This window comes from Podarcis melisellensis (genome assembly GCF_964234715.1).
Source record: "Podarcis melisellensis genome assembly, chromosome: 4".
Classification (NCBI taxonomy): domain Eukaryota; kingdom Metazoa; phylum Chordata; class Lepidosauria; order Squamata; family Lacertidae; genus Podarcis; species Podarcis melisellensis.
Window position 1 is genome coordinate 46,295,833 of NC_138531.1, and position 72,089 is coordinate 46,367,921.

At 41.7% G+C, this 72,089-nt stretch overlaps 3 protein-coding genes across 7 annotated transcripts in view; 2 read left to right on the top strand and 1 right to left on the bottom strand.

Moving 5' to 3' along the window:
* The window catches only part of CFAP47 (cilia and flagella associated protein 47), a 200,419-nt gene extending 194,531 nt beyond the window's left edge, over nucleotides 1-5,888 (bottom strand). The window contains exons 1-5 of the mRNA XM_081908931.1: nucleotides 5,390-5,888; nucleotides 4,731-4,882; nucleotides 2,369-2,484; nucleotides 893-1,031; nucleotides 333-561 (exon numbers count right to left, since the gene is read on the bottom strand). Coding sequence (XP_081765057.1) covers nucleotides 333-561; nucleotides 893-1,031; nucleotides 2,369-2,484; nucleotides 4,731-4,882; nucleotides 5,390-5,614 — 861 coding nt within the window. The 5' untranslated portion in view covers nucleotides 5,615-5,888. The remainder of the gene's footprint in view (nucleotides 1-332; nucleotides 562-892; nucleotides 1,032-2,368; nucleotides 2,485-4,730; nucleotides 4,883-5,389) is intronic.
* An 18,798-nt stretch (nucleotides 5,889-24,686) lies between these two features.
* On the top strand, nucleotides 24,687-39,165 carry PRRG1 (proline rich and Gla domain 1). Of its 4 annotated transcripts, XM_081908061.1 has the most exons (5): nucleotides 24,707-24,848; nucleotides 25,678-25,752; nucleotides 32,433-32,470; nucleotides 33,108-33,268; nucleotides 34,724-39,165. In XM_081908061.1, the coding sequence occupies exons 3-5, from the start codon at nucleotides 32,452-32,454 to the stop codon at nucleotides 35,222-35,224; spliced, it is 681 nt and encodes a 226-aa protein (XP_081764187.1). In that variant the 5' UTR covers nucleotides 24,707-24,848; nucleotides 25,678-25,752; nucleotides 32,433-32,451; the 3' UTR covers nucleotides 35,225-39,165. The 4 variants fall into 4 exon arrangements, with proteins under 4 accessions (XP_081764186.1, XP_081764187.1, XP_081764189.1 ...); XM_081908060.1 differs by lacking the exon at nucleotides 25,678-25,752 and having other exon boundaries at nucleotides 24,687-24,848; XM_081908063.1 differs by lacking the exons at nucleotides 24,707-24,848; nucleotides 25,678-25,752 and adding an exon at nucleotides 25,038-25,061.
* A 26,684-nt stretch (nucleotides 39,166-65,849) lies between these two features.
* The window catches only part of LANCL3 (LanC like family member 3), a 27,954-nt gene continuing 21,714 nt past the window's right edge, over nucleotides 65,850-72,089 (top strand). The window contains exon 1 of one of the 2 annotated variants that reach the window (XM_081908998.1): nucleotides 65,850-66,878. In XM_081908998.1, coding sequence (XP_081765124.1) covers nucleotides 66,315-66,878 — 564 coding nt within the window. In that variant the 5' untranslated portion in view covers nucleotides 65,850-66,314. The remainder of the gene's footprint in view (nucleotides 66,879-72,089) is intronic. The other variant, XM_081908999.1, reaches the window with a different exon arrangement.

Consider the following 72,089-nt stretch of genomic DNA (forward strand, 5'->3'; position numbering starts at 1 on the left):
CCAGAGCGCCCTGGTTTTTCTGCTTCTATGTTTTTCTTCTGTTACTTCCATCCCCTTCCATCTTCTTCCCTGTGAGACCTGGCTTAAACACTCCCACATGCTGACCTCAATGCTCTTTGTATCCTTGTATCCTTCCACCCACACAGTTGGAAGAGATACATATAGACAAGAAAAACACACAATATTGACCAAAAGAAAAACTCTCTTCTACCAGACTACTACTATGGAAGGGAAACCCTGCTGAAAAACAGACAGAAAAGCAGGAGTAAAGTCATCAGGTTTCCTTACATTTGAAAAGCTTTTTAAAAATAATTCAAAAAAGCTTTCCTTACCATCTCTCCACCAACAGCATTGTCTTGCAGGATTGCCACCCAATCCATGGGCTCTGGACTTTTATTATGAAGAAGAACTTCTTCAGTCTTGGTGGTTCCAAAATAGACACATCCAAAATTGACACATTTTATTTTGTTTGATGGAGGCACACCCAAAAGCTCAAGAATTTGCTCCACTATATTGGCTTTGATGATTATCTGAGCTTTGGGCCGTCCCTGCAATTTCACACTTTTGAGTAAACAACAGGTAAGAAGGAACAAAAGGGGAAAATATGAACAGTTAAGAACTGTGTTACAATAGTGCATTAATCTTATGAACTCAGTATTTTACTAGAGCATTTGTATAACACACATATCTACAGCTGTAACTTATAGAAGCTGCCTATTTCTACCATTCCAAGCTGGGTTGAAAGACAGATTATTTTACTGGGAGACTAATGGTGGAACCTGCCTATGTCACTAATATATTAAACATATTTACAGCTTCGTGCTTCCTGTCAGAGTAGACAGTGGTATCAGTGTCACACAACATTTTGAGCAGAAGGAAGACTGCAACTTACATGGCTGTCTCATTAATTGTTCTGGGTACATCTGTACAAATCTCCATATTAATCAACTGTTCTGATCGAGGTTCCACCACTCCACTGGTTGGTGATATCAAAATGGAGACATTTCCTTTGTATTTTATAGCAAATGTACCTACAAAATATATAAGCAATATTGTGCATTGCATGTAAAATTAACTATTTCCACTCTGATACATGGTAGCACAAAATGTGGGCAGAGATGCACTTTACTTCCACACCTATCTTCACATAGCAGCGCGCTTCTCCCCGCCGCCAGCCCCACAAGCTCCAGGGACAGCGGGGAGACGCAGCGCGCCTTCCCGCTGTCCCCCCACCTGGTTTAGGCTTCAGGCAAATATCTGCAAGCCGTGGGAGCCTGGCGGGAAGTCGTGCCAGTCTCCCAAGGCTTGCGGAGAGCTGTCTGTTCTGGGGGCTGGGGTCAGGGGAAGCTCGGGCTTTCCCCACCCCAGCCCCGCACCTGGGGGGGGGGAAATATTTTTTTTCCTTTTATTCCCCCCCCCCCAAAAAAACTAGGTGCGTCCTATGGGCCGGTGCGTCCTATGGGGCGAAAAATACGGTACATTACATCTGCCTAACATGCTGAAAGTAAGTCCATTGGTGGGATCCCCACCAGCTGACACCAGCAGAAACCCCCAAAACAGGGCATTCAGAGGAATCCTAAGTCAGTTTTACAGCTGTTGTCAGAAGACATAGATCTCAAACCAGACCTGATCACTGTGCTTGCCTAGAGCTAGTGCAAAGACCAGGCCCAGTCATATTGCCCTTCACTTTCTGCACTGTGAATGGCAGGGCTGTGAAGGTGGCAAGAGCTCCACAGAACCACCACAGTAGGCTTGGATTGCACCCTTAGCCACAGACTGCAAGTCAAATCACAAGCATGGCATGTGGAAGCAGCAACTTGAATTCTGCCCAGTGATGTATGCACACATACCTATTTCTCTGTCTTCGCTATCCCAAAATACAATGACATGCTCCCAAAATTTTAAAAATTAATGGAAAATGAGGAAGGAGAGAAAAACCATTTTGCTACCTTTGTCTACCAAAATGTGACACCACCTAGGGCGGTAGCTTTCCCAGAAGTTGATAACCCTAGTTTGATGTGTCTAAGAACCGTGAGACAAAAATGAATATTTCATTATACAGTGGTACCTCTGGTTACGTACTTAATTCGTTCCGGAGATCCGTTCTTAACCTGAAACTGTTCTTAACCTAAAGCACCACTTTAGCTAATGGGGCCTCCCGCTGCTGCTGCACCGCTGCTATGAAATTTCTGTTCTCATCCTGAAACAAAGTTCTTATCCCGAGGTACTATTTCTGGGTTAGCGGAGTCTGTAACTTGAAGCGTATATAACCCAAGGTACCACTGTATACTGTAGTTAGGAAACCCATCAATATACCATGTTAACAGAAAAGGAATCTGGTATTATTTGCTACACAGAAAATATTTACCTGGAGATGATCCATAGTTAGTAATTTTTAGATTTCTATTAATTACGTTACTGTTTGCAATCGCTGTGCCAAAATCTATCTCAGGTTCAATTTCTAGACAGCAGCATGGGATTAATCTGGAAAACAATTGCACTTTTAATTGGCTTTCTGACATTACTTTGTTGGCTGCATTTTTTAAAGATGCTTTAGGAAAGAAAGCTTTCCTCCCATTTTCAACACAGAGAGAATTTAATTATGTAATCTAATTTAGCAGCAACATCAGCAAACATAAGAGGTTTATTAAAATGTCATTTTGCTTTCTTAATTATTGGAACTTAAGGACAATTTAATCACATTGAGTTGCAACTATATTTTTAATTAGCTTGAACATCTTTGTTTCATCAAATTATAAATTCTTAAAATGGATCTGGTCTACTTACGCTTAAGGAAAAAACACTGATCACAATTTAATATACAATGAGTACACCGGAATACCCCAACAATTTTATAACATTATAAAAGTTTCAATATTGTATGAGCTCATGATGACTGCTGTAACAGACATTCAGTACAAGTAAGTAAGAGAAAAGGATAAAATCACAGTAAGAACAATATAATTTGGGCTGAAAATCCTATATGCACTTGCCTGAAAACAAGCACTGCTGAGACTCAGTAGAACTTACTTCTAAGTAAACATGGATTAGTTCACATTACAAATCATGACTAATTTTGCATAGAATGTGCCCATTATATAGCCTAGCAGCAAAACATCACTGAGTCCTAAATCTCACTGTTTTAATACATTTTGGTAAAGAGCTAACAAAACAAAATGGAAAGATTAAAAATCTAGTGGCAGCTATGAATAAGGATAGCAAACTGTCCAGAGTTAAACCTTGAGGGTGCTCCATGAACCATTTCTTCTGGAGGTGAAGGTTTCCTTTATAGCCCAAAGCACTTTATACTATAGGATGGTTTAACTACCTGGTCAACTTTAGTGACTTCATTTACACTACTGTGATGCATTATACATGGAGCTGCCTCTGAAGACAGTTAGTTAAGAATACAGCTGCTAGTCTGCTAATTAGAACTAAAAATTAGAAACATATTATGGTGGTGCTTTGCTAACAGCACTGGTTCCCTACTTTATTTCTAGGCCCTTTGACCTTTAGAGCTTGATAGATCTTCACAGCTTGGTACATCCAGCATGGAAGAAAAGCAGGACACAAATAAAATAGTACAAATACAAAATACAAAAAATTATACAGATATAAATAAAAAAGCAGCACAATAAAGGGTTAATAGTACTGCAGCCTGGGTCAAAACTCATCACTGAACTGGTAGAGCCACTCCTGCAACAGTAGCATAATTCCTAAGGATGTCAGTATCATACCTGATAGACTCCCTGCACCCAGACCAGAACAGCATCACTAGCTTCTGCTCATGGAGTGATACTAGCATCACTCCACCAGTGCAGAGCTCCTTGTTCCACTGAGAGGGCAGGTGAATTATAGCCCCAAAATACAGTACTATGGGGCAGGGAGGGGCTGAGGCAAAACAGGGCCTACTGGATCCTAAGACAGCTCCACTAACACCCCTTGACAGCAGCAGACCCAATCACTAAGTCAGCTCCAAGGTGGCATAGAGCATACTTTTGCTTGCCCCCTCCCACTTTCTGGTTCTAACCAAGTGAGCAATGCAAATGTGTTGGTGGCTCTTACAATGCAAACCCGTGTTGGTGGACACTGGTTTGGATTGTGCTATTAAATAATGCATTTAATAATAATAATTTATTATTTATACCCCACCCATCTGACTGGGCTTCCCCAGCCACTCTGGGCACCTTCCAACCAAATATTAAAATATAGTAATACATCAAACATTAAAAGCGTCCCTAAACAGGGCTGCTTTCAGATGTCTTCTAAAAGTTTGGTAGTTGTTGTTCTCTTTGACATCTGTAACATCATTTAAAAAGTTAAAAAGCACTAATCTAGTAATAAATATCAGTCAAGTGGCAACACTATGTCACAAAGAGTAAAATTGGAGCATTATCATTTTAATAAAATAAATAGCCCATGCAAGCTGTTATTAGGGCTAAGAGAGAAATGTCTATTGGCATCAGTTTAAGTTTTCCTCTCAGAGTACAGGGGGCAGTGTTGGATTTTTTGCCAGAATCATGGTCTTCATCCTGTTTACACACCTACAGCTATTTGTTGTTGTTTTTTTCAAACTATGGACATTAATTGGTTACAAGCAATTAGTATGTAGATCGGCCCTTAGGGCCACTTCACACATAACAATTTTAAGTCACAATGATCATATGGAGGAAATTTCACCTTGTTTTAACAAAAGTTAACTAGTGGAGCAATAAGCTGAAATGCCATACCCTATTAGAGGAATCTCAATTATCTTTTTTCCTATGTGAAGGAGTAACCTGTCCTGAAGGTCTATCTCTTTATCAGGATGATATTCCACAATGGCTGTTATGTGAAGCCCAGAAGCAACAGAGTTCTTTTGATTTTCCACAATTAGTTTGAACTGCAAGAGAAGAAGAAGAAATAAACTATTCGATTTCCAATTCAACTGTCATTTGATTTCAGAAGGATCATATATTCATTGCCCATCCATGAAATATATTTTGCTGGAAGCCACCAGAGAGGCTGGAGCAACCCAGACAGATTGGGTTGGGGCATATAAATAATAAAATTATGATTATTATGATTGACAAGTGATGGGCTTTGATTGAAAACACTATTCAGTAACTCTCCAGTGGCAAACGCTCTGCCTCTGAGTTTGTTTGGTTTTATTTAACGCCTATTTGATCTGCCAAGATTTACATTGTTACGAACCTTGGGATGGGTGTTTTGTATTTTTTTTGCAACAAGTGAAGCAGCAAAGGGGAATGGAGGGAGGGGAAAGTGCAGGATGGGGACGTGGACACTACTAACAGTAGCCTCAGAAGGCGGGGGAGCGTTGCGAAGGGTGCAAAGGAGCATTTTTAAAGGGGAAGGCGGGGGTTTCAAGGGCCAGTTCTGGGCTCCCCACCTGAGGTTGTTCCGGAGGCATTAAGCGAAGAAGGCAGCTGTGAGACTGCAGGTTCTGGATGCTCAGCAGCGCCCGGTAGCGCCCTCCGGGCACCGCGTCCACGAAGCGCACCTCGGACGGCGTAATGCGCACCCCCGCTACGTGCCACGAGGCTGCGGGAGCCTCCATTATCCTTCCGCACCCGCCGCCACAGCCACCCTCCTGCTCGCTGCCCCGGGAACTCATGGCAGCCTGCTGGGTATACCAGCGCCCAGCCTGGAGCGTCCCTGTCTCCAAGGCGACTCGAGCTTCCTTCCGCACGCCGCAGCTTGGCAACGGTCACCTAGCAACGGGACTGGCGCTGTTGATTGGAGGCGAGGCTTCGAGCGAACGTTCCGAAGCCTGCTGCAGAAGCTTCCTGGCTTACCATAGAGAGACGGAGGTGTAGAGTGGAGTCGTGCTGAGGTTTACCCAGCAAAGGATTGTGTCAAGTCAGAAATGCAAAGGTGACTTTATTAGGGCAGTGGCCACTGAGGCTAAATGCATAACAAAAAGGCTTTGCTGCGTTGTTGTTGTTCATCATCATCATCATCATTTTTAATTTGTATACCGCCTTTTTATCTTACAATACTCAAGGCGGTTTACAAGCTGAAGAAACAAAACATTTCATGTTATAACAATCTAATGCAATACAAAAATGTGATAATAAAACATAACTTTAAAATAGGCAACATCCATCAAAAAAGTAACATTCAACAATCATTAGAATAGTATAAATTAATAATATCAACATATATAAGTTATACAGAAATCCACTCAACAGTTACAATAATATCTAAACTATAATCAATAAAACAATGGCAAGCCACAGTACATAAAACAATACAATACACATTGAGAAGCAGAGAGTGGGGCAAGGCAGGTGGAAGGAGGCCTTGCCTGATGGAGTCTCTCCCCTCAGTTCTTCCTCCAGGCACAGTTCTTCTATTGAAATCCTGTTGTTGTTTTCCCTGCTTCCTAGCAAGTGATATGATAGTCCAAGGGCCAAAAAAAGGGGCATTGCTGGGTCTTGTAACAGCGAGCAAGGGAAAGCAGTCTGATTTGTAGCCAGTGTTCGGTGAGAAAAATGTTGAGGCAGGGAGACTTGAGCTGCAATCCTCACTGGGCTCGCCACTGCTGTCGGGATCCTGGCTGAAGCCAAGGACAGGGGTGTTAAGCCGACGTAGCCTCGCTGTGCTGAGAACCTCTTGCTCAGCGAGAGAACTGCTGGATCCCAACCCCACGCATGCAGGTGGATTTCTCACTCAGCCTACTCCGCAATTAATGAGGTGGTTGCAACGATACAACCAGGAGAAGAACTGTTTTTCTATACCTCCTTGAGGGAATGGAAAATAAAACAAAAAGAATAATCATTCATTACATGTGGTGACTGACTGAAGCTTGGTATCGGAATGCATATTTGGTATGCGAAGGCTTCCATTATGTTATGGTCAGATACGCCTGGGAAAGAATCCTGTCTGAAAAACTGCTGACAATCAGTGTCCACAAACCGCAATAGTAAGCTAAATCGAGCAATGCTGTGACTTGATATAAGGTAGCTTCTTTTGTTTCTATAAACAGTATGTTGATTTGAAATTAAGCACCGCTGAATTAAATTATTCTTCCTGATAGATAAATGTACATCCCAAACTTGCTCATCTAGGAGTAGGCACCACTGTAAAAAAATAGGAATTGCATTGGACTAAACATGCATAGGTTTGGATTATAGTTTTACTATGAGCTATCTAGTTTTCCCAGTTCAAACTGTTTCATCAGGTGCTGAGTCCCAAGTTCACACACACTCAGTATAGGAATGCTTTATTTCTTACCTTAAGAACTGGGAAGGAATGAAAGTGTACAGCATGTGGTAGATGCACAATGATTTTTAGTATCAGTAAATATGCATAAAAACTATACTGAAAAAAGAATGTGTTTGATAAAGAAAAATACACAGAATATGTGTATAATAGTGCCACCTGCTGACTTCCTCTTAGTATGCAATAGTGTTTGGCGGATGGGAGAGTTGTAAATCAGCAGTTATCATACAGCGTTCTTTTGGGGAACCTTAGGAAACTGTTAAGATTAAGAAATAGATCTTTGAAGTCTGTTACCTGAGATTTTTTATTTATTTTAAAATGACCAGGATTGAGACCTTTAATATGAAAAGCACAAGCTCTATCTCTCAGCTATTATCCATTTTTATTCTTTTTAGAACAATATTTTGCTAGATAGGTTAGTGAACACACCTTTGATTTTGCTCTTATTTTGAAAAGCTCTTTTATGTTCACTAATGTATAAATCCATAGTGTGTACTAAAGTTGAAATCTTGCACACGGTTTTTTGGCCCTAAGCTTCTTTTAGCTCTGTGGGACTTGTGCATGTTTACAAATTAAGAAAAAGCTGTAACTCTGGAAGGGTGTGGGATTTGTTTTATTCCCATTGAGAACCTCGTCAGTGATACTTTACAAAGAAAGGGCATAATGCTTTCTACTCATTTATAAAATGCTTTAGGTAGAAACAGAAAGAAGAATACTAGACTAAGTATCTAGATATGCTAGCCCTTGGTTGGCTTGATGGTGTGGCAACATAAGCAAACCATCTGTCTTTTAACCTGCCTCCTTTGTTTGTTCATTTTCATAAGAAATTCTGAAAGTGTTTGCTGTCATCTATGAACAAAGTATTTATTTATTGTTACCCCATAACATTCTCTGGATATTGTATGTGATTAGTTACATTATTATGAATGCCTATATGGTCTTTACCTATATGGCTACTGTCAGGGGCTCAGGAGCAGAGGCGCAGGGAAGAGAGGAGATGGAGAGCGAAGGGGAAGAATCCGAGGGGAGCGTAGGAGAAGATGACAGTGGCCCGAGAGATTCCATGAGCCTCTCCAGCGAATCGGAAGATTCACAGAAGGAGGCGCCTATGGCCAGGGCAAGGGGGGCCCCAAGAGGGACGCTCCAGGAGCAAGGGGCCAGCGGGGACTCCCAGAGCAGCAGTTGGAGATCAGGACCAGCTTCCCCACCAGAGCGTAGTGAGGGGGAAGAGTCCCAGGTAGCGGGGCCAGCGTATTCCCCGCCAGGGAGAGAAGATGAGTCAGGGCTGGCCACGCCTCCATCGGAGAGTCAGGCAAAGGAGGGGAGGTCAAGTCCAGCGAGCCTCCCGGAAGAGGGAAGCAGTGACAGGAGCAGTATAACGGTCAGGAGGAAGGTCACTGGGTTGGCACGAGAGACAAGTTCAAATGTACAGGAGCGCAGGACAACAGAGAATGAGGATTGGGAACCAGGTCCTAAAGCCCGCCGGAGGCAGGGGGAGGAGTCAGGCGACTCAGCGTCAGAAGAGTCCAGAAAGGGGAATGCCACAGCGGGCAGGAGGACCCAGAGGAGGAGAGAGCAACGGAAGAGGTGGAGCAGGGCTAGGATCTTAAACTGGTGTCAGGGGGGAGGAGATTCAGACGGGACTTCAGCGGTCTAGGGTTGAGACGTAGAGCTGCGCGCCGCGGCTTTGGAATCGAAACTGAACCTTAATAAAGACTTTTGTATATAACAAGAACTGGCGTTGGTCCTCTGTGAGCTGGGACCTTGGGCAGCTCTGACAGCTGCCTATATGGTCTTTGTTTGGTTTTCTAGCATTTTAGCAATATTTGATTACACCACTTGGGTAGATGGTTTAAACACTAAAATACACTAAAACAAGAAAACCAAACAAAGATTATATTGCCATAATAGCATATCTAATCACACACAGCATGTAAAAACAGCCTTTCAGACCTGGAACATATCTCATTCTGTCTATGTAGACAACTGAATTGACCAGATACAGAAGAAAACAATTACCATATTTTTTGCTCTATAAGGCTCACTTTTTCCCTCCTAAAAAGTAAGGGGAAATGTGTGTGCATCTTATGGAGTGAATGCAGGCTGCGTAGCTATCCCAGAAGCCAGAACACCAAGAGGGATCTCTGCTTTCACTGCGCAGCGATCCCTCTTGTCCTTCTGGCTTCTGAGATTCAGAATATATTTTTTCTTGTTTTCCTCCTCCAAAAACTAGGTGCGTCTTATGGTCTGGTGCGTCTTATAGAGAAAAAAATACGGTAACTGCTTTTCACCTGTGCTGGACTTCAATGTGGCTCTCTGAAAAGTATTTCAGGTACAGTTCACCTGTATGTGACAGAGAAATTCCAACTTTAGATGTGCCCTTAAATGAACCACTTTAGCTTCACACATTCTTTTTTCTTATTAAGTTGTTCTATACAGTATCCTTTTCATTGATACACTTTGTCTCTCAGCTTTATCATTTGCCCAACTTTAATCATTGGCACAACCTGACCTGTTCCTCAGGGCACAAGTGGGGTTTCTGATAAATCCATGCAATGTCTGACTTTAGAATTCATCTTTTTTTTATCTGGGTTAGGACCAAATGACACATTATGTTTAAAGTGTAATATGCAGCTACCTCTCCTTTTTATTTTATGAATTACGGTTAGGTGGGATCTTTACCAGAAATGTAAATCTTTCCTTCCACTCCCAGCTGCTAAAATACCTTCCTGTACAGTTAGAACACTTAGAACAACCTTTTTAATCATGTGAGGAGGTGGTTTTAGTTCTGATTGCACCAAGGAGGAAATTAACAGTGCTCTCCCTGAGCACTGCATTTCCAGTAAGAATTGCACGCGCACACACACACACACACACACACACACACACTGCACTCACAATTAATAAATGTTAAAAGGACAAAGTAGATGCCCACTACCCACTAAGCTTAATGCATAGTTGGCTCTCAGATGTGCAGCAAAGAAAGTTTTTCAGACGTCACACAGGTTACCTGTGGATTCTTACTTTCATTGTTTACATAATAGATATACTGATTTTCAATCCGCTTATATAGCAGTTTGTAACTTAAAACCATATATGAATAATTTAACAATAGCAAAAATCCAGTGAAACCAAAGCCCATAAAAGTGGTCAACATAACCACTGAAGAAATAGGAGGTCTAAATAAGCTCAGCTTCCAAACTCCTACCTCAGTTTTGTGGGTATGATTCTCTTTTTTTAAAAAAAAAATTTGAATAAGAATATATCTGTTTTCTGGAAGAAATGGGATGTAATGAGTTTCCTGGGGCAACTACTGAAAGCACACTGATAGTGAGTGCTAAACAGACATCCACAAAAGGTAGTACACTTAGCAGCAGGGCCCTGCAGAGCTTGTCTGAGGCCTGGAGTGGAAGCCTTGTTGGAATTCAGTTATAAACTCAAAAAACAGCCAGTCCCTAACTGGCCAGCAGGCGCTCCAAGGCCTGGGTCAAGTGTACCCAGCTGCCCCCCACCCTACATGGACCTGCTTAGCAGGATCTCATTGTTAGATCTTAAAATGGGAGATGTTCCTTTAAATACCCCAAACCATTTACAGGAAGGTTGGAGAGCCAGGCTGTGGCCCTCCAGATACTGCATACCTCCCAAGTGTCCTGCTTTAAATGGGACATCCCAGATCACAGAAGCCAATCCTAGCTTCTGTTGGATCCTGGAGTGTCCTGTTTTTTGGTCCGGCACTCTGGCGTGAGCATCAGACTAAAAGAGCGCTGGACCAGAAGGTATGCCCCTCTTGACGTCCCAATTTTGGTGCAAAATTGTTGGAGGGTATGATATTGCTAGATGCCAACTTCTATTGGCTGGAGGTAATGTGAGTTGTAGTCTAACAATATGTGGAGTGCCACAGGTTCCCCATCATGATATAGGGATTTATAGGTCAAAAGCAGCTGCTTGAATTGGTTGTGAACACACAGGTAGCCGCTGAAGTGTGGTATGTTCTCACTGATTAAAAACTGATAGCAGCTTAAATGAATTAAGCAGTAGCATTTTGAAGTATGCTTCCAGGCAGTCTTTAAGGCACATTACAACTGTCTTAGCTAGAAAGTCAAAAAGGTAAGCATTGCAGCGGCCAGGCTACACTCCAGTAGCAGATGTAGTGGCAAGGCAGCTTAAGCTAAAATAACACTACAGCTGCTTTTTTTAGTTCCAGCATTGCATCTCCCACAAGTGGTACAATTGGCTCCCTTCTGTTTTCTTTTTGATAGGCTTCTGAATATGATTCACTTCCAATCTGGTTTTAATTAGAATTGTTCTTTTACTATGTGTTTCTGTTGGCTGTGAGCCAGAGTGTGCCAGCTTGAGATCAGATGATTCTAGTGCTCTTTCCGTTTTCATATCTAAATTGTGAACTTAACAAAAAAGGTTTTGTTACATTTTATGGTGCTTTGGGAATATATTTTATTTTGAAAAGCAGCTAAGAAGCATCTAAAAGACAACTCTTTTTAAAAAGCAATTTCATCTAGAATGAACATTTCCCCAGCCTGCCACTCTTGAGTCCTCTACGATCATTAACTCTAGACTGAGTTTAAGTTCCTTCACTCTGATCCAATCCATTATTGATTCTAGACCTATTCAGAGACCCTATATGATAAAAAGGAGAAACAGACATGTCAAAACTATATATAGTGATTCACGTGGCCTGTGCCGCTTACAATGCATTTTCATTTAGTTGTAAGTTACTTGAAAATATGGTCACCATCCTGACTAAATTTATAAAACAAAAAATAACTTTCTTCTATCAGATATTATTTATTGTATCTCTTAAATGCATGGTGGTTAAAAGAGGCTGCAAATGGTGAAGTGAAAGGTGGTGGGTGTTTAGCCTGCTTTTCCATATGTGCATAGTGGCTGGTATAAAGGGTGTGTGGTCTAAATGGAACCATGTTAAAAGACAGCACATGTCTCTCTTCCAGCATTCCTTTGTTTTGTTTTGTTTTATCTCAAACATTCATTTTTATAGTTTTTATGGTCTTAAAGTTTATTGTTTAAAGATTTAAAGTTTATATTTCAGTAGAGGCAGTATCAAAGTTTTAACTGGTAGAACTGGGTTTGCCTCTCTTAAGAGATAAAGACCATGAGAGAAATATGAGCAGCATGGTTTATACAACAAAGAAGGAAGAAACCATTGAATTTGGAAGATAAGTAACACCAGAAACTTTGAATTGTTAACAAGATAAATCTCTTTATATATCTTGTCAAGTGTTCTTTGAGACTGGCTTATTATTATGTTATATTGTAATAGAAATATACACTTTTGCAATTCATAGTATATATAACAAAGTTTTGTTCTGGTTTACTTGGCCTAAAATATACACCAATAACTTATCTCTAACTCAGATTTGTTTTAAAAACAATAACAGATGGTGACTGGCTGTTTTCCCTTTATCAACATAAAATGAAAAGTGCTCCCTTATCACCCAATTTGCTGCAGTTAATAGTAAAGCATTTTGCACAGTTGGAAGCATCTGAGATTATAACCACATCCATCTTGAGTTATTTAATTGCACAGAGTATAAAAGTGAGCATTTGCAAAACTTTTTGTACATCAAAAGTTAAATGTTGCATTTCAGCTCTGTTGTTAAAGTTCAACAAGTTCAACCTATGCATTCAGAAGTAAGCACCACTGAGTTTCATGGAGTTTACCCCCATGGAACTATGCATAGGATTACAGTAATGCCACATCAGGGATGTAACTTAGATCCAGCCAGCCAAAGTCCAATGATGCTCATTATACCACTCTTTGACAGCTCACTATTCTACAACTTTAAGCTGCTCCTAATAAATTGGGTATCATGTTCAGTATTGCTGCTCTGTGTATGAGCAAATCTATCAACAAAGCTACCCTCATCATTTTGACTCTTGGTTTTCAAAGTATTTTCTAGTGCATTTTCAAAACTTTACAATAAAATATAAGCAACGAAAGCAGCTAACAAATGTTTCTCCGCAAAGAGCAGCCAAACACAAAGCAGACCTAGGAGAAGCTATATGAAAACTGACCGACATTTTAGTCTAATAAATCTCTCCATATTGCCATGTGTCTGGGGCAACTGTTTTATATGGTCCTCATGACACATAATATGAAATAAATGGTTGCCAAGTAACATAAAAAGGTAATGGGTTCATTTGACTTTTTGTGATATGGATTCTCATGAAGAGCTCCTGCACTTTAAAATTTGCCACTACACTGCTGATGTACTTGTAATATTAAAGCAATATAGGCAGGGGAAGTATTAAGCCTTATACAAGGGAATGGCTTGTGGGTTAACTGTGGATTCGCCCAAGCAGTTTAACCACTATGAAAACAAACTAGCCCAACTGAAATGCTATTAAGGGCATGTGTAACTCTTCCAGCTGTGCTTGGTATATCTTGTTTCTCTGTCCATCTTTTTTAAATTATAATTATCACAGCAACAAATACGGTGCTATTTGTGACAAATGAAGCAAGAAGCACAGATTGCTCAGTGATGGCAGTTCATGATCCACAATTGCAAGCATTACTGGTCATTGGGATTGTGCCATGTGTTGTGGCTATATACTGCAGAGCTCTTTCTCAGGGCTACTTCCCACGAAAAGGGTGAAAAGTACCAACCATCCAGGAATAGTCTGGAGCATTCACTCAACAAATATTAAATGTATTTGTTCATTTCACAGTCCTTCCTTTGAATTTCATGGAAAGAGAGTTGAGAACAGTTGGATCAGAGAGATCAAAGTCTGAAAAATTAAATTTGTAAAAGACAAGACTCAGCTGTAACAGAGCAGGCACATTCAAGTGAGACGGTTGACTAGACAAACTGTTGTTAATGATATGGATATTTCAACTCTCCATTGAGTTTTCCCCATGGCATCAAAATCGATTTTGCTAAATAGAGGAAATGTTGGCATTTTTTTTCCACCCCAGTAAATAAAAATCACTTTGACTTTGGTGCTTTGTATTAAAAGAAATATTTTATCTGAGGTTTCACAGTATTATATTATGAACATAGTGTCTGGAACTGTGGTGTATGTATTATGCTAACTGGCAAATTGCAAAAATTAGCTCTTACGTAGTTTCTAAAGCTTTTACTGTAGAGTATTGGTTTCTCACTATTCTGAATATGACCATAGCTAAAATCAGGGCTTTTTTTTCAGCCAGAACACACTGGTACTCAGTTCCAGCACCTCTCAGGTGAATGAGGAAGGTGTTCATGGTGAGTTCTGGCACCTCTTTTTCTAGAAAAAGAGCACTGGTTTAAATGCATTGCTTTAGAGCAGGGACAGGAATGGTTTGCCCTCTGGATACTGTTGGACTCCAACTTCCATCATACCTGACCATGGCCATGCTGGCTGGTCTGACGACAGTCAGATTCCAACAATATCAGGACTACTGGCATATTATTTTTCCTTGCATTTTTTGTGATCAAGGCTGGAGTGACAGCCACTATCCCTTTTTCATGTAATAGGCAATTGATGAATGCATTTCATTTTTTGGCTTGAAATAAGTATGCATGTTTCCAAAATAACACATGAAAAATGTCAGTTATTTACAGGCAGCAGACTGGTGTCCTTGCAGGTTTTCAATTGTCTCTGTACCTGGAGCCTTACACAGTAAAGCACATTCACATACAGCCACTGGTTAGCTATCTGTAGTGGAGAGAGAGAGAAATAGGGGTATGCCACTCAGGTCCACTAATACAGATGAGCCAACCCCAGCTTTAACTACGGTATGTTGACCACACACCCTGAGCTCACTGTGGTGCAGCATATTTCAGGAGCAGGCTGTATGAACTATGAATCCTTGGCATTCCAACAGAAGTAAAGATACAGAAGAATTATAGATGTACTGTATCCCACTTTGTTTTGTAACTTTGCCATTTACCATTTGCATGCATGATATCTCCTTAGACTGTATATCTTTGAATTTTGTTGGAACAAGAACTCTGGTCCTAGTTCTAGCTAGGAGCCTTCTTTTAGGCAGAAATTACAGTTTTGGTACTGTGATACAAGCTTGGCTTGGGAAATAGAAGATGAACCAAGAACCTCCTGTTTTGAAGTTGGGATTTGGTCTAAGCCACGCATAGCCAAATATGGCCCTCCAGCTGTTTTGGGACTACAATTCCCATCATCCCTGACCACTGGTCCTGTTAGCTAGGGATGGTGGGAGTTGTAGTCCCAAAACAGCTGGAGATCCAAGTTTGGCCATGCCTGGTCTAAGCTATCAGTATCAACCACTGTAGGTATCAGTGGGGGAAAACAATAAACCATGGTTAGCAGAGTTGGAAGCTTGAGCCCAGACCTGGTGCTGATTGTTGGTGACTGGGTAGCATTGTAACTACTGCCCCATGTAGTAAGCGAAGCAACATGCATCTATAAGTTCAAGGGGGAAATAACTTGATGTATATTGAACTTCTTTGTTTACTGCTATATATTATTGAAATGATGGTTGCCTATTATTGGACACAGAATTCTATATCAAGACCCAAATAACAAGCTTGCTTGCTTGCATAGTACAATCACTTTTTCTTACTGTTGCACCCCAAACTCCAAGCAGCGTAAGAGTCCAGGGGTCCAGACACTTACCCAGCGTTTGTGTTTCCTTTTGGCAATGAGGCACAGTGGAAACTGTGGTGTCTTTATGATATGTGGTTTATTTACACATATATACAACCTGCACCTACAATGGAGGAGTTCACAGCATCAACACCCTGGAGTCAGACAGAAACATTGTGCTCTGCCCCTCCAGCTTGCTGCTTTTACCAGCCTGCAACCTTTTTTCTCTGCCCTAAATTCTGGCTTATGTCCTGCTAGCTATCTAAGATCTGGAGGAAGGGCCCCACCCATTGGCTGTCTGGCACAGAGTCCCCTCCCTTTTGCTTTCTTAATGGCCCATCACCTTTCCTTTGTTCCCCATCCTCATGAGGAAGCTAGCCTGGTTTATATTTTAAAACCATGCTGAATCCAGGGGTTCAAGAGGCTTATTTAAATTCTTACTGGGTCCAGGAATTTAGGGAAGTCTGGCTGGCCTCCCTGAACTCATACATATTATCCAAATACTTTTAAGTAGTTAACCATCTAATGTGTGGGGCAGGATCTATTAGATGCCCAATTTCAGCTAGATTAAACTGTTCTTCATCTCTGTTCAGTCTGTTACAGGCCACAGCTCAGGGCAGTGCTATCTGAATACTAAATATGCACAGTTAGCTTCACCTTCTCTTATCGGTTTCTAACACTTGTGGCCTATAAGTTATACACCATAATTAAACATAACTCCCAAGAGAGAGAACTTAATCCCTGGTTGTCCATAGTAGGGCACTGATAATATTATTTTTTTTCTTGTAATAATGATTCACACTCTCTAGGGGAGATGCTGTTTTGGTGTGCTAATTGCACTGTGATTGGAAGATTAAACAGCAATAGGGAGCATGCGAGAAATACAAAATGCAGAACCAAAGCACATTGCAATAGATGGAACCTACTGCAATTAATTTGTGAGGTTGGGCACTGTGAAATGAGGTGATAAAAACTGCATTGCTGCTGAAAAGGATATAATTGTTATTTCAGTAAACAACAAAGATCTAAATATAATTGACCAGGTACGTTGCAATCCAATATGGTAATTTATTACCTATAAACACATAAGCAAACATTATTTGGATCAATGTACTCAATACAATGTGACTATCTCAGATCTTCCGTGCCACAAATAGCTATACAGCTCATGCAAATATTTGCACAAAAAATGACAAAAGGGCACAGCACAAAGATAATACAATTAAATATTGTGACGAAACGTATTAATGAAGTTGATCAGAAGACCAAGCTGTACAGATCTCATCTATAAATCAGAATGGAAAATCAAAATAATTATTAAGTTTATCACTGCAAATTGACTAGTAGCCCAGTTCTGTGCCTGCATACTAGGAAATGTTCCATTGCATTCAGTAGGACTTGGTCCATAGTCAGTGTGCTGGTATTGCAGTGTTGGCTGCCTGGGAATTAGTGTTTTAAAGAACAAACACACAGTTCAGAGCTGAATTGACAAAGTTCAGGAGAGCATACGGATTGTGTCATTGTACATACTTTGCCTTTTAAAATTATGTCTCAGAAAGCAACCATTTATGTACCGTACTGAATGCTGCTGTGCTGTCAAATATCCCACTGCATCTGTACAGTCGCTTGTACACTTGTAAATACCGTAGCTTGCTAGCTCTCAACCAGACTATTTAGGCAGTCAGGCTAATCTATATGCACTTACCTGGGAGTAAGTTCCATAGAATTCAGTAGACATGAACTGAATTGCAGTGTCAGTGAAGTATCATGAAAGGCATCACCAGCTGAGACACAGACTTTCATTTTCAAAGTAGCTTTTGAAACTTGTTGGGGGAATTACAAGACAATTTGCGAATGGTGGAGAGGCTGCTGCTCTGTGAAAAGATATTCAAGTCCTTAGGGTGTGTTTAATAAGGCATTTCTGCACTGCAACCAAATTTAAATTATTACTTTATCATTTTATAGCAGGTATATGGCTATTTAAAGCCAGGATGTAGAAACTGCGGCATTCCAGATGTTCCTGGACTACAGTTCCCATCCTTGCCTGCTGGCCACACTGGCTGGGGCTGATGGAAGTTGGAGTCCAACATGTGGAGCATCACAGGTTCCCACTCCTGGCTTAAAGACAATATTATAACTCATGGCATTATCTCCAAATATATATATATGCAAAAATTGCATACACAGTTACTCATTAGTTTCATAAGGAATCACAAAAAATACCTTGTATGTACACAACTTGTATTCTTGGGACAAAATTGTTTACTTTGTCTGCAGTCTTTCTACTTGTACAACAGCCAAATGCCTATTGACTACTGCTCTAGTATTTGCAATTGGACCCAAAGAAAATTCCAGTGACAGTTGGTGGCTAAATGCATTTATTTCACTGCTTTATTGATCCTGCAGATCTCACTTGGAATCTTATATCAGGGGGAAAGTCAGTCCAGAGGTGACCTGCTGGGATAAGTGGTGTGCATCCTTTTTATTTTGAAGCAATTGTGGAGAGGAGGAGGAGGATAATAATAGGAACGTCACTTTGATTTAGCAACATGCACTTTGTTGTTGTTGTTTAGTCGTGTCCGACTCTTTGTGACCCCATGGACCAGAGCACTCCTGTCTTCCACTGCCTTCCTCAATTTGGTCAAACTCATGCTGGTAGCTTCGACAACACTGTCCAACCATCTTGTCCTCTGTCGTCCCCTTCTTGTGTCCTCAATCTTTCCCAACATCAGGGTCTTTTCCAGGGAGTCTTCTCTTCTCATGAGGTGGCCAAAGTATTGGAGCCTCAGCTTCATGATCTGTCCTTCCAGTGAGCACTCAGGGCTAATATCTTTAAGAATGGAGAGGTTTGATCTTCTTGCAGTCCATGGGACTCTCAAGAGTCTCCTCCAGCACCATAATTCAAAAGCATCGACTCTTCGGCGATTAGCCTTCTCTATGCTCCAGCTCTCACTTCCATACATCACTACTGGGAAAACCATAGCTTTAACTATACGGACCTTTGTTGGCAAGGTGATATCTCTGCTTTTTAAGATGCTGTCTAGATTTGTCATTACTTTTCTCCCAAGAAGGAGGCGTCTTTTAATTTCGTGACTGCTGTCACCATCTGCAGTGATCATGGAGCCCAAGAAAGTAAAATCTCTCACTGCCTCCATTTCTTCCCCTTCTATTTGCCAGGAGGTGATGGGACCAGTGGCCATGATCTTCTTTTTTTTATGTTGAGCTTCAGACCATATTTTGCGCTCTCCTCTTTCACCCTCATTAAAAGGTTCTTTAATTCCTCCTCGCTTTCTGCCATCAAGGTTGTGTCATCTGCATATCTGAGGTTGTTGATATTTCTTCCGGCAATCTTAATTCCAGCTTGAGATTCATCCAGCCGAGCCTTTTGCATGATGAATTCTGCATATAAAATAAGCAGGGAGAAAATATACAGCCTTGTCATACTCCTTTCCCAATTTTTAACCAATTAGTTGTTACATATCCAGTTCTAACTGTAGCTTCTTGTCCCACATAGAGATTTCTCAGGAGACAGATGAGGTGATCTGGCACTCCCATTTCTTTAAGAACTTGCCATAGTTTGCTGTGGTTGACACAGTCAAAGGCTTTTGCATAGTCAATGAAGCAGAAGTAGATGTCTTTCTGGAACTCTCTAGCTTTCTCCATAATCCAGTGCATGTTTGCAATTTGTATTAAGATGGGAGATGTGCATATTTTTAAATCATTAGGCAATGCTATTCCAACACAAGTCACCTTATCATCAATTTTGTGCCACAACAAATATCATAGCTGGTGAATCAGCAGCCTGTGGGTCTGATGTGGCAAACCAGTCCCCCGACTTAATTCTCCTGTAGCAGTGCCACCACTGGAAAGTGCCCTTTCTCTGCTATAGCATTATAGCAGGTTTGGAATGATAGGGAGCGAAACTGTTCCCTCTTCATAGTTTTAACCAAACTACTTAACTTGCGGATTTATGAGTTTGCTCAAACTCTAACCCTTTTGCTGAATCTAGAGGTGATTGGGAGTCGGCCTCTACCCCAAACCTATAACAATACAAAGCTGCCTCCTGCCAAGTTAATCGGTTCAGCATTGCCTACAAACTAATGGACAGCAGCTCTTCAGAAAGAAGTGTTGTCTCCCCCAGTCCTACCCAGAGAGTCAAGAGATCAAAGCTGGGGCATTTTCTCCTCTGCTGCAAACAGAAGAGGCTTTCAGACTGGTTTCTTGAGCATTTATTCAACAAACGTTTGCAAGTTTGTTTGCAAGGAGGCTAAACAATGATGTATCGAAACAAGCATGATCTCATCATTTTCCTCATCACTGATAGTCCTATTTTTTGGAGAACCAAGTTTGTAGCACGATAACTCCAAACCAGCTTTAATTGTGCAACCTGAACTTACCAGTGTGTGATTAAATCCCACCTGACTTACAGTAACTGTCTGGAAGCACCAGAAATACCAGTCCTTTCACACAGCTCCCCCAGGCTGTTAACTTTGGCCAGCTCAGCTCACTTTTAGTCACAGCGCCATGCAATGAAACTGTTGCATGAGCTGCCACTGTGAAAAATCAGGGCAGAAATCATTCTTTATAGATTTCTGGGACTCGAGGCTATATTTTAAAAAGTGTTTGTGTACATATATTGAACTAATAATTGAATTAATTTCATTAAAATTGAACAATTTTGTTTTTGAAACAAGCCACATAGCTTGATTTATAAAGCAGCTGAAGCAAGCTGAACTGAACTTAAATCTAACCTAACTCTAAATTACTGGTGCTGCCCTTGGAGTGAGGTCAAATATAGGTCAATATATATACCTGGTAAGGCATGTAGGCTCCTGTACAAGGGAACAGGGATCAGAGGAAGAAATGCAATTTGCCCCAGAGCCAAATGCCTATCAGACCTCAGTGCATGTTCTCTCTGTCGCATGGAGGGTAGAAAGAATACAAGAGCTCTGAATGTGTGTATGTTTAATGAGTGCTACTAGTTCAGTTGGGCAAATGATTCTATGCACAATTCTATGCACACTTACTTACATGGAAGTTAAGCCTTTGAACCACAGGAATTACTCCTGAGCAAACATGCTTAGGATTGGACTGTGTGAATTTAAGTGCAAATAATGTCCTCCTTGAACCTCTATATTGTCAATCTAAATATTTGTTTAAAACAGCAATTGATGACTAGCCTGAAATAAATCAGGTCAGGTTAATAGGTATCAGGTAGCCCTGGAAACTGGACTTGTAATGACAACTGTAGCACAGACATCAGCAGGGTAAATATGCAATATACAGCGCCTAGCCAACGTGGCTGAACCTTGTTTAAGAAGGAATATCTGTAAGCAAGATAAAACAGCACGCAGCACCCAACCCTCATCTAGTTTGCTAAGGAAGATACTTACCTGATAAGATATTTTTGCAATGTTGTAATATGCTTGCAAGTGGTGACATGCTCAATCTCTTAAATTAATGCAGGCTTTGCAATTGACTGCAATTTGCTTACAGCCAGGACCCTACCTAGGGGTCGATAAGGTTGGCTCCCAACAAGGGCGGAGGAACAGGGGGCTCAGAATTGAACCTCTCCACCATGGCTCAGAGTGCGATGGCCAAGGAAAGCAAACTTTTTGAGTTTCTGGTCCATGGTTTCTCTTGGCTTTGGAGGTACGGATACAACTCCTTGCCAAGGGAGCCTAGATACACCTCTGCTTACAGAATAAAGCTGTTAGGCAGATAAAGTAACCGAAAGTAAAGGTGTTTCACTCCCTCCTGTTGACCAAGTTTTTAAGAAGGTGTATACAGGTATATTATAGATTAGGGATGCATTACTGTATGCACCTGCCTAGAAGGAAGCCCTGGTAAACTCAATCAGACTTTCTTTTGGGTAAACAGGTACAGGATTGCACTATAATATTACTCTTGGGCTACATACTCTTGGGCTACATACATATTAGCGGCTTAAAAGGCAGCAATGTTGTTCACACACACACACTCTCTCACTTATACACTGCATTTTATTTTATTTTATTTAAAAAATAATTTTTATTAACAGGCCAATCACATCACATTATCCAAATCACATTAGTTCCAAATTATACAGCCAAATTTTAAATTTTGTTGGGGGTACCCATACATCAAGCTCCGCACAGGTCCAAAACTCTGAACGAGTCCAAACATCACTTATATTACTGCTTTAATTAGACAGTTCTATCCAGTTCAATCCAGATAGTCCTTTATTACTTTCTTTCTCTTCTTGTTGTTATTGTATATTCCTTTCTTTGCGATCTCTGATAATTTTCACAAGCAGATTGAAAACAGGCATCCTCTGTGTGGGTTTTGTACTCTTCAATGATCATATCGCTCAGGGACAGCCTCTGTTCAACGCTTCCATTAAAAAAAATTAATCTTCTGTCTGTCCTTTACTTTTCTCAGGCTTGCCAAATAAATCAAATGAATCAGGAGGCTCTGTCAGGTCAAGCTTGCGTTCCAACATTCCTTCTCTTTTGAACGATCCTGATTCTCCTCCCCCTGTCCTTCTTTCTCCGGCTCGCCTGTCTTGGCGAGACACCGTTTTTTAACTGCGTCATTAAAAAATTCCTCTTTCTCACCGTTCACCAATCCTCTTTCCTGTTATAATCGATCTCACACAGTTCTTGAATTCCTGCTTGTGATTAATAAAAACGCAATGATCTTATTTCTATCTGGGGGTTATTAATATCACATCGTGCAAAGGAAAAAAAGTTTTTTCCTCCACCCCCCCCTTCATTCCAAACATACAGTCTCCTAGTGGTGATTCATCAGAAAATTTACTTATCCATAGGTCACTCCCGGTCACAGAGATCCATTAATCAGCAGTCTTATCTCTCGAACACTACTTGATGTATGTGCTTCAGCTTCATTCCAATCATATGTTTCCAATTATAATTCTGAGCTGAAGCAACCAGCACGCGCTAATTGGAATCGGCATCAGGAAGATCTGACTTCACCGAGGGTTCGTGCCAAGTGTTCGGCACCCCCATCTCTCGGATCAGGGGGTGCATTGTGAACACCGCTGGCAAGGCAGCGCCCTGTCTCCTGGGGGGGGGGGTAGGAAGACTGCATACTTCCCATAGCAGCCCCTTAATTACCTCGTATGGGTCAGAGATGTTATTGTCGGCCATCTTCCAACGCGCCACCTGGTGGCCTATACACTGCATATTAAGGTGCATTTTTACGTCGCTGTACACATGAGAAAGTGATGGGATGCTTTCAATTGATGCACATTGCCTGGCTTGTTTCCCCCACAGCTGCAACTCTGCTTCCCAAACTCCTATGCAATAAAGCCATAATCTGTGCAGGTGCAACAAGTACCTGAAATGTTCACATTAGCTTAACTGCAACTTCAGTTTTCAAATCAGATGGAAGCTGGTTTGAATTTTGTGCGTGTGGATACGTGATTAACCCCAATGGTTTGCAATGCCATCAAAACTTTTTATAACAAAGCTTCTTATACCAGTAATTCACATTAATAACAGAAACATATTCCATGCCCGTGTTATACCCAGTCTAACCGTAACTAAAAGGAAAATTACCAAAGGTTTTTAAGCTAGGTCAGCATTAATTTATGACAAAATAGAAGCCAGTTCGAGATCTAATACCAGTCAATGGCCAATAACGATTGTAATTTCCTTAAGAAATTGTGCCCAGAAAGTGTGAGCAAACCCACCATGGGTGCCAATACTGTATGGAAGCAGATATAGACTGCAGATGTCATGTGTACTCAGCGTCAAACACCTGCAGCGGGACTGCACTGGAGCCGGAGTAAATAGCAATGTGTACATAGGTTTGTACTTGATAAAACCAAGCTGGTACATATGTGCAAAAAGCCTAACAGCAAAGTTTAACCTGCTTTTCATAGTTTCTGCTGCAATATTATGGGGAATTTTGACAAGATCTCACTTGCTGCTCTGGCGCTGGAACTGAAGAGACACATTTAATGGACCAGAAAAGGGAAGGTGTTGAAAATATCTATATTTATTTCAAAAACAAAAGCTAGATGTTAAAGCAATCTGTATGTGAAGCATTAAAGAGTCTATTCAGCCCCTCACAGTCCATTTCCCACCACAGCTATAAACCCTTCGAAGTTAACAAACGTAACTTCAATAGATCTACGGAGTAAAACTTGGTTGAGTTCCACCCATAATGTTTTCCTGGTATGTGACAAACAATAAATGTTTTTGTGTGCTTAAGGATACATTGTCGATAGTATATTTCTTGTTCATTTACTGGGGGGGGGGCACAATCATTAACTGCCCACTAATCAATACGCAGCGGGTTATTTTTCTCACGACAAATAAGGTAGAAGGAAACCTTCAAATCTGGTAGAGGTTTTCTGCACAGCCTCCTTGCTTTTCCGAGATCTGGTGTCTGTGCAGCATGGGGCAATAGAGCAAAAAGCTGCAACAGGCCCTTAGCAAGAAAAGTTTGGGTGAGGATGCCTCAAGTGTGTGGTGAATATTCCTAGCTGTGGACGTTCCCGCGGGCTTAAGATTTAAAGGCAAAAATAATAATAATCAAATATGCCGTATGTTCCCTTGCCAGGTCACGCCTCTTACGGAGCTAAGCCATGGGTGCAGACATTTCGGCGCCAAGATCGGAGTGAGCAAGCCGAAGTTAGCAGCATATGGAACCCAGGCGTTTCTTCGGCATGCCCACTGCTTTCTCCGCGGAAGGCCTGCCTCTCTCGGTTGCTCCGGCTAAGTAGCTGGGACGCACAGCGCCAAGCCTTTCGCCTCCAGCGAATTGGCTGTGAGCCCACAGGGGAAAGAAGCAACACCGGATTAGAGAGCCATTGTCGTAGGAGGGGCGAGGGTCTCCCCGCCCCCGCGCGCCGCTCTCCTTTTTTCCCAGCTTCCCTAACGTCGCGGGGGTGTTGTTAGGCGCGCGTTGCGCCTGCGCCGGATGCGCCTTTCTGAACTGGGAGCGCTGCAGCGCCGGGAAGTTCTCCGTGGCTGCCGGAGGGAAGGAGGTGCGGCGCGTCAAGGAGGGAGGCTGCGGCGCGCTCCTGCCGCGGAGAGGTTCGTGACTCCTGGGCTGCTTCCCGGCGCCTGGCGGGGGGAGGAAGGGCGCTGGCGACTGCGGGGGGGGGGGGAGATGACTTCGGACGGGCGCCTCCGTCGGGGTTCACCCTAAAGTGAGGGAGTTGTTTGGTTCTGGGAACGGCTTTGGGAAGGTGGCGGCGGGAGGTGAGCTGGGCAGAGAAGTCCCGGAGCCTTGCTCTTTTTCCCTGGGTAGGGGTCGCGGGGGTGCTGCTGCTGCTGCTGGCCATAACGAAGCGGGGTTTCCTTTGGGCAGCTCTCCGGGCGCCCCTTCTCCTGTATCCGGTGATCCTCGCTGTTGGAAAGGGGAGGTCTCCTTCCTGCCTGCCGCAGGAGTTGCTTGGTAGGTGATCTGGGCGCAGGGAGTTTGGTTTGTTGTGGGCTGATGTTTTGTGCCCGGCAGGACTTATTTCAGAGGCTCGCAGCCCGAGTTTTGGAGAGACGCCATTGTCGGATTCGGTTTTTTGTTTTCGGAAGCCGAGATGATGGGAAGTTTTAGGAGCAAGTGATCTAATTCCTTTAAGACAAAAGTAGTTCTGAGATTTGCGTCCCGAGAAGGGAGCTGGCTCCAAGTACTCCAAAAGAGCGTTTGACATGAATCGGAAGGGGGAGAGAATGGCCTGTCCTCCTCGCTTTCCGATCACAGGCAGCTGCTTGCTTCCTCCTTGTGAAATGGCTTCTCTGCACGAAGTAACCTTATGTCCCCCACCACCTCCCTGCCTTTCGCGGCATCAAGCACTCGCTTTGCAGTCTCACCAGTTTTTAATTTATCAGGAAATTGCTCTGCACTATCTTTGTTTTTCTGCAGTGAGCTTTGACCTCCTACAGCCCTTTCTGTGTCATAGGCATCTTTGACCTGCCATGCGGTTTTTACAAAAAGAAGGTATTGTACTTCAAAGTATGCTGCAGAAAGCATGTGCGCTGCCAAGTGGCTGTGTTTGGTTACTTGGTGTCTAATATATCTCTGCTTGCGCTAGCAGTGCAGAACCAAATGTTCTTTTTAAAGTTTCTTGTCTGAGACTTCGAATTTTGCTGGCTGTGTTGGAAGTGTGTGGTTGGTGATGGCACAGATCTCACATGTTTTGATTTGGCTATGTGAGGGCCCAAGCACAGACCTGTGCATTAAATATGAAAGGCACATGCATGTATTTAGTCTCCTTCTGTTTTGAAGTACACATAAGTAGGCTGACCCTACTTATGCAGATATTTTAGTGTGAAATGGGGTTTAAAATGCATAGATAACACATGTTAATATCCTCAGCTGTTTAGATGCTAGCACACAAATATTTGAGAACCCGCATGGTGTAGAGGTTAGTGTGTTGGCCTAGGATCTGGGAGATCAGGGTTCAAATCCTCCATTGGCCTTGAAGTTCACTGGGTGACCTTGAGCTTGGCTTAACCTACCCCTCAGGGTTGCTGTGAAATACAATTGGAAAGGGGGAGAACTCCTTGGGCAAGGTATTCTACCCTACGCACACGGAGGAAGGCCTCTGGTGATAATCTTGGTAAAGGAAAGAATAAAGGAAAGAATGCAATTGTGTTCAACAATTGCTATCTGTCAAATGCATCAGCAATCAATATCCTGGGGTTGGCTTCCACAGACAGTAGTTGTTGAACACAAAGCCCAGTGGATGGCTTTTAAACAGGAAACTTCTGCTTCCTGACTATGGCTTTAACGTTTTGCTTAGTAAGCTGTTTTTGCAGTTTGCATTGTTGACCAGAATGACTTTTGTTGCCTGAGAAGTATTAGAATTTTGCAGGTTGTTTTTAAGTATTTCAGCAATTTGATTTTTACTGGAACGAGTTAAGAAAGCATAGACACTTTTGAAATAGCACACATATGTAAATTTGGGAAACAATGAATGAAAGTTCTAAGGGTCATGACTAACTTTAAAAATGGCATAAAGAGTCCTTAATAGAAACAGACCTGGAAAATCAATGGAATGCCAATACAGACTAAAATAATAAGTCTCAAGGAAGTACTAGGTGCCTTCCTGTAATTCATGGATCTCAGGGTTCCAGTGGCACTAATATGTAAAGTTTAAAAGGAACTGAATAATATAGGAAAACTAAAGATGACAATTAAGTTATCTACAAAGTGGGTCAAATCAATGGCCCATCCTGGCAAAGACCAGATAATATGCTTGGACCTAAGAGAAGTGAACAAGTAAACATTTTCAAATGCCTGCCATAGAAGAAATCATTAGTAAATTAGCAGGAGCAGCAATATTTGTAGTCCTGTGAGCCTGTACTTGACAGTTTCAACAAAAGTTCAAAGCGATTACTTTAGCTCCAAATGTAGCAAAGGATGACCCATCAGGCTTGTGAAGGTCTTGATAGTGTTGCATGTTGTATAGATGATAATGATGATTATGGTGTGGGGAAAGACACAGGAAACAGGAAATGTTCCTTATAGGAGTCAGACCCATTGGTCCATCTAGCTCAGTACAGTATGAGCTACACCGATGCCAGCAGCTTTCCAGAATTTCAGGCACGTTTCTCTCAGAAGACACCTGGAGATGCTGTGGATTGAACCTGAGACTTTCTGCGTGAAAGACAGATGCTGTACCACTGAATTACAGCCTCCCCAGACAAAACCTAAGAGTGACATGTCACAGGGCTGTGTGGGCAGAGTTGCAGCTCATCAGACATAATTGCATCTCAGTTGTGGCCACTGCACGCATTAGGAATTTCCCACAGCAGCAGAGTGCAGATGATGCATGCACTTTCCTGCTTTGAAGCAATGCCATTTTTCCATGATGTAAAAGTGACCCTAGGCTTAGAAGCTTCCTAGCCCTGCACTGCTTGAAACTTTTTAGCTCCAGATTTCCAATGATAGAATAATAGCTGTGTATTTTACAGTACAAACCTATACACATATACTCTGAAATAAGATCAGTTGAGTTCAACAGGGCTTACTCTCAGTAAGTAGGTAAAGGATTGCAACTTTTGTAGTCCAAGATTTCTGGCCGTTTTACCTATTTTGTGTTCACACCCAGTCAGATACAGGAGGTGGGCTTGTATGTGTACATACTGCCTTATGAAGTAGCAACTTCATGGGGCATCTAGGCTACAAGACATCCCAAGAACCCCCAAGTGAATTAGGTTTACATAGTAATGCATATGATTGTGTGCAGATATGTGTCTGGACACATACAATATAAAATCTGTAACTTATTCAAAATCATACACCCTCAAGCTCCACTTCCAAATGTTATGTTGTTATAAGGTACATTCTAAATAACAATATTTCCTAATATAAAAGTCAATGCTGACATTGGGGAAAGCCCTATCCCCGTAGTCCAATGGCCATTATTCATAAATATTTCCTTGTTTACCTCGGAAGGCGCATTACTAAAACGTCATATTGTGCTGGAAGCGTTTTGCTAACCTTTTACTTACTTACTTACATATCTATTTAATAAATGAGTAGCATACAGAGTTCTATTATCTGACCCACAATCCAGCCCTATTGCTGAGGTCAAAAGAAGTTACTTATGACTATTTCCATTGGACAAATTATCAGTGGGATTCAATAGTATGGCTAACTTTGGATTGGGGCCGTTGTATAATATGTTTTAAAATATCCTAGTGCCTTGGTTCAGATATGAGTGATATCATTTCTAGGACAGTTAGCTCAGACAGAGAAAAGTGAATATGCAGCACATAGTTAAATTATGGCATTCACTGTCACAGGATGGTCACCAACCTGGGTGGCTTTCAGTGAGGATTAGAATTATTCATGGAGGATAAAGTTATTAATGGCTATTAGTCATGAATGATGGCTATGTTCTACCTCCACAGTCAGAGGCAGTATTCTTCCAAATACCAGTTGCTGGAAATCACATGCGGCAAGAGTGTTGCTGTGTTCTGGACCTGCCTGCCAGTGTCCCATAAGCATCTGGTTGGATGCTGGATTAGGTGGGTCTTTGACCTGGTCCTGCCGGGCTGTTAGGTTCTTCGACTTTCATCTGGCACCATAACCTTGTATGGCATGCAACATTGCCATATTGAATTCTATTTTTATTGTTGCTGCTGCTTGGTTATTTTTTATTCTGTTTTTTATTCTACACATGTCTGTACCTTTGCATGAAGAGTAGACTAAAAATATGGCTAAGAAAAAGAGACTTGAACCATGCCATACGCACATTGCAGTCACTCCCAAGATTAGATTAGCCATATCTCTCCCTCCTCAGCAGTACTTGCAACACCTTTCAGTGTTGACTACTAAGAGGAATGTCCCTGTGTGTTTGTGGGATTTGCCCTCCCTCAAACCAGCCAGGAGCAAGCTTTGCAGAATACTCTGCACCCCACAATAATTTCATGCAGTTCTCTAAACACCCACAAGTTGCTTCATAAAACTCACATGTCTTGTATACATGCATAAAACGACTCTGTTGTATTGATTTTTTAAAAAAACAAAACATGTACCTTATCAGATAGGGAAACTTGTCATTGGCATTTGCTGTATAGTTTGGGGAAAAGGCTGGGTTTTGAATTCTAGCTCTCTTGAGGGGTGGGGAGATGCATTGTAAATACAATGCAATTAGACCTTGTGGGGGGCTGGACTATATTTTTTGGGGGAGGTGAACGAATTCCTATGCCCCACAAATAACCCAGAGATGCATTTTAAATAAAAAGACACATTCTACTCATGTAAAAACACACTGATTCCTGGACAGTCCATGGGCCGGATTGAGAAGGCGATTGGGCCGGATCTGTCCCCTGGGCCTTAGTTTGCCTACCCATGTTGTAGACACTCGATAGTAATGATTTACACAAAGAAGCTTATACACAATGTATGACAATAAATAATGCTCTCCTGCCAGTACCACCATTAACTAAAATTTGCTTAGTGTAGTGCAGGGCACTACCTTCTCATTGGTGGGATCCCAGTTTTGGAATACTTTCCTCTCTGACATACAGCTGACACCGGTGCTGTTGAACTTCTTGTGCCAGTTAAAGATGTGCATTTTTGCTCATGATTTTGCTGGAGTTTAATGTCAGATTGATGGTTGTGATTTTTGTTTAATTGTGATTTATCTAGTTTTATTATGTTGGTGTGCAGTACTGAAATTCCTTGCAGTGAATTGTTGCTTCATTCTATTGGGTGGCGTCCAGGTTTTAAAAAGAAGATAGAGGATTTCCATGTTCTAGATGTGCATTACTTAGGACGCTTGCTGCTTTTCAGGCCAAACTCTTAATACTCCTCCAAAAAGGGAGGTATAATAATAATAATAATAATAATAATAATAATAATAATAATAATAATTTATACCCCACCCATCTGGGTGCGTTTCCCCAGCCTCTCTGAGTGGCTTCCAACAAAATATTAAAATACAATAGTCCATCAAACATTAAAAGCTTCCCTAAACAGGGCTGCCTTCAGATGCCTTCTAAGCGTCAGATAGTTGTTTATTTGACATCTGATGGAAGGGTGTTCCACAGGGCAGGCACCACTACCGAGAAGGCCCTCTGCCTGGTTTCCTGGAACCTCATCTCTGGCAGGGAGGGAACCACCAGAAGGCCCTCAGCGCTGGGCCTCAGTGTCCGGGCAGAACAATGTGGGTGGAGACGCTCCTTCAAGTATACTGGGCCAAGGCCATTTAGGGCTTTAAAGGTCAGCACCAACACCTTGAATTGTGCTCAGAAGCATACTGGGAGCAATGTAGGTCTTTCAAGGTATCCTTTTAAGGTATCCTTAAATTCCAATTAAAATGCATTGTTTCAATAAAAAGGGCAGACAGGGTCTTTTTGTTGTCATCAAATAGTTTTCTAATGCTTTCTAAATGTAGATTCATTTAAATCTAGCTTCAAACCTGGGTTTGTCATTAGAAATTGCTTTTATTGCTGTTTCAGAAGGCCTATGCCTCCTGATGCCGGAAAAAACAATACCAGGAGTACAACCCTGTTAATTCTCCTGGACCCTTCAGGGAGTGGCTTTTGATGTCATTTACTACAATATCCTTTTGGATAGATTCTTCACATTTACCATATGATGTTCAGGTGGTTCTGCTCCTACCTGCGTGCCTGATTTCTAAAAGGGAGCACTGAGGGACAACTGTTTGGCCCTAAGGCATGTCTGCCACGAGATGCCACAGGCTCCGATTCTGTGTCCCATGCTCTTCAACTTCTGTGTGAAACTGCTGAGTGAGATCATCTGAGGAGTTGGGTGTTGTCTGCATGCTTGATGACGCTGAACTTTTTAAAAGCTGGTTTAAGCAAGGCAGAGAGTTCTCTAGGATGAGTAATGAGAATAAGAGCCAGTAAACAAATGTAGTCCTGACAAAATGGGGGGGGGTACTTCTGATGGGTAGTTTATTTGGATGGGATTTAACAATTAATTAAAGTGGAGATTTGAACCCTGATTTCCCAGGTCCTAGTCTAAAACTCTAACCCAGCCTTTCTTAACCTTGGGGTCATCGGATGTTGTTGGACTACAACTCCCATCATCCCTGACTACTGAGCCTGCTAGCTAGGGATGATGGGAGTTTTGGTCCAACAACATCTAGAGACCCAAGGTTGAGAGAGGCTGCTCTAACCACTAGACCACAGTATGCCATATGCACTCCAGATGCTGTCTAGGCTGTTTCATTACCCACAGATCCCCTAAATTTATGTATCGGCATTGCAATTCATTACCTTCAAGAACACTATTTATTTACTTCTGTTCAAGATATTTGTTTACACTATAGTGGAGGGCATGCTTAGATCTTCTCTGGAGAGCAACATGTGAAAGCGCAACCAGGAAAAACTGAGCTGCATTCCTCAGCTTCTCTCATGGGCTGCTCCCATATCCACAAATCTCATGTGGGAGAAAGGCATGTGTTTCGCACAATGCTGAGCCATGTGCGTTCTTGCCTTCCTTTGAATGGGAACAGCGCTTTGTGAAACTGGTTTTCATTTAAGCTCAAGTCTGCAGTATTTCCAGTGTACACACCAGATTACTGTCCTCCAAGCAGCCATGTCAGATGGATATGACTGGAAGATTGTATTGTCCAAGGCCATTAATTAGTTCAAGATTTATATCTTTAATGCTCCAGAAAGTAAACACCCACAGTTGCTAATAAGCAAAATTAAAACATTAAGAGAAGCACTCTTTAAAGCCTCTAAAAAGCTGATGAGCTCTATGGTTGAGCAGAAGTTTGAATTTGAATACCCCAACCCCCATCCAGACCTAGCACTCCTGTTGTCTGCATCCTGCCAATGTGGCTCATGTATTCAAAATCATGAAAACAAAAAGGCTTCCCATGTTTTGAAAGGAATGAACGGTCATTACCTAACCTTTGTGTAAAGTTCCTGTGCTTTATGCACCTAGTAGAACTTCTCTACCCGTTCCAGTCTTTGTTAATGATGATCACTATATTAATTATTCTAAATAAAAATATAGTTTTTGTGTTTAGTGCTACTAAACAAGATACTGGAGTTGAACAACAAAGCTGCTTCTCTTTTCAAACTTTGCTGGCCATCAACTTGACAACATTTAATCATTTTTATATACATCTTCGAATAAGAGATGTTCCTCACATTTAATAATGGGTGCCTTCTTTTTTTATGTTACAGCTGACCTCTCCAGACAGCAATGCTAAACATGGATGGTGGTAAGTTTGTGTGCATGTTCTAGTAGTTTGTGTTTTCACTTGGAAGAGTGTGTAATGCCCTGCCAGGATCTTTGGTGTCAGAGTATGTGTGTTGGAGCAAATGGCATTGTCTCCTTTCCATGCCTATATCTGCTGTTATGTCAGCTATTAGATCCTTCCTTCAGAGGAATTGTGGCAGCTGAATGAACCTTGAATCTGGGCACTACAAGATGCGTATTTAAAAACTTGGGTTTTGACTTGATCTGTAAAAGCCACGAATCATCTACCATCCCTCCTTCTGCTATTATATTCCAGCCTCGGAAGCTGGATTGTTTCTGTGCTGACAATTCAAAAACATGTTCAGATCTTACGGGGATGAGATGAGGTTGACGCTTAAAATGCATTGAATGTTCTGTTCACCTGGCTTGGTACTCTTTGAAATTTTGTTAACTGCTCCAGGCCCTTGTGCTTGGGACAGTTAAAAATGATAACCATATAATCACTAGACACACATGCTTTATTTAGAAATAAGTTTACATATCCTTGCCTTAGAAAAAGAATTATCCTGAATTAAATAAAATAAATAAAACCTAATGCTTCTGTTTTAAATTGCTAGTGACCTCTGGGTTGTTTTTGTTTTTGTTTTTTGTTTTTGCAGTGTTCATCTCAGAGACTAAAGCCAATTCAGTCCTGAAAAGATATCCGCGGGCTAATGGGTTTTTGGAGGAATTAAAGCAAGGAAACATTGAACGCGAATGCTTTGAAGAAATTTGTAATAGAGAAGAGGCAAGAGAAGCTTTTGAAAATGATGAGAAGACGGTAAGTTATCTATGCAGTTGTAAAGGTATGCTTCCTGCGTTAACTTTCTTTTTAATCAAAACAAAAAAAATTCTTTCCAGTAGCACCTTAAAGACCAACTAAGTTAGTTCTTGGTATGAGCTTTCGTGTGCATGCACACTTCTTCAGACACTTCTTTCTTTTTAATGATACGGATTGGTTTATATTTCTTTTCGACATAATGAACACAAAACTTTCTTTAATCTCTGAACGAGAAGTTAGTTCAAAACTGCAGCAAATTGAAAGCAAGAAGAAAGAGAACCTGGATTACTAGAAACTCTTGCCTCTATCTCTCTTACTTCATGCACTTGGTTTAATGGAATCATTGAGTGGTGTTCAGCTAAGTTTTACTTGGTTGGGCCCATTAAATTCAGTGGGTAAAAATGAATCCCACTGAACTCAGGACTAACTTCTGAATAAGCTATAAATTTGTGACATCTCTGTACCCTAGTTTCTCAGGTAATTTCACTCACTGTTGGATTCATATTCTGGCAATAGAAAGTGGAGCCATTTGAGCCATAAATTGAAATTTGAATGTTACAAGTGGCTGTCCAAGCTGAGAGGGAGAACTGCTATACTGTGCCAAACTGCCCAGTATTCACAAACATTTAGTGCTGGCTGGTGCTCGTTGAGCCAGGTAGGGTAGAAACTCAAGAGGCCAACAGTAGGTAGAATCAGAGCCAGTGACAGACAAATTGATTACGGTTTTGTCCCCATCCTCCCTGCTGAATCGTACCAGAGAAACAAACCAAGGAGGAGGAAACTGACAGCCAATGTCCTGCCTACCCACTGCACCCCGTCCCTTGGATTGGTTGTTAGTAAGAAGGCAGGTAGGACAGGCAGTTTGAGGCAGACTGGGGCTGGTAGGGGAGCACCCCATTTGCTGTCATGCACCAGCCTCCACAGAACATTTTGTCTCTGAAGGAGACAATGGCTACTCGTTACAATGTCTGTGCTCTATCTCCACAGTTGGAGGCAGCAGTGCTGGAAACCATGGGAGAAGATGGTGCTCTTGTGTTCATGTTCTGCTCCCTGATTTCCCAGAGGCCTCTGGTTGGCCACTGGGAGAACAGGATGCTGGGCTCGATATTGTCCTTATGCTCTTATGAGCTGTGCTATGCCGCAAAGTAATGTAATGGGGGAGATATTTTGCTGTTTTATCTCAATACGATAAAGAGTGTCTTTTTTTCTACCTCTTCTCCCTGCAATTATGAGAAAGGAAAATAATTACTCTTAAATGTGTGCACAAGTGTTAAAAGAGCATCTAATGGAACTGAAATGAAAATTGGTTGATGAGAGGTCATATATGGAAACCTGCCAGAATACTTGTTTGCTGACTCCGGAAGCAGTAGTTTTGTGCAGCCATAAAACCTCTCATTTCTACAATCAGAAATAGGGACATCTCAGAAAACCTATTTTCTTCTGTCATGTTTTCAGATGGAGTTCTGGAAGGACTACACGAAGAGGCTCAATGGAGAAATCAATGGAGGACATAACTGGTATCCATTTTACCTTGTGATTCCATTAATCATTGGCTTTTTCATTATTCTTATCATATTTATCACATGGAGGTGCCTGTTCAGAAAGAAAATGCATAGACGTTCCATGTATGCCCATAGCAGAACCAGAGAAGTCGCAGGTGACAGAACTGTTGCAGATGGAAGCAGTCCACTTCCTCAGCCACTCAGCATTCTTCATTCCCCCCAGGAAGAGATGTTTGAAGGCAATGGACACTCTCCAGGATATCTGAGCTACACAGACGGACGTTCAGACTCAATATCAATCAGGCTGTCAAATTACGACCCACCGCCATCGTATGAGGAAGTGGCTGGTGCAAATGGCCCGAGGAGAAAGGAAGCGGCAAATCACTTGGATCCACCGCCTCAATATGAAGACATTGTGAATAGCATTTCAGTAACTCCTGTTACCACTAAATGAAGCAGCGAGAATTCTGGGCCCATTCTTTTAAAGGGGATGAGGAGGGAAGCGTAATACTTTTCTAGCACTTTATTGCAGCTTAATTATACATTTTAAAGATTGGTAATGCTAACACCACTTCCTCTTCCCTGTCCCAGATTAGTTTTGTTCCACATATTCCCTCAGCCCTGGAAACAATGCAGTCTTTGATACGGTTGTGCATACTTCCAGAGGTGCAATTTCTGTCTTTCTATATTGCTGGAAGTGATCTTGCAGCAGACCTAAAGGGCTCCCTAACCACAAAGGTACACACACACACACACACACACACACACACACACACACACACGAATCTAAAACCAAAAAAGGCCAATAATTTTTGTCCTTTTGCTTGTTGTGCTTTATAAGCCACACCCAACAGAAACCAGTTAAGCCAGCTGGCATAAATGGTGATAGCTGCCTCTGCCAAAAAGAGCACATTGCCCTAAGTAAGGTTGAAACGTTTTGACAAATAACACTTAGTACAGTTGTGAGAAATGTGGTAAACTACTGATTAATTGTAGGTTCCAGCAAAAAAAAAAAAAAAAAAAAGGCCTCTGCTCCTGAGGTAGAGTATAGTACTACATATATTTTTCCGATTATGCAAATTAGAAACACATACTGATAGTAATTAATTTTGTTCCTGTCTTCAGTGCAGCTATAACAACCTATTTGCCTGAGTAAAGGTTAAGAGACGATAGATTACAGGGGAAGGGAGCTTTTTCTGTGATTGACAATAAGATGTGATAAGCCCTGTACAGAAGCTCTCTCTTTCCTACTTTCTGTGGGAAGTGTGTTGACTTGAGAGCCCAGTGTATTAATTATCCCATGACCAGTGGGAGTATACCTTATCAGTATTTGGTTGCAGTTCAATGAATTGCTCCACGTTTGTATTCATTTCATATTTTACACATTATGAAATGGCCTATTGTTTTTTTAGTTACAATACTCAATTCTGACCCGTCTGTGCTTTTTCACTTCAAAGAGATGCTGTTAAGATCTGACTGGTCTCTTGTTTATGCATGCTGGCTTTTAAAAGCAGATAAGAGATGATGCTGAAATCACCAGAAATCTATAAACCAGAAACTTTATTCCAAAAGCAGTGCTGAGAAAGGGCTGCTTCTCTTCGCCCACCCCTTTACCAGGCCCCCCCCTTTTAATAGCAGCTCTTATTTGTCAATGGGGGGTAGGAAAATGAGTGAGAAATGTGAAGGTGGGGACCCTTGCCTGTACATATTGATCTCTTAAAACCAATTGTTTTGGGCCATTGATGGCGAACTAGAACAGTGCATGAAGGTAAGAAGAGGGTGATCCCTCCCCCTCCCCCTCCCCCCGGTAACTTGGTGTCTTCCAGGTGTTTGATATTACAAGTTCCATTATCACTGACAATTGACCGGGCTGGCTGGGGCTGGTGGGAGTTGTGGTCAAAAACATATGATGGGCAGAAGATTGTGCAGTGCTGCCCTAAAGCGTTTCAGTCTGGCTAACCAGACAAGAGTGGCAACCTTCTCATACTTGGCCCCCCGTTTCCCTAAGCTGAAATTGAAGACATTTTATAATGGTGATTCACATAGATTTGCCCAGAAAGTAATCTCTTCTGAAGGCAGGTACCTCTACTGCATTTCTGCATTATGGGTGTTATTTGGATCATTTAGCCACTGTTATTAAATAAATATTACGCAGAGACCCAAGAGCAGTGTGTTTTACACAAGATCAGCAGAGTGATCAAAACTACACCCCCAGCACAGAACCGCGGGCAAATTACTTGCCTCTCACACAGGGTCATTGGCAAGAAGGCATACCCACTGTCTCAAAGGAACACTTTTAACAACTTATTTCTCTCAGCACACTTGTGATTCTCTCACAGTCACAGCAGTTTGCGCTAACACATATTTTGGGAATGACTGGTTGATGTATTCTTCAAGTTAAAACAGTATAGGCACACTTTCAGATTTGGATTTAGCATATCGTATGAATGGAAGAAAGCTTAAAATGTTGAACCTATTAGAAAATAGAATCGTGGTTTCTTTCCCCTCCCACACAACTCTCTTCAGCTTCCATGTTGGCGGGAGGTGTTCTGTTGCCAATGGGTTGGATCCAAGCATAGTTGTGCTTGAAGCAGAGCCAGTGGAATCAATGGGACTTAGCCGTGGCTGAAGTTCCACTGACTTCAGTGGGTCTTAAGTCTAGATCCAACTCGCAAGGTGCATATGGTCTTAAACTTGAGGTCACCGATCATTGTGGTTATGCCAAGTGTACTAAGTAGAATAAAAATAGGGTGATTAGCTGTAGGCCCATGTTCACATTCTCCTCCCCACACCCTGTTTTCTTTCCTGGCTACTATATCTCCTTTCTTGCTTCCCTGTATGTTCCCATTTTGTGTTTGCACCCATTTCCCCAGTTTTTGGACTGTGGATTCTGAGCCGCAGTGGTAATATGAGTACAGAATCAAGAAATGGCCCTTTGTGTCTGTGTGTATTTTTCAGAAGCGTTGTTCCAGAGCAAGAAGGGGCCTGTGTCTATCCCTTTTTGGGTTGCAGCAAGGTGCATTGCTTTTTGGTAGCAGTAACCACCATGGTGGGGGGATAATTTTACCCTCCAGGTGCTTTGGGTATGAAAATACATCCAGTCAGTCCTGCCTTTTTTTGCTGGAAAACCATCGCATATCTCTGTTAACAAGGCATTTATTAGTATAATCTTAGTCAGATGTCACACACACACACACCAGTTACCCCAAAAAGCTTGTGAAATCATAGCAAGCAGTTAAACTTGTAGAGCAGCAAAATCAGCTTTGTGAACTGGGTGGCAAATAGATCGTGCTTGTATTCTCCAGCAAGACATTTAGCTTTGCTTCCCTTGACTTTAAATTAGTGCATTGTGATGGGAAACTCTCCAGTGTCTGCTGCTAAAGGGCTCGCTTTAATATCTGCTAAAGATAAATGCAATGAGACTGCACAGCCTTCAAGGCCAGACTGTTTCCTTCTGTGCACCTTTACAGATGGAAGTTCCTAATAATATGCCTCTAGATGCTTCTGTTTTTACTTTACCTCAAAACACCTTGATGCACAGCCAGATTGAATCATTCCTGTGATAAAGTGCCTCATATCTGACTTACAGAAATCACTTGGGATGGGGCAAATCTATTGTTAAGATTACTTCTATTGTTGGCCTTTCTGTTGCTGCTGATCAAGGAACGCACGCATGATACACACTAAGAGAAGCTCCCCAGTTTCTGTTGAATCTCAGATTTTCCTCATCTCATGTATAAATTTGCGGTGGTTCCAATTATATAACCTATAAAAGTGAGGCTTCCTATTAGCTTGATTTTTGTGTGTTGCTGTTCCTGAATTGATCACGTATTAATCCAACTAACAATGATTTATACAGAATGTTTATTTTTTCAAAATATGGTTAACTATTTTTAAATGGTTGTTGCCTTGCAGTAGATAATATAACACATAACCTCGCCTATAAATGTTTTGGATGTGTGCATTTTACGTTAATAATAGGCAATGTGATATATTTTGCACCTGGAGTATAACAATGCCATTATCTTGTGAAGTTCTTAATACTTCTATGTTATAAAAGAAGTAAGAATGCAGAAGCCATGTGTTGTCCATAACAGTTATCCTGACTCTGGTGACAACTTGTTCAGTGCATGTAAATAACCCCAATTTTATTGCAGTATTAAATATTTTTTTAATATGGTTTACATTTAAATTAATGCTATTTTAAAAACATTTGGGGGGTGGGATCCTGGTATGCAATAAAGCTATTTTTAAATTCTTGGTGCCTTGGTATTTTACTCAGAGCAGAATGGTTTTGTCACAGCCTTGCTTTTTTATTGTCTGGAACAAAAGGTTATGAATAAGTTTTGATATATTGGCACTGTAAGACTAATAAAAGTCCAAAAGATTATCAAAGCTTGCTGCAGTATGTAATGTTAAGTTACTTTGTTTTTAAGTGTTGTTCAAAATGAAATACCGCTGCTAATTTTTCCCTGGAGTATACATTCATCTTTGCCTAACTTGAGAATTCCACAGGACCATCACTGAGTCATTGCCAAGACCAGAGTAATAGGATAACATTACTTGTTATCACCTTCCCGGAGGCCAAAGAGCTTATTTGAAGGAAATAGATGTATGTAGTGGAAAATAACCGTCAGTTAATTCCAAATTACTTCAGGACCTTGAACCAGTCATAATAAGTCCATTTTCATTTAATTGGCTATCAGTTTCAGTTGTGTACATCTTGTAAGGCCGGAATAAAATGTAAAACAAATTTGGAATATATTTCTTAGCGTTGGGAGACAAGAGATGTTTTGACAGATCATAGGGGACGTTGACGTTACAATTATTCCTGCCCCTCCTTTAGGGAGTTTGGAGTAGGTGGTTTTCTCATGCTCTCTCTTCCTGCCCTGGCCTATCTAGCAGGGCTTTCAGTGCCAATCTTCAGGTTTCACATCAGATGCAATACCACATTGTAGTTCCCTAGCATCCTTATACACAATTATTTTAAATGAATGGGATCATCACACACACTGCCCTGCATGTAGAAACTACCCCCCTGTCCCAGGTTGCTTCCATAAAGGTGAGTGTTGAATGTGCGTGCTAATATTCTTGACTGTGGAATGATGTTGAAACAATTGCTTTCTTGGGCTGTCTTGAACTCTTGTGTTTACAGCTTTCAAGACTCAGGAAATGTAATCTGTAGGCAATGTAATTGGTCAACACTCGTACTAAAATCTCACTGGTGGTCTTTGGAGTTGTGGGTTGCATTTGTACTCCGAGGAGATTTAAAACAACAAAATTCATGTTTGGTATATTTGAGTTTAAAATGCACCATCTCCTTTTAAGTATTTCATTGTTTCTCTCAAATAGGAAGGCTTAAGTTCACTTTACACTTGTTCTGTTGCTATAAAAGCTCATACCACAATCAGCCTACTTGGTCTTGCCTTTAAAATAAGCACCCTAAAACTGAAAAATACAGTCTCACAGGATATGCTTGAAGACTGTTGGTTCCAGATTACACTAAAGCAAAGTATAGGGATCAGCCGATCAGAAGGTTGGCAGTTTGAATCCCCACGAAGGGGTGAGCTCCCGTTGTTTGGTCCCAGCTCCTGCCCACCTAGCAGTTCAAAAGCACATCAAAGTACAAGTAGATAAATAGCTACTGTTCTGGTGGGAAGGTAAACAGTGTTTCCATATACTGCTCTGGTTCACCAAGCATCTTAGTCATGCTGGCCACATGACCCAGAAGCTGTCTGCGGACAAACGCCGGCTCACTCGGCCTATAGAGCAAGATGAGCGCCACAACCCCACAGTCGTCCACGACTGGACCTAACAGTCAGGGGTACCTTTACCTTTTTTACTAGGTACAAAATATATCTATCTAGCACAACTTCTGTTACATTTACTGTGAATGCCCTATGTTTTCCTTAATCTAAAATCAATCTCTTGTTCTCTCTATGGATTGAACAGGAAAGCAACAACTAGTAGCTTGCTCTTCATTGAGGCCCCTCCCATGTCATTGTCAAAGAAAAATGCACACAGTGGCAAAATGCACCTTTTCATGTAGTGTGTAGTTTCACCCACCAATAATAAACAGCCAAGAGGATTTACAGTGATGAAGTTTCCTCATCTGGGGCAGCCAGCATCTGAGGTTTGGGCTATGTACTTCCTTTTCCCGCCTCCAGTGCTTGTGGAGCTGCCTGTTTTGGGGCTGGGAGCTTCTAGAGAAAGTGTTCTCTCCTTGAGAATTCCTTTTCCTACTAGGAAAGCTGTAAGCAACCCTGCCTGACTTGGACCCAGCATAAGGCTCCTCTGTCCCAGGCAATGCAGTGGTAATCTGCTACAATACTTCTAGTGCTAGTCATAAATACCCTGAGAAGGCACATGTGGTGCACGAGAAAGTATATTTTATAAGTGAGCTTGTTACTGATAGCAGTATAGACTTTCCATTCATTTCTGCTGAAACAGCATGTTTCATCTGTTCGTAAACATTTAGCACTGACAATGTGCAGAGGCTGAAATGAATATAAATGTATTGCAATTAGCATAGATTCACCCAACTAATGAGATCCTGGTTTAGAGAAATAATCTTATTTTGTTTATTTAAAGGTAACATGTTTGCTGCAGGACCCAATTATTATCCACTCATTCAGATTACAAACTCGTTTGTGATTGGTGTGGAAGAGAGTAACTGGCCATTTGGAGAGTCTGCCCTTGTCTGAAATAACTACCGGTATCATTAGCCTGAATCTTTGAGCTACTGAAACCCAGCTCAAAGACTTGTGTTTCTGAAGAGTGGCTGTAAAACTAACGGTTGAGTTGCAGCTTCAGCTACAATCTCTTGAAATTACTGTCATTGCATGCCATACAGAGGGAGCTGATCTGCAAAAGGGAGAACTAGCTGCAGGCTGAAGATGGGAATGCTGTGAAAACAAGGTTGACTTTAAAATCTTTTGTCATTGTTTGCATTAGCCTAATTCCTTAATGTTTTTCTTGTCAGTTTGTTTCTTTTTCTGCTAAACACAGAGAGAACATTTGTCCTGCATGTGTCCTCAGTCCATCTGAGGTGGTGTATTTTAATAGAGGCTGGATGGAATGCTGAAGGTGTCACCTTTTTTTCTGTTCACTTAGAAAGAATATTCTAGATGCTGTACACAAATTAAAAAGCAAGGCAGTCCCTGTCCACAGGTTTGCTGGCTGAAAGGCATGATATAAAAGGGAAGATGAAGACGCTGTCCCACCTCTCCCTTTTCTGTAACCAGGTTGGAGGGCTGCTAATAGATGACAATTCAGGGAGACAGAAGGAACCAACCTAGACCCCATGTGGACTAAACTTTTAAAGCAGCAATGTACCATGTTAAACAGCAGGAGGGCCAGCATGGCCCCACAACTCTGGGTGCCATGCAGTGTGCATGGCCCTGGCATCAAAATGAATCCTGGGATCTGTTAGGAAACGCTTGGGAAGAAGGATTGGTTGTTAAATTAGTCTGGGAATTATAGCTCTGTGAGGGGAATAGAGACCTCCTAACAACACTCAGTCCCTTTACAGTTCCCAGGATTCTCTGGGAGAAGCTGTGATTCCTTAAATAGGTATTGTACTGCTTTAAATGTCACCCTATTAAGTGTCACAGTTGTCATTCTATTCATTCTTGGAAAGGAACATCGATTCAATCAAGACATCTTACCACAGAAAATTATACAGTGGTACCTCGGTTTAAGAACAGTCCTGTTTAAGAATGATTCGGTTTACGAACTCCGCAAAACCAGAAATAGTGTCCCGGTTTGTGAACTTTACCTCGATCTAAGAATGGAAGCTGAACAGTGGAAGGGCACCAGTGGTGGGAGGCCTCATTAGGGAAAGTGCGCCTCGGTTTAAGAACAGTTACAGTTTAAGAACGGACTTCAGGAATGGATTAAGTTTGTAAACTGAGGTGCCACTGTACTTTATAGCAAAATGCATAGGTAGGATTTTGTTGCCTCCAATTCAGTGATTTGGAATTTTATTTATTTTAATACATAAATTACCTCCTCAGCTAAGATACAGAGGGGAAATGATTTTCCATGAATAGCTGGCCAATGCAGCGTAATTTGAATGTTCGGGTGGGTGTCTAGAGTGAAAACAAATAACCATGGTCTTAATTTTAAAAATAATAATAATGGCATGTCACAATTGTCACACAGGAATCATAGCACTTAGTTTTAGATGGAGACCTGTTTATGAAACGGGCATGCCAGGAAAACAAGAGCTCACTGTGTCAGAGAGAACTTTTCAGAACTAGCTTTTGTCTACTGTAGTAGGTTTTTTAATTTATTTATTTTTATGTGCTAGCTGTTTGTTTCCAACAGCTGCTGCATCAGCATAATGCCACAATACAAGGCATTGTAGGGTTGCCATGCTGGACATTATTCTGGCACAGAAATGATGTTCCAACTTAGCTGACCAACATCAAGGTAGCAAAGCCATGTGATTCCTGAGTGAAATGACCAAATAGTATACAGCTTTTACTAGAACAGCTAGGTTTGAAAGTAAAGTGTTCTGAGCTGGATTCCACTTGTGAGCAGATACAGTATGGGCCACTACTAAAAATAGTATCTTTTTGAATGAGACAAGCGCATGGGAGATGAGTCATGCCTTTTAATTCATCAGGACTATTGAATCCGTACACGCAGAGGAGTTGTGTCTTCAATTATCATTATTATTGCAGCCCATTGTTTTTTCACATAAAGAATCCCATGGAACAATTCCCACATTGCAGTTCTATTTGCAGATTTATTACATAGCAGCAATGATGTATATGATGCACAGACAATGAGGACTTTCTAGGGGAGGAGTCGGCCAGCTGTTGTTGGTCTCAAACATAAGTTAGTAAAAATTTGGGAAGAGTTTGAAACAGTTTGCCTCCCAAGTGATGGCAGCTGGAAACTCACCCTTTTCTATGATTCTATGATTCTGTTATTCTATTTTGCAGCAAGTAAGTTATTTTGATCTCACTGAATTATTCATGTCATGTTTTTTTCTCATACCTTTGGCAAACTACATGCAGAGTATAGCTTTCTTTTTTCTTGGACAGTGAAATAATAAATACAGATACAGATTGATAGATATATTACTTGAATGCTGCCTCATAAGAAATTCTAAAACCCATTGTAGAGTAATACCTTGGTACAGGTGTAACCAATGTTGTGCCCATCAGATGCTACTAGACTACAAGTCACATCACCCCTGACCATTGGCTGTGCTGGCTGGAACTGATGGGAGTTGTAGTTCAACAACCTCTAGTGTTCACATTGGCTATGTCTGCCTTAGGTCAACCAACATTTTACAAAATAATGAGCAAGCTTTCAAGTTCTCCAGAACTCTTCATGAGGCTGGAGATTAAGCAAAGTAGAGCGAGGGTATGTGATCTTTGTACTTTATGTTAGCCAGCAGGTATATCATATATGCAAGTTATTTCACCCTTCTCAGCAGCTTGTAAAAATTATGATGAATTCAGCAAACACTAAACAAGAAATTCAGTTGCCGCAAAAGCCGCTGTAGCTGTCTAGTCTACTAGTACTGTATACTTTTCCTAATCATTGATACTGTAACAATTAACCTCAAAGCTTTATGCAATCACATTTATTTTTGAAGCTGTAACTGTTTGCTTTGTAATTAGAATTGATCGATAAGATTTCCTTAGCAGTTGCTGTTAAAGAGTTAATCTTAAGTTTTTAAGCTAGATCACAACTCCCGAAAGACCTGGGAAGCCAACCATCCTCAAAGAAGGCAGCCCATTATTACATGCAATCCTCATTATCCATTTGGTCTTCAAAGATTGCCATCTTTCTTCTGCTGTAAATTAATATGAAATAACATTAATTTGGATGATAAATCCAAGACACATTATAGATCTCAATTGCTTCTATGACTGTAACCAATTTAGAGTTACCATTTTAGTATGGAAAGGAAAAAGAGAGAACACAGCCCAAATAGCAGGCTTAGCACTACAGGAACAAATTAAAGAATGCATTGGGAAGTCTATTGCTTCCTGGAACATCTCTCCTGTGATGAAATGTACATGCTCCAGATTAAAGAAGAGATCATGGTCCTTCTGAGGGAAGCAAGTGATGCACAGAGTTTTCTCCTCTGTTTGTTGTTTGTTGTACCTAAGTTTCCTTGTACCTAAGTTTCCTTGTAGTATATAAATACAGAATAGCCAGCGAGGGAAAATGTGGATGTCATGGAAACAAACTGCAGGAAGGCAAAACACAAGGCAACAGGCAGAAGTGTGTGGTTCCCTGTCACACAACGAGAGATTCTCCACCTAACACACTGGATATAACTTATCCCATATCTTTGTTGCAAACTAAATCTAAAAGAAGCTTCACACTGACTACATAAACCAGCTTCAGCTCACCAGAACTATTTAAACCCGTTTTGAGAGCTTGTCACCATCCCTCTTTCTGTGCAATTGTTCACTATTTCCTCTCTGTTGACTGCATGTTTAAAATCTGAATGAAAGTAGGCCAGAGTACTTTTAAAAGAGAAGTTCTCAAGTGTATTTTGTACTCCTGAAACGACTGATGAAAGCAAATGCTTGTTGTAGGCAGATTTTTGATTAAATGCCTGGAAAGTACAGAACATGTTTTCATAGAAGGAAACGGCAAGCAAGAGTTTTAGCTTATCTGTTTCTTACCAGCTTGTATTACCTTGCAATATGCAGATAGATTGAAAACTAGAACAGTATAATACCAGCATTAAGAAGGATTTGAGCCCCATTTCTATCTAGTATGAAATCATCTTTGGATCACTGGTTACCTAGGCAACATGTTTTCTACCTTCATTTATTCCAGTTTTGAGTCAGAATGTAATGTGATTACCCTGCCCCACCCCTCCCCTCCCCATTTCACCCTTGAAACCAAAAGGTGGGCAGAAATCCATGGAAGGCTTATGCTTATGATCTCTGCACCTTTTCTGTTCTTGCCAGATGTCATCAGTCAACCAAAGAACTTGCTTTGCTTCTAAACCAATGCATGTAAGTCTCCTGGGTGCCTTTAAGTGGGCTCAGATCTCTTACTGCCTATGCCACTAGCACAGCTTGTAAGCAGAGTGAAACATTGGCTAGACACAGTACCACTGCTGCAGATTAACACCTCCTCAAAATTAGGCGACCTAGAGAGCCAGTGGACTTCTACCTGTCCCCTCCCCCATGTGTGGTGTTTGCACAGGGCCCCAGTCACTGTTGACGCTGCACCACCACGGCTTCCCTTTTCCACTGCCACCAACCACGTTTCCCCAGTAATATATTCAGACTCTGGTTGTAACGTATTAACAAAGATCCCACTTTATTGTGAACACAAACAAGGTTTAAATTCTTTGAAACACTATAATCCGATTCATTCTCTCTGTCTCCCCTCTGCCTCTCATTCTGACTCTTATGCCTCTCACCCACAAGAAACCAACCGAACTAACTGCCAAAACCCCTGTGTTGAGCCTTAAACTGAACTAACTGCCAAAACCCCTGTGTTGAGCCTTAAACACAGTTCGGCTCTGCCCCTGGGCTTTCTTATTGGTCAGCCTATTAACCCTTTCTCTCTCTCCCCCAGTACGACATCGCCATAATGAGTGTGCAAACGCCACAACATGTAGTTGGCATGACGGTCTACATCTACATTCCTTGTTCTACAAAACCATTGAAATATTTCCTAGAATATTCTGATGTATAAATTTCAATATTTTTTTGAATAAATAGTTAATCTGAGGCTAGGATTCTGTTATTTTCAGCTAGATGTGAGTGCATGGAGAGTTAGATAGGAATGAAATGGGGAAGAATCTTTTATATATAGGACCCCTGACCATTAGGTCCAGTCGTGGCCGACTCTGGGGTTGTGGCGCTCATCTCGTTTTATTGGCCAAGGGAGCTGGTGTACAGCTTCTGGGTCATGTGGCCAGCATGACTAAGTCGCATCTGGCGAACCAGAGCAGCGCACAGAAACGCCATTTACCTTCCCGCCAGAGCGGTACCTATTTATCTACTTGCACTTTGACATGCTTTTGAACTGCTAGGTTGGCAGGAGCAGGGACAGAGCAACGGAAGCTCATCCCATCGTGGGGATTCGAACCACTGAACTTCTGATCGGCAAGTCCTAGGCTCTGTGGTTTAACCCACAGCGCCACCCGCGTCACTCGCACTTAAATTTAATTATGTACATAGGTGAATCTACATAAGATGTAGATTATGGTTATCCATATTCTAACTAGGGGAAAGTGCAACTGGGACTGCTGCTTTTTGGCAGTTCTTTACTCAGGTCACCTTGACATATTGCAGCATTTTCTCCAGTAATGCTATGAGTCAACATTTGCTGGGCCACTGTTGTCACTCTCTTTTGCATTTTATTACCTACGGTGCTTTCTTTAATGTTACCATCTGGTTCTTATCAACAAGATGCAAATGATGGAGATGGGGTCCTTCAGGAGGAGGGGTGGGAAATAAATTGAATGAATGAATGAATGCATAAAGGTTTCACTTCACTGGCGCTGTGATGCAGCAAAGTTCCACTTAGCTTGCACAAAGTGGCACGGAGCTAGACAAATCCATTAGCAGGGCCAGCCAACAGGGTGCTCCCCAGAAGTTGCTGAACTACAGTTCCCATCATCCCTGATTCAGTCAACATCTGGAGGGCACCATCTTGCCTATCCTTGTATTATTGTCATCATTTTTGGCCCAACATGGCTGCTTTGGTGTTGGCTGCAGTCAGTGGCTCCTTCAGCCCAGTAGGACCTAGGATAACAATACAGAGTGTCATATGGTAACTCAAAGACTAACGGATTTATTGTGACATAGTTCTTCTCAGTTTTTCTCATTCAGTTACATGCTGCACTTTGAATCATGTTTCTTGTTCTTCTTGGCGGCGTTACTTCATTCTATCACCAGGTGTCCCCCTTGCATTTCGTAGAAAAATACACATTTCATGAATTCAGACTTATTCACTAATTGAGACAAATCACTGCAGCTCTCCTCATCCTGGTTCCCAGTTACAACATTTGCATGTGACTCTTGAAACGCTACTGCACAGTCATTCTTTGATTACGGATGCTGTTTTTGAAGCAGTTTTCCTATTTTAATTTCTAATGTAGTCATTACAGAGAACTTGTTTTCTGTTACTGTTACTAAGCATATCAGTTTCCTTAATAGCAGGGCTACATCTTAAAAAGGTGATTGCATTCAGTCTAATCACATTCCTTCTGTTTTCATCAATGTAGGACTCTTGGTTCAAAATGCATTCATGAATTTTTAACAGAGATTTTTGATAAATGTACTGGGGTTGGTATTCTTATTCCTTTTTTAAAAAAAATATTTATTAAAGTTTTTAGAAAAAAGAATACAATGGTAATCAACAGTGTTGCTTTGTTTTAACAAAATTTCATACCTTAAACTTCCTCACATCTCCCGCTCCCACTTGCATCGTTAATAAATTTTTGTCAAGCAAATTATCGTCTTATTTCCAAATTGTAACCACTTATTTAAATACAATAAAATAATTCTCCTACCAATTTGTTTCTCTTAATCTCTCTTATCATCAAATTCTGATCTATTTTAGTGATGGCCAATTATTTATAACCAAGCATCCATCTTAACATTCCACTAAATCACAATGTTTCTGTAGATAAATCTTGAATTTCTTCCAATCTTCTTCAATCCTTTCTTCTCCCAGGTCTCGGATTCTGCCAGTCATCTCCGCCAGTTGCATATAGTCCATCAGTTGCATCTGCCATTCTTCCAGTGTGGGTAGATCTTGAGTTTTCCAGTTCTTAGCGAGTAATATCCTTGCTGCTGTTGTTGCATACATAAAAAATGTTCTGTCTTTCTTTAGCACCTTCTGGTCGACAATGCCCAGAAGAAAGGCCTCTGGTTTCTTGGTAAAGGTATACTTAAATACCTTTTTCAACTCATTATATATCATTTCCCAGAAGACCTTCACTTTGGGGCAAGTCCACCAGAGGTGGAAGAATGTTCCTTCATTTTCTTTACATTTCCAACATTTGTTATCAGACAAATGGTATATTTTGGCAAGTTTAACTGGGGTCATGTACCATCTGTATATCATTTTCATTACATTCTCTTTCAAAGCATTACATGCAGTAAAGTTCAACCCAATGGTCCACAACCTTTCCCAGTCCTCAAACATAATGTTATGCCCAATGTCCTGCGCCCATTTTATCATAGCCAACTTAACCATTTCGTCCTGTGTATTCCATTTCAACAGCAAGTTATACATTCTTGAAAGTACCTTAGTCTTTGGTTCTAACAATTCTGTTTCCAACTTCGATTTCTCCACCTGGAACCCTAGCTTCTTGTCACTTTTAAAAATTTCTTTAATCTGAGCGTAATGTAACCAGTCTCGCACTTTATCCTTCATTTTCTCCATACTCTGCAATTTCCAATTGTCTCCGTCTTTTTCTAACAGTTCCCAATATTTTGGCCAGTAGGCTTCCATATTGGGTCTTTTCCAGGCCTTAGCTTCCAAAGGTGAGAGCCACCTTGGAGTTTTATTTTCCAGTAAGTCTTTATATTTTGTCCAGACATTAAACACTGCTTTTCTGACAATATGGTTCTTAAAGGCCTTATTGATCTTAACCTTATCATACCACAAGTATGCATGCCAACCAAAAGCATTGTTATAACCTTCCAGGTCTAACACATCAGTGTCTTCGAGAAGTAGCCAATCTTTTAGCCAGCAGAAAGCTGCGGCTTCATAGTATAACCTTAAGTCTGGCAGGGCAAAGCCCCCTCTTTCCTTTGCATCTGTTAATATCTTAAACTTGATTCTGGGCTTTTTGCCCTGCCAGACGAATTTGGAAATATCTCTCTGCCACCTCCGGAAACACTCCGTTTTGTCCACAATTTGCAATGTTTGAAACAAAAACAACATCTTTGGCAGCACATTCATCTTATTGGCAGCAATTCGGCCTAACAAAGAAAGCTTCAGTTTAGCCCAACTATCCAAGTCTCTCTTAATTTCAGACCAGCATTTTTCATAATTATCCTTAAATAGACTCAGATTTTTGGCTGTTATGTTGACCCCTAGGTACTTTACCTTCTTCACCAATGATAATTCTGTTTCTCTCTGAAACCGTTCTGACTCTGTGTCTGTCATATTTTTCCCTAACACCTTCGTCTTTTGCTTATTTAACTTAAATCCTGCCACCTGACCAAAGTCATGTATCAGTTGTAATACTCTTTTCGTACTAGATTCTGGCTCCTGCAGTGTCAAAACTAAGTCATCTGCAAAAGCTTTAAGTTTATATTGTTTCGCTCCGACCTGAATTCCCTGCACCAACCGGTCACCTCTAATCAAGTTCAAGAGCACCTCCAGAACTGAAATAAACAGCAGAGGGGAAATCGGGCAGCCTTGTCGTGTTCCTTTTTCAATTTTAAATTCTTCCGTTACCACATTGTTAACTATCAATTTAGCTTTTTGTTCTGAATATATTGCATCAATCCCATTTTCAAAACCCCACCCCGCTCCCATTTCTTTTAAATTTCCCTTCATAAATTTCCAGGAGATGTTGTCAAAGGCCTTCTCCGCGTCTATAAAAATCAGCACTGCTTTAGTGTTTATATTTGTTTGCAACAGTTCCAAAATGTCAATAATGTTCCTTGTGTTTGCAAACATATGTCTACCTGGGAGAAAGCCAGCCTGGTCTTTATGAATTACTTCATTTAAGGCTCTTTTAAGTCTGCCTGCTAAAACATCAGCAAATATTTTGTAATCCACATTTAAAAGGGAGATGGGGCGGTAGTTCTTAAGTTGTGTCTGGTTGGTATTCTTATTCCTGTTGAGGTATGGCAGCAGTTGAGCTAGGGTGGAGTAACGGGTGTCATTCAGACATTAGGGTGGGGGGAGAAAGGGTTAATATTCCCTCCACTCATGCCATGATGCTGATCCATATCAGGGGTTTTTTCCCCTCTTTGCACAGACAAACAAATGTAAATATGCTTTTAAAGTAATTGCAACATGTAATTTTGCCCTCATTGTTTAGCTGCAAATTTAAAACCATAACTTCCTATTTATTTGGAGGGAGAGAGAGAGAGAGAGAGAGAGAGAGAGAGAGAGAGAGAGAGAGAGCAAAGATTCAGAGAGCAGCATAATTTGCTCAGGAAAATAGCCAAGAAAGTAGGGCTGAGGGAATCACACAAACCAGATTCCACAGCTGAGAGTTTCAATAAAGTAGATAAAGAATGAATAACATTCTGGAACCTTAGAGCCTAACATATTTATTTTCAGTTTGACAGACACTTTTCATTTTGACAGACAATCCACATCATCAGATGCATTAAGTGCTATCACAAGTTACAGGTGATATACATGATTTGGGGGTAAACAGTGAGGTCAGCCCAAGGGTTCTGTTTCCTTCCAGGCAACTTTTAGAAGCCACAGTTTGGTGATGAGTGATGACAGAAGCAAAAGTGGGCGGAGCAACACATGTTAATTTACTCACACACCCAGTGGCGTAGCGTGGGTTGTCAGCACCCGGGACAAGGCAAGTAATTTGTGCCCCCTAACCCGTGGATTTGCGCCCCCTAACCCTAACCCCCGGATGTTGCGCCCGGTGCGGCCGCCCCCCCTGACCCCGCCACGCTACGCCACTGCACACACCTAGCCAGTGTGGTGTAGTGGTTAAGAGCGATAGTCTCGTAATCTGGTGAACCGGGTTCACTTCCCTGCTCCTCCACATGCAGCTGCTGGGTGACCTTGGGCTAGTCACACTTCTCTGAAGTCTCTCAGCCTCACTCACCTCACAGAGTGTTTGTTGTGGGGGAGGAAGGGAAAGGAGAATGTTAGCCGCTTTGAGATTCCTTCGGGTAGTGATAAAGCGGGATATCAAATCCAAACTCTTCTTCCTCTTCCTCTTCCTCTTCCTCTTCCTCTTCCTCCTCCTCTTCTTCTCTCGATCCTCTCGCCAGGCAAGCAAGAATTATCCAAGTTCAAGGACACATTCAAGCCAGGCAGAAATACTTAATGCTTAAGGAGGCTGCAAAGCATGATGGGTTTGGCTGGGATGGTGTGTGGCTTTGAGGACTTAGCCCACCTTACCAAATCTAACCAAACTCTTGCCCAACCTTAATCAAAATAAAGATGAAGATTCCACCACACCCCGAGCAGTTTCCTCTTCTACTTCTTCAGCTGCAGTCCTAAGGCCAGGCTCAGTCTTTTTGATTGTAACTCAAGCCCATTATCTGCATTTTGTCCATGAGCAGAACAACTGCTCCCAGCTTTCCTGTGGTGGTGGGGGGGGGGATTATGTGTTGCTCCATGACATAATGGATGACCTTCTTGAATATGCACATATAAATCTATTCATGTTTTAAGATCTTCCTTAGAGGCAGTGGTGTGTGAGAGAGAAAGAGTATGTGTGTGTGCACACAGGCAAGGCCTTTTCAACAGTAGCACCAAAGCTCTGGGACTACCTCCTCTATCATTCTTTATTTATTATGTTTATTCTTGAATTTATATCTGACATTCCCTTCAAGGTGTTCAAGAAGGTGTCCATGCCCCCATTTTTATGTTTGTAGGTTTGTCTGAGAGATGGCCACTCGGTGACCATCATAGTTGTGTGGGTATCTAAGCCTGTGTCTCCCCAGGCCTAGACTGCCACTCTAACCACTACATTCACCCACTTTTACACTGTTTACTGAACTAGCTGGTTCAGTCATAATAGTGGTCAGGTGTTTTCTACACATGAGCAGAGAAGAAAGCAGCAGGATTGAACTCCCTGCCCTGGTTCCCCTGCATCATCATCATAATAAATCCCTGCCCATCCGGCTAGGTTTCCCTAGCCACTCTAGGCAGCTCACAGCATATATTATTTCCCCATGCAAATGATCTGCATGCCACTGGCATGATCCCCTGAATGGTTGTGTATTGATCATTGCCCACTGTGAGAACAGAATGCTGGACTATTTTGACCATTAGCTTGCTCCAGCAGGCTTTTCTTATGTTCTTATGTAGGCATCTGCAAAAGGGAACCTATGTTTGAGCAACTGCTCCTGTGTAGGGTTCCAGCCAATGCCAACAGCATCATGAATTCCAAAGGTACAGAGGTCCTTGCTTTCCCCTATGCAAATGTTTGCACCAAGACATGAGTAACCAGAAGGCAGGGGCAAGGCCATGTAGGATGCTGGGAATCGTGCCAGCAGTTCAACCTCACTGTCCCTCTTTCCCATGCAAAGGTTCTGCATGCAGAGAATGCCTGAATGGGGCTAAAATTACACAGACACCTCATCTGAAAAACCCACTGCAAAAATCCTTTAAACAAAACAGGTAATAGCTTCCAATGTAATGGTTACCTTCATTTCTGTTAGCAGACGAACATAGTGTTGCTTTTTCAGGAAAGTATCCTGTCAACAACAAAAGGAACACACACCAAGCGCTGCCTTTGCTTTTCCCTCTTCAATCTAATGCTGACACAACACAGTCAACATCCTACCACTGCATAATACTGTGATATTAAAAGATAAAAATGGATGTCTATGTATAACCTGCAAAGTAATGTATAGTGCATTTTCCCACTACAGGAAACAATCAGCTCATGCTGATTTTAGTAAGTGTCTTGAGTGCTGCTAAGGGAAAATGGGTATTGAAGTGTGTGTCAATCATATACATATTCCACCCTTCCATATTCTGTCATATCCACAGCAGAAACAATACTCAAGAGAGTAAATTAAGAAAACCTTTGCACTGCAGGAGCTTTTCCATTTCTGATTGACATGATTCCTGGGGCATTTTTCTGGCCAGATACTCGCACAATTTATCATGTAATAACCCATGTTTTGCTGAAATGGCAACAAAGCATAGAATCACAGGCAGAGGTGTCAATAATTTGGCCATCACTGACCAGCATGTATGCACTATGTATGCATAGAATGAAATGCATACATATGATTGTCATACACACATCAGAAAAGAGAATCCTGCCTTGGTACATGTTGACAGCCTGATGCAAGACAGAAAGTTGTCAGTGGATAGTAACCTTATACAGGACACAATACAGCTGGATAAAAATATAAATACAAGAAGGAAAAGAGTAGGTGGTGGGCTCAATTTTTTGGTGCATTAGATCAGCATATCTGAATCTGAACTGAGTAGAGTGAACCAAACTAGTGAGTCAATGTGGTGCAATAGTTATACTAGTGTTAGAGTGGGGTGACCCAGATTCAAATCCCCAATCAGTCATGAAGCTCACTGGGTGACCTTGAAACAGTCACCGTCTCTGAGTGTCCTGGCCCATTTTACAAAGTGACTGTGAGGATATAATGCTGGGCAGAGGGAGAGCTGTCCTGAGCTTCTTGAAGATATGGTGGAATATAAATCTTTAAAATACACAAAACATTGCAAGGCCAGTGTCATAAGCAATACAGCCTTAGTGATTACTAAAGCAGTCAGAACCAATGCAGAGGTCATGCTTTGTCATTTTTTTATCTGATATAATGTTTGTATTCTGCTTCTTCAACAATAAATATTGAACTCAAAGCAGCTCACAATAATAGCATTTAAAAATAACAAAATTGCAATCACTATAATATAAAAAGTAGCACATACTGTATATAAAGCAAAACAAACCGAACCCCTCAAATTCATCAAAACAATGCAATTTGATACAAACTGTGTGGGGGAAATGATTCTTCCTTTGCTGTCTTTCAGGCATTTAAATATGTTTCTACAACAATACATTTCCATATTAGATTTTTTTTAAGGCAATTCACTTGACACAACATTAGCAATCTGACAGAATACATCTCCATGTGGAAAAATGTGTGACAAGAGCATGCAGCACAGCTCAAGCGTTGCCCACAAGGGCCCTTCAGCATGGCAGAAATGGAGTCATGTCTTTATTATGCAGCTGGCTGGCAGTAGTTAAAAACATTAGAAGAGTCTCTTGTTTCCAGCAACAGCCAGCCAAATACTACTGGGAAGCCCACAAGCAAGAAAATCAAGGACTGAAAACATCAAGCCCTTTCCCCCCAAGGTCTGGTATTCAGAAACATATTGCTTCTGAAGTGGGAGAGTCTGCTTAGCAATTATAGGACAGAGTCATACTACAGATCACTCTCATCTCAAACAGAGGTTACGTTCTGGGGATGGTATGTAAAGTTGAAATCAAGTATAGTCAAAACTGCCCCCAGAACCACACACACACAAGCAATCTACCCTTCCAGAGCTGGCACGCCAAACAGGTCTAAACACCCCCCCCCCCTCCCAGCAAGGCTTAAGAGCTCTTTCTGCATTGCAGTAGGCTACTGCGATTTCATTCCCCTGACCAATGACCCACATCCAACAGTCTTCCTGTTTGAGTGGTGTAGTGGTTAAGAGCAGTAGACTTGTAATCTGGTGAGCCATGTTTGCCTCCCCGCTCCTCCACATGCAGCTGCTGGGTGACCTTGGGCTAGTCACACTTCTTTGAAGTCTCTCAGCCCCATTCACCTCACAGAGTGTTTGTTGTGGAGGAGGAAGGGAAAGGAGAATGTTAGCCGCTTTGAGACTCCCTAGGGTAGCAATAAAGTGGGATATCAAATCCAAACTCCTCTTCTTCCTCCTCCTCCTCCTCCTCCTCCTCCTCCTCCTCCTTCTCCTCCTTCTTCTTCTTCTTCTTCTTCTTCTTCTTCTTCTTCTTCTTCTTCTTCTTCTTCTTCTTCTTCTTCTTCTTCTTTGTGTTCCTGACAGTAGGTGCCCAGAACAGAACCCTGGTGTCAGATTCCCCTTCTTCAGAGGATGAGGTTTGGAATTCAGAACTGGGAGAGGGAATTGCTATCGTGGTCAGGCTGAGAAGCTCCTAATCTACTGGAAGCACTTCTGCAAGATGAAACCACAGGGCCAGTTCCCCTCCAGCCCAATTACATCCTCTGACTCCAGCTTCATCCCTGAACACCACTGCAACCTAAATCTCCCCTGCTCCATTTGAGAAAACATCTGGCTGAGAAGGCTGGAGCCCTTTAAATGAAGAGGCACCTCTCAGCGGAGCTGGAGCTGGCTACTGAGGCAGAGCTCAAGCTCCTATAGAGGTCCGAGAGCAACTGCTGTTGTAACATCTGAGCCCTGTTCTTATGCAGTACCCTATCTTTCCTAAGCCCTGCAGGGAGCTGTCCAAGGTAGCCATACCTATGCTGAGGTCAGTATTTGCATCAGAACAAGAATAGGGAGCCTGTTGGTGTACAGTGGTACCTCTACTTATGGACACGATCCGTTCCGGGGTGCCGTTTACACCCCGAAAAGTCTGTAAGTAGAGCACCACTTCTGCACGTGCATGTGCTGTGAAACCCAGAAGTATATACTGCGTTTGCAACCCGAAAATCCGCAAACTGAACCTAAAGCAACTAGAGGTATGACTGTACTGTCCATCATGCTGCCTAGCAGTTTTCATTCCTGAGCTATCCAGGGTGGTCTTGGTGGTGTTCCCCAGGATTTTAACGCATATGTGCAAACTGCCCTGTCAGGAATGTCTCAGGATTTCATGGCTTATATGGCAACCATGGATATGCCCCAAGTAGTTTCTGACCCCACTCACTCAGCGGGGCACACTCTTGATCTGCTTTAGTTTGGTTTGTGTTGGATGGAATGATGGTGATCTCAATGCAGCAGAGGTTTTGGATGATCCCCCTCAAGAGACTGATGGATTCAAATGGTTTCCTGATAGGTCTTGAAGATTTTCCTATTGCCTCAACAGGGAATCCTATTGTTATTAATTAATTAATTAATTAGTCAACTGCCCTTCATCTGAAGATCCCAGCTTGGCTGACAATAGAAAAATGCTAAATGAGAACACAAAATACATAATAAAACAAAAACAAACCAAGATCCCCTCTCCCACAAACACATTTTAAAGCCATACAATGTTAGTCAGCCAAACGTCTGGTTGAAGAGAAATGTTTTCACCTGGTGCCTAGCGATATGTAATGAAGGTGCCAGGTGAGAGCCTCCCTGGGGAAAGATTCCACAGGCGGAGGGAGACACTGCATAAAAGGCTTGTTCCTGTATTGCCACCCACCAAACCTCTGTGGAGGAGGCACACAAAAAAGGACTTCAGATGATTATTGCAGATGCCAGCTAGGCTCATACAGAGACAATCATTGAGGTATTGTGGTCCTGGGCTGTTTAAGGCTTTATAGGCCTTTGCATTGGGCCGGAAACAAATTGGCAGCCTGTGCAGTCATGCCAAGATTGATGTTATATGTCCTGGTGAACAATTCAAGCAAGAGCCTTCTTAGTGGTTACACCCAGATTTTGAAACTCCCTACTAAACTTTGCAACGCTAGCTCCCTTCTTGATAGTCTTCTGTTGTCAAGTAAAAACATTTTTATTTAAATAGGTGTTTGGTCAGTGAAGTGATTTGTTTTTCTCTGGTGTAAATGTGGAGTTTGTTGCCAATTTCAATCCAGAAAAAAAGTGTAACAACACAATCTTATGCATGTCTACTCAGGAACTGAGCTCAATGAGAGTTACTTCAAGATAAGTTGTGTATGAGGTTCGCAGTCAGGTATCAAAGCTGGGAAAACATGGAGCTACATCATGAGTCAGACTGATTGACTTAAGTGCTTTCCTGGACAAAAGCCTATCTGTATAAAGATTCCTTTTAGCATCATAGCCAGAGCTTGGTCACAGTTTGTGAACACTTTGCCATAGTAATGAAGAACAGGATGCTTTCTTACATAATTCATGATGCTGGGTGGGTTATTTTTATTTTACCCTCTGACTTTGAAGGTTCTACAAATCAGGGCAGAGTACTTAGAAAATGAAAAGTTGCTATATTTATTTTTATGCCATTGGATGCCCAGATTCTGCCAACTCCATCAAGCTGGTATATTTTACTGAAATGCAGCTCATTCGAGATTCTTGCATGGCCAGGGATTGAACTAGATGACCCTTGGTGTCCCTTCCAACTATGGTTCTGTGATTCATTTCTGTATATATATACATATGCAGTGACTGAGTCAGAGGTAAAGAACCCCAGAAGGCAATTTGTTTCAAACAGAATAAAAAACATACCTGACAGAATCTGCGAGAAGTCTATTACACCACCAGTTTTAGATGCTTGCATATTTTACAAAAATGAAAAGCCAAGCAAGCAGAAGCTTCCGCTGCCATCACAAAATGCACCCCAGAGTAAGGGGTGTGTTTGTAGTTTATTTGAATTCTGAACAAAAGCATTGACACAAGCTGTAATCATTACAAATTAAACTTTTCCCAGTCCTTGACACTTTCTGCACACTGTGGCTGCTTCCAGGCAGCCTGTTTAATGAGTATTCTGTCTGATTTGCTGGCAGCGAGATTTAGACAATGTCGCATCAAGCAAGTGTTATCCCAGTTTCCAGTGCATTTCCCTGTTGCTTTGATTATTGCAAGAAGCCCAGTCTTTTGTTTCATAAGAGCTCCAAATCAGCTTTAATTGTGCAGCCTGAATTGCCAGAATGTGATTGAATCCCACCCCCCAAATTCCAGCAGCCTGGAAGGGTCCTGTAGTTGACTTGTAGCAATAACATGGGGACAAGAAGTGCTTAGCACAGGAGCAGTAAATACATGTGAACAAAAATTGATTTGGAAATGTTCTTGGCAGTGGCATAGCGTGGGTTGTCAGCACCCGGGGCAAGGCAAGTAATTTGCGCCCCCTAACCCATGGATTTGCCTAACCCTAACCCCCAGATGTTACGCCTGGTGCGGCTGGCCCCCCTGCACCCCCCACGCTACGCCACTGGTTCTTGACAGCCATCCAGACAAGGCCTTCAGGTAACCTAAGGCAAACTATATTCACAGACCTTTTTTCAGGATGTTTATAATTTGGGGAGACAAATTATGTGGTCGAGAGACACTACTACTATCCTCTGCAGATGTTGTTTAGCCTGCTGTCAGCTGTGGAAAGGTTAAAAAGCCCCAGGTGCTTCCTTACCTTTCCCAACATATCAGGCACTGGGATTCTGGATCACGGACTGTGTATGGTTAGGATTATGGTTGTGTACATTGAGGATCTAGATATTTGATTCATGTACACCAGGGATTCCCAAACTGCAGTCCATGAACCATGAGTGGTCCACAAGCTTAATTCAGGTGCTCTGCAGCATCTTTGTAAAAATACAAGTGGTAAAGTGACAGAAGATAGAGCTGTGTGAGCCCTGCTTGCATTCCCTAACCAGGACACTGTCCTAATGCCTTCGTGTTGATACTGAATGTCCAAAGTGGCATGGAGGCGTCCTCTTATCCCTTGCCTCAGGCTGTAAAATCTCTTAAGGATGGCCCAGCTGAAACTGGAAAATGGGGCAGGTGGTGACCAGGGAAAGGCAGTTCAAATGATGGCACTATATAGTAGAGTTTCTTCATTTAAACAGCTATACACAGCTTCCTCTCAGTTCTTCAGTACATCTTGTACCTAGTGCCCCCCCTTCCTGACCCCAGCCAGTTCCAAAAACCAAGCAAAATTATGTTAGCTTTGCTGCTTCTTTCAGCACAGGAGTATTAACTTGTCAATTTTCTCTAGTATGAAAAAGCCTCCACATTTAGAAAGCTTTACAGAAGGTCTGAATGCCAAACATGTCTAGCACCTGCTGAGAGAGAGCACAGGGACTGACTTGAGGCTGAGGAGAATGCCCAATAGGGAACCCATCTGAAGTTAAACACCGATGTCAGGTTTAGCCGTTGGATTGCAAATTAGGTTTAGGAGAAATGAATCCATACAAATTGAGCCTTATGAATCAGTGTTTTAAACAGAATTTGTTTCACTGCCAGAAAAGGGAGAAAAATAATTTAATCACCTCTGTTTTAATGTGTATACTTCTTACTGGAGATAGGGAAAATATCACAGTGGAACATAAACAATTTTGCAACCTTCTGCTCCCTCTAATTTTGAGTGACACATTATAAAAGGCATAGTTCTGGATCAGCTTGTTTCAGATGATCATACCAGTTTAGTATCACGGTATCCATTTTGTAAAGCAGCACTTTAAAAGACAGTTTCCTAAGACAATAGCCAAGGACACCATGTAGAAATGTGCTTTGCTTTTAAAAGGCTGTGCCAGGGACTGCTTAGCTGTGATGCCAACAGACAAAGGCAGAAAGTATGGAGAAGAATATTCAGGTAGATATTTGAGATAAAAAAGCACTTCTCAATGCTGAGTAATTTGAAATACTTCCAAATATGATGAAAAATAACACTAAATACACACACACAGCACTCAAGTATTTTGTAGTGAAACAAACTCTCATGGTATGCACTACAAATATATTTATCATTGTACAGTATTTGAAATAAAATACATATCAAAGTCTGAAAATAGCTATAGATGTTATTCACATTTTATATGAATATAGATGTTGTCTAAATTTAATCTTTATTGAGAAGTACAGTACATGTATCAAGAGAATAAATGTACAGTGTAAGAAGAACAAAAATAAATTCAAGTGGGAATACAGGAAAAGACTCTGCTGAAAGATAATTGACTATTTTGACCTTCTGTTAGAGAACCACCACAGGGAATTGATACTCATTTATGCACCACAGATATAGATAGATAGATTAGATAGATTAGATAGATTAGATAGATTAGATAGATTAGATAGATTAGATAGATTAGATAGATTAGATAGATTAGATAGATTAGATAGATTAGATAGATTAGATTAGATAGATAGATAGATAGATAGATAGATAGATAGATAGATAGATAGATAGATGATAGATAGATGATAGATAGATAGATGATAGAGATGATAGATAGATGATAGATAGATAGATGATAGATAGATGTTCTACCTTGCATGAAACACTGATACTTAAAAGATCTGGGGAAAAATAATAAAAAATGAAATAATTTACCAAAAAGTATTATTGCAAACATAACCATACCTTTTGAAATATTTAAGTGAGAAATTCTCAGTCTAGGTCAGGCATTCTCAGGCTGTTCCCTCCCTGCCTGATCAAATGTGTTCTGTTACATTGCTGCCCAGTTGGAGGATTTTGCCTTTTCCAGATCCACAATCCAGACTTTTACTTCCTTCAGGAAAAACAAGCTGTGTGTTGGTGTTTGTGGGTGTACTGTACCTGCCTTCCCTGAACCCTTTCCCCACTATAGCAACACTAGCCTACAACACACCTTTTTGTATCAAGTGTTTTATTTTTGTCTTGCTAAGTTGGTACAAATTCACCATACTGCCAATGCAATGTATTATTGCCACCTTGTCCAACTCTTCTAGTCTGAAGGTGTGTATTCCCAAGGCCTTTCTGGCTGAAGTCAGTTTAAAGTGCCTTTAAATTATTCAGCTGTGCCCCTGCAATCATGTTTTGCCATTATAATCTGTCACTGCGTTGTCTGAATCTATATGTCAGTCTGAATGCACATCCACCAAATGCGAAGTACATTGATTTAAAACAGGAATTCCTAAATTCCTGTTGTGGTCCATGAACCACCTGTGGTCCAGCGGTGGCTCATGGAATGTCAGTGGAGAACACTTACAGTATGAATTTTATAGACTTCTATGCAATACAAATTGTTGTACAATAAAATAAGCAATAAAGGCAGTAAAAGTGGTTGGCCAAGACCCTCAAGCAATTTTCAAGTGGCCTGTGGCGCAAGAGGGGAGTTTGGGAACCAATGATTTAAAACTACTTTGAGTTGTTGTTCTCAGAAAAGGCACAAGTCCAAAACCTGATTTTTTTGTTTTTTCTCATTCTGCTGCCTTTATCATCAAAATGTAACTAAGGCAAAATATGTGTTGTGCCTGTAGGCTTTCACTGCTATCTAGCCCCTGGGACAAGGTTTTTTTGTGAGTCAGGAAAAAGACAGTGCTATGAAAAATAGATGACTGTTTTATTGTATCTGCTAGCAATATTCGTTAACACATGATCCACAGAATTGATGGAAGTAGAATCCACACAACCATTTTGACAGGGCAATGATATGAGGAAGCCAAGAGAAGTTAACTTTCTTTTTTTGCTATGCTGTGCACTTCGGTGCATCATCTGATACTTTGTAAAATCATGGCTCACTCTGTCCTACATTTAAACCTCTGAGATCTGACACAGACAGTTCTTCATCCATGACAGTTCTTCACTCCTGGCTTTTCTTTTCTTTTTTGCCGCAGTACAACTACTAGAATATATGAATTTGCCCTAATGGGAGCAGGTGGGCAATCCTTGTCCTTATCAAGGAACATGCAAAGTATGCTAGAAGCTATCCAGAAGAAGACTAGATAATTATTTGGGGAGGTGGGGGAGCAGAATGATGAGTCTAGAAAAGACAGCACATAATATCAATGAAATGGAAAGGATCTGCAAACAACAGACCAACTAGAGGTGAGTTTTAATAAACAGGCCGTCTGGACTGAGACTATTGGAAGAAGAGATATTTATGAATCCCAGATGTAATAGCACTAGAGGATGCAAAACTTTCCTAGGTAGTTCTCTTGGCTCTGTGTACACTTGCCCACTTTATTGCTTAAGGGTGGTATCCAGTGCACCTATTCCTAAGAGGCATACACTAGCAAAACAGATTTTCCTCACTTCGCCTCTCTCTTTCAGCCCCCACAAGCCCTCAAAGTCAGTTCTAGCCTCTAGAGGATTGGGGGAGAAGATCTCTCTCTGTGTATGTGTGCAGTGGAAGGAAATGAAAGTGTCATTGCATAAACAGAGCTCCTCTGGTGCTGCTTTAGATACAATCCTCAGTGTTGCCATATTTGTTTTCCCAGTTCTGAATTGTAGCTCCCCCCACCTCCTGCAACCATCTAAATGTAACTTTTAAGCAAGCAGCACCCAGCATAATCTGGATCAGTTCACTTACATAACTATCTTAAAATAATTAAACTCATGCTTTTTAAATGAGAGATTAGCATTCCATGTGTTTACAGGATTTCCTTCAGCATATTCACAGAAATCACAGCAAAAGGGTTAATTGCAGGGCTTTAGACTTCATTTTCACTAATTTGAATTTGTATTCCAATTAATATATTCCAAAAATATAGCACCATGGTAAATATATTTTGTAATGTATTGTCACATCTGGCTTAGCCTAAGGTTAGAATGCTAATGTTGATCCCATAAAGCACTTGGACACACAATTAACATTCACAATGAATTATTCATGTTCTTAAGAGTGTTTAAAAGCACTGTATGAGCCAAAACTGAATTAAATTAAAAACAGTTTTAGCTAAAGAAACATGACATTAAATACATCCCTGTTCTGACCATAGTTGTCATTAATGCACAGAAGGACCTCAGAGATACGTGTTGCTGTCTATGTCAGTTAGTCAAGAGAGTGTCCCTGCTAAGGACTACTGGACAGATGAGTTGGCCACAAATCACTCAGTCAATCAAATAAATGGCCCTTAATTACTTATTTAAACTGATATGCTTTTGCATCAACAAGATCGCTCCTTGTGGTTCTTTAGCTGCTAATCAACTTGCCTGTTAAGATTATAATCAGAATAGTGGTGAAAAGAATAAATATTCTGCAAGGAGCAAATGCATGGAAATACCTGGTAAGTACAAATATATGAGGTTGCAATTCTTAAAAATTTACAAGGGAATAAGACCCACTGGACATAGTGTGGTTTACTTGTGAGTAAACAGACACATGCACAAAAGAATTTGAGGAGCACATTGCTTTATCAATACTAATGATAAATAAATAATATTTTTTTACTCTGGGGTTAAAGAACAGGAAGCAGATAGTAGGAATAAATGGATTGTTCTCACAATCATCAGTACTGGGACCTGGAGTTAGGGGTAACTTTACATATACATTTACAAGGTTTGAAGTGGTAGGGATTGACCAGGAACGAGACCTCAGGATCATGTTAGATACCTTGATGAAAATGTTAATGCAGCATGCAGCAGCTATGAAAAGGACGAATTCCATGTTAATAATCATTTTAAAAAGGATTGAAAATAAAGCCGGCAATATTTTAATGCAATTATACAAATCTGTGGTGTGACTGCACTTGGAACACTGTGCCAATTCTGATTGTCACACCTCAAAAATGATATTGTAGAACTAGAAAAATGCAAGCAAAATGATTATGAGGCTAGAATAACTCCTTTATGACAAAAAGTTAAATTTGGGGGTTTTTTAGTTTAGAAAAAAAGTTGTGGAAGAGAGATATGATAGAGGAGAGGTGTATAAAATTATACAAGGTCTTGAGAAAATAGAGAGAAATCTTTCTGCCTCAGCTGAATGCTGGAAGATTCAGAACAGATACAAGGAAGCACTTCATAAAGCAGAATATTTAAGAAATACAAACAACCTTGAAAGCCAAGGTATCTGTAACAGTAACTGTCTAGTAGCACACATGGTGCAGGAAGAGAAAAGAGTTGACGGCATAGGAAGCTGCTCCCTCTGCAAGGTAATGTGGTTTAGGAAGTACAGTAAGAAAAACTCCAGCTGCATGAATATTGATCCTGAAATTTTCAAATATGCAAAAGTTGATTGTGCATCTTGCAATTGCATGCATGGAGTTTTATAGATGCAAGCGCATTTTCAAGTTTGAAGAGGTGTAAGGCAGGGTTTTCAGTTCAACCATGCATTGATGTTCTTTGCATTCTTCTGCTGGGTGCTGTTTTTGCTCGAAGCGAATAAAGGAAGACCTTCATTTTGTAAAGTAAATTTTCTTTCTTAAAAGTCTAGGGAGAAGATTAAAAGTGAAAACTAAGGGATGCTACTAAAAAGTAAACATATGCCTCTGGGAAACAGCTGTGTGTGTATGTGATGGTATGCATCTCTCTGGGTTAGGAAGAGTCATTATGTATGGGTCTCTCCCTGCGCACTATTGGAATGCAGCTCTTAACAGCTTTCCACTGGGATAACGTGGCCCATGCTCCAATAAAGTTTCCTACCACTCTTGTAAGTAGAGGTGAATGAAATTTGGCACAAACTATCATGCATTTAAAATTAATACATTCTAAATGTATTTAAAGGAGATACATTGTCCGTTAAGTCCTATATCTGCACTTCATTGTGAACCTTGGCAAATGCACAAGCTTAGCAGAGCCGAGTCAGATAACCTGTGAAGTATTTATAGACAAATTGCCTTCAGGGAGTAAATGCTGGTAAGCTCATGCTTTTATCTAGATTTGCAACTTAAAGAAAATGTAATTGGGGAAAGGACACTAAACCAGGGAATAGGAACATTGTATGTGTTTTTGGCACTACCTCATACAGTTTTCTAAAACGAATGTCTCATAGCAAGCACAGCCAGACACTGTTGGCTGCAGTCAGTGAAAATCTGCTTCGACTTTACAGTTTCCTCTAATAACAGCAAGGTCATTGCCACGGTGGGTTCAGAAAGAGCTGCCTAGTGTAGCAATTTGCAGAGGAAGTGCACCTGTGCTAGCAGTAGAGCTTCTCTTTTCTGGTACTGCATCTCCTCCATTTGTTCTGTTCAAGATGAAATTCCTTCCCCTGTTCAAGTATTGTAATGTATTGCTGAGGATGAAAAGAAGCACTAAGGTATATTGACATGGAAATTCAACTGGCTGTGTGTGTGCTTAGGTTATTATTACTTACCTCTTTTTGTATTAAAAACACATTTTCAAACATCTTAACACATTCTACATTAAAAACCATGGCCAGCAAAAGTTACTTGTGAGACCCAATACATTAAAATAGCAAGACGCCTTATCACCCTCTAATAACAATAATTAAAAGTTTCCTCTTCCTAAAAGAAAATAAAAAGTATCTGTTTCTTATTGGCCATTCTATATATATATACTCTCTCACTCTCTCTCTCTCTCTCTCTCTCTCTCTCTCTCTCTCTCTCTCTCTCTCTCTGTCTCTCTCTCTCTCTCTCTCTCTCTCTCTTTCTCTCTCTCTTTCTCTCTCTCTCTCTCTGTGTGTGTGTGTACACGCCTCCACTATCCGAGCGGTGTTTCGGCAGACTGCATGAAGCCCTATTAAAAAACCTATATAATGAAATTTGCACTCATTAATGGACGGGCGTGTGTGAGAGAGACAAGAATACAGTAAGCTTTGGAAAAGAGCTGCATATATTTGAAACAATGGCTCTCTCTTCCGCCGCCCCACGCCGCCGCCTTGACACGCGCGCGCACACGACAGACTTCTGCGAGCAGGAACCGCGGTGGGAGGGGCGCCGTGGCAGTGGGTGGCGCATTCCTGACAGCGGCGGCGGCTGCTGCTGCTACTGCCAGGCGCTGAGGGAGAGCGGCCGCCTCTTCTTCACACCACAGAGGAAATAGCGGGAGGAGGCGGCGGCGGGCTGCTGTCTCTTGCAGACATTTCAGGCAGGACTGGAGAGAGAGAGGAAGCGAAAGGCGCGGGCAGAACATGCCAGGCGCCCTGGCGAAGAGAAGCCGCCTTGCTTTGGGCTGAGGGAAGAACTCCACGACCTGATAGTTCCTCCCTCGCCTCCCTGCTCCGAGCCGGCAGTGGAACGGGCTGCTCGGGAGTCGGACACACCTCCTCCAGGGGGCTCCGCTCGGCTTCCCGGCTGCGGAGCGAGCGGCGCCTCCGAGCCCCGGTGGGTGGGCGGGCCAAGAGCGCAAGCGACCCGCGCGCCGAGGGAGCCCGGCTGGGTCGGCGCCAGGCATGGAGAGCAAGCGCTGCTTCGCCAACCGCTTCGACGACTACAAGGGCAGCCTGCTGGCCGGGCAGGGCAAGGAGGCGGTGGCGCCCTTGGTGACGGCCACGGTGGACCGCATCCTCAAGGAGGTGCCCCCGCTGGGCGGCGCCGAGGCGGCGGGCGGGCTGGGCGGCTGCCAGGGCGGGCTGTACGGCGGCGTGGCCGGCGTGGCCTACATGCTGTACCACGTCGCGCAGTGCCCGCTCTTCGCGCCGGCCCGGGACTCGTACCTGCGCGCCGCCAAGCAGCTGGTGGACGCCTGCGTGCGCTACGAGGAGGACTGGGGCGACGCCGACGCCGACACCCGCGCCGCCTTCCTGCTGGGCGGCGCCGGCGTCTATGCCGTGGCCGCGCTGGTCTACCAGGCGCTGGGGCTGCCGGACTGGGCCAGGCCGCTGGGCAAGTTCCGCGAGCTGTGCGAGCTGTGCGCCCCGCTCACCTTCCTGGACTGCGGCTCCGACGAGCTCTTCGTGGGCCGCGCCGGCTACCTGTGCGCCGCCCTGGTGCTGAAGCAGAAGCTGGGAATGGAGGTAGCCTCGAGTCCCTGTCACGTGCCTTGTCTTAGTACAGGGGTTCCCAAACTTGTGGTTTTGGAACTACAACCCCCATCATCCTTAGCTAGCAGGACCAGTGCTCAGGAATGGTGGGAACTGTAGTCCAAAAACAGCTGGAGACCCAAGTTTGGGAAACCCGGCCTTAGTACTTCTTCCTTCCTTCCTTCCTTCATTTCCCTGCAGTAGGCATGTGAGCCTGGTGCAGCAAAACCTGCAGAGAATCTTGTGGCACATTATAAACACATAAGCCTTCATGGGCTAGAGTTCATCAGATCTGAGGAACTGGACTCTCATCCAGGAAAGCTTATAACAACTTTAAAAATAATTGGCCTTTATAAGCTGCACCAAGGTTCTCTGTTGAGCTTTGGTGAATGGTAAAATGACTTTCCTGGACACAAGATAGAAGGCATTGGCTTGTTTCCACACAGGTCATCCCACTCTTTTGGGATGTTCTTTGCTCCTGCCTTCACAGTTCTGGATGTGATATTTGATCTTTTTGTCTTTACAAACCACTGAAACTTGGTTCATGCATTTAGCCTTGTAGAAATGGAAGGTGTGCAAGGTGCATGTAAGATCATGCTCTGTTCTTGACTTTCCCATATTTACCCAAACTTGTAGCTCTTTAAAGATATTCTAACCTTGTAGAAGGCAGATGCTACCTTGAAACAGGTGTGTTTGTCTGAACATCAGCAGCAATGGATTCAAATCACATGAAAGGGAATTCCAACTGAACATCAGGAAGATCTTTCTGACAGTAAGAGCTGTACAACAATGAAACAGACTCATTCGGAAGGTGGTGGACTCTCCTTTCATGGAGGTTTTTAAGCAGAGATTGGATGGCCATGTATGATCTAGTTGAGATTCCTGCATTGCAGGGAGTTGGACTAGATGACCCTTGTGGTCCCTTCCATCTCTATTATTCTATTATTCCAAGCTCTATACACTTCCAATTGATTTATAGACATTCTGATGTTCATAGGCATGTAGGTTGGTAGCAGAACTTGCTACTACACCCCCTTCCATGCACACACACATGTATTTGTTCTGTACTGCAGCATGCCTGTGAAGCAGGGATAGGGAACCTGCGACCCTCCAGATGTTGCCGTGCCACAGCCCCCTTCATCCCTGACCACTGGTCATGCTGACTAGGGTTGATGGTAGTTGGAATCCTCACATCTGGATCCTTTAAAGGGTTTGTGGATAGTGTCTATATGTGTACAGGTTGAACTTATGTGCACATGTTCAAGAGAACCCATGGTAGTTGGCGACAGGAATGGTGGGCATGATTCAACTCTTCCACTCTACATGCCCATTTCTATATGATGATGAGTGCCTGAAAAGACTTTTCCTTCTTACTAGACGTTCTCCAGAATAAATAATTTGGTGTCTTCCAGCCTTAACTTTGTTGCCTTAATCTTGCTTCCCCTCCCTAATATCTTGAACGCAAGGGTGCAGTTGTTTCCTCCTCAAGGTGACAACATCTGGGACAGGGAAGGAATTGTGATCTCTTAAGCAATTTTGCATTTGCAACCTCTTATTTCCTTGCTCCACAAACAGGTGGATGGATATTCTGACCTAATATGGGGTAAGGCCCAAGGGGCTTCATTCAGAAAAGCCAAGAGGCACAATTGCTCTAAAGCCTCCAAATCTGTTATCTGAAGGGTTTGTCTGGAGGCAAGCAGTGAAGAGTGCTTCAAACACAAAGGAAAAAGCTGCACAGTGAATTGGTTCCAGATATTTATCAGGGAAGTGTCTTTCAATGCTTCTTGAAAAATGCTTGGGGCTACTTCTCTTCCAGCTCACCTAAGCAGCCCCTGGACTTTTTCATTGGTATAAGGGGGGGCAGTTAAATACTTAACTATCTGAGGTTCTGCACCCCTGACATAAAGCCTGGCTACACCCATGGACTTTTTCCATCTGGGCTGGGGCAGCAACTCTTTAGCCTCTGTTGCAGAGATGGGGAATTTGTCCCCCTCCAAGTCTTGGACTGCAACTCACATAACCCTTCATGGTTGGACATACTGGCAGGTGCTGAGGAAAGCTGAACCACATCTGGAGAGTCACAGGTCCCCCATCTCTGTTCTGTTGGCTTGGGCTGGTATGTGTTTCTCAACTGTACCAGGTAGCCTATTCTTCTACCCCATTCTTGAGGGGAGATGGATTATACTGGGAACACTTGGCTAACCCTTTTTTGGGATGTAGAAATGGTGACTCACTGATCACTTTCACTTTTCTTCATCTCAGGGGCTCAATTTTAGCAGAAACTTAGTGTTACAACGATGGAAGTTTCATATATAAGTAGAACTGACAGGTCATGGAGAGAACAGGATGTGAAATTAAGGACATCTGGTTTTTGGTCTCGGAGCAGTGCTTTTCTGAAATATGGGACATTGCTATAAATTTAGAGGTAGCCCTTGAAATATGGGATATCCAATATTCAAGTGTAGTTGTGGTATAAATGATGTGAGAATCACCTTCTTGATATCACATGCTGAAATTACAAGATACAAGACACTGTGTTGTGACACACATGTTTGTTTGGAAATTCATCTTGTCTTGCTTCCTGATGTTAGTGTGTTCAGGATGAAATATTCCTAGTTTGAGAAGCACTCAATCAGTAATTCAGCTACTATTGTAAAAGTCAATTACCGGTAGTTATATAAGAATCTACAAAGTTTACTTACACAACATCTTCAAATCTTTCTTGTTTAAATTTACTTTTAAGTTCTCTCCCACCACCATAAAAAACTGATAGAAAGTGAATGAACACTAGGTTTAAAATAGGTGTACACTTGTGCTATATATTATAAAGCTAAGTGTAGATCAGTTTAGGTTCAGATTTTGGTTTTGGATTAAAGTGGTTTAGGGATGAGCGACTTCACAACAGTTAACTACAGATTCTGCATAAAGTTGGTTATTGGTTTCCATGATAATGATTAAGATTGTGTGTCTCCAAGTCATCATCAGTATTCCTGTTTACTATACCCTGCTCCCTCTCCTTGGATTCTATTTTATAGGAGGTTTGGTTATAAATAAATCAAATAATTCATTGGACACTTTATTCAGTTTATATCAACCTTTGTCAAAACAAAGGAATGACTTCAGGAGGCTGCAGTCTAGCAAAACTAATAATAATAGTGTTCTTCTAGTTCATATAGATTGTTTTCATAAACCACTTTGAGTTTAATTCTTTAAAAAGTGACTAATAAATAACTGTGAACATAGAATATAATAAAAGCATTGCCCTTTACTTTGACAGTTTTTATTAACACAGCCACTTGCATGTTGGGTGCTGATTAATCAATTCCTCCCAACTTGTTGCTTTAGAAATAAATAGTGGAAGTTGCAAACCATGGAAATCATTACAAAGACAGATTTAACATACATAAATAGGTTTAGGTTTTGTCTTTGGTATGTGGTGTGCATGACCATATTAACCAAACTATTCACTGACAATATTGCAAGAAATGTTTGCATATGTTTCCCCCCAAAAAATATATGATGTTCTGTGACTAGACCTTAGACTAGGATGTATGAGCTGCTTACTAAGATTTTCCCCATTTTCCAGCCACATAACTGCATTAATTTTAAATGGAAATAGCAGTTAATCCCACATATTGTTAAGAGCCGTTACTTCCACTTAGGACTCATAGCCCTAAGAATGTGGTCTGCAGGGGATTTGATTTTACATTGTGAGAAGGCTGAACATGAGAATTTATATTTTATTCATCTAAATTAGACATCCCATATGCCATAATAGACTTTTTAATACCAATATAATTGCATTCACACCAGGGAATTGCACCAGCAGAACTGCTTCAATTTTGACAGCATAAAATCTCCAGTCTAGGGCAGCATGAAAAATAACTTTCTAACATTTATGACTGGTTTAAGTTACTGTGCTGCTTATAGCATTAACAGCATAATATATTTTATAACTGCAGCATTTTGCATCTGTAAATTTTAAGCAGCAGGAGCTCAGTGGTTTATTATTGGCAGTGTACATCATTAAGCCCAGTGTAGAGAGCCATTTTGCCCTTGAGCTAGTCAGGGGGCATGAGCAGTGCAGTGGCTCAGGAGGGGAGCTTGGTTTGGGGCAGTCTGAGCTTAAACTCACATTAGCCATTAATTCACTAGATAACCTTTAGATCAGGCTGTGTCTCTTTCCTTCAGCCCTGCTCCCCTCCAACTGTAGTATTAGGATAGTGTTACTTACTGTACCTATCTTAGAGGGTAAAGATGACTGAAATAATGTGCCTTAAGTGCTTTGAGCACTATAAAGACATGTATCTACAACATTATCTGGCTCAGATTTCTCTGCAGGTTGGGTAGCCAATGTGGTGACCTCCATTTGTTGTTGAGCTACAGCTCCTGTCATTCCTGACTACAGACCATGTTCGCTAGGGCTGATTGGAACTTTTGTCCATCAACTCCAGAAGGATGCTATGTTGGCTGCCCATCTCTGGACAGCTTCCTTACAGTATCAGTAGGTACATAGTATGTTCTCCATCATGTGTAAAAGGCAAATGCTCCTTTGTTTTTTAACAATGGGTCAAACTAGGTGTGACATTTGCATAGCTGCTCTCCTCTGCCGCTGCCCCTGCACTTAATTGCATAGCTGGCATTGGGGCCTCAAGATGGATTGACACTGGTGGTGCAAGAGGAAGAGGGTGTTAACCCTTTGCCCCTGCTATAGTCCATATTGTAATAGAGGCCTTTTGAACCTACTATTCACAATGGGAGGAAAGCTGCTGTTGGCACCAGTCTATCATGCGTGGTTTGGCCATGTCTGTACAGATCTACCCTCCAACATTTCTCTGATAAAAATAGGGACATCCCATTCCATACCTTCCAACATTTCTCCTAGGAAAAAAGGGACGTCCTAAGGAAAAGCGGGACATTCTGGGATCCAGTCAGAAACCGGGACTCCTTCTGTAAATCCGGGGATGTCCCTCAAAAATAGGGATGCTTGAAAGGGTCTGCAGGGGCCTGTTACCTAAAGCCAAAAAAGTATGCATCTCTTTCCCAATGCCTCTGTCTCTTGGATACATTGTATCTCCTTGCATGCCTACTAAATTTCCAGCGAGGAATAACTGTAAGTGATTATCCATCAACACAGTTCATTTTGGAATAATGAAAGTGTGGTTTTCTAGGCTTAATCCTCAAATGTAGAGGTTCTCAGTGGGA

Bases quoted from the DNA above. Each gene is read 5' to 3' on its own strand.
- PRRG1 (XM_081908060.1), top strand. The intron at 33,269-34,723 runs GTAAGTTATCTA...TCATGTTTTCAG, and splicing joins TTGAAAATGATGAGAAGACG to ATGGAGTTCTGGAAGGACTA.